The sequence below is a fragment of the Photinus pyralis genome, unplaced genomic scaffold (assembly GCF_008802855.1).
Source record: "Photinus pyralis isolate 1611_PpyrPB1 unplaced genomic scaffold, Ppyr1.3 Ppyr1.4_LG9, whole genome shotgun sequence".
In the NCBI taxonomy this organism is placed as follows: Eukaryota; Metazoa; Arthropoda; class Insecta; order Coleoptera; family Lampyridae; genus Photinus; species Photinus pyralis.
In genome coordinates this window covers 14051416-14123202 of record NW_022170878.1, presented here as the reverse complement: position 1 = coordinate 14123202, position 71787 = coordinate 14051416, and the positions used below count along the sequence as shown (strand labels likewise).

At 36.9% G+C, this 71787-nt stretch overlaps 4 protein-coding genes across 5 annotated transcripts; all 4 read right to left on the bottom strand.

The window, feature by feature from the left end:
* Positions 1–11640: 11640 nt before the first annotated feature.
* On the bottom strand, positions 11641–17935 carry LOC116179997 (probable RNA-binding protein 46). Its single transcript, XM_031499819.1, has 9 exons — positions 17237–17935; positions 12965–13145; positions 12840–12909; positions 12700–12789; positions 12550–12648; positions 12450–12496; positions 12224–12398; positions 12080–12175; positions 11641–11968 (listed from the first exon to the last, which is right to left on the bottom strand). The coding sequence occupies exons 1-9, from the start codon at positions 17933–17935 to the stop codon at positions 11857–11859; spliced, it is 1569 nt and encodes a 522-aa protein (XP_031355679.1). The 3' UTR covers positions 11641–11856.
* Positions 17936–38498: 20563 nt separating this feature from the next.
* LOC116181293 (probable RNA-binding protein 46) lies at positions 38499–46127 on the bottom strand. 2 transcript variants are annotated; one of them, XM_031501602.1, is made up of 5 exons: positions 45408–46127; positions 39045–39225; positions 38893–38992; positions 38696–38847; positions 38499–38637 (listed from the first exon to the last, which is right to left on the bottom strand). In XM_031501602.1, exons 1-4 carry the CDS (start codon positions 46092–46094, stop codon positions 38721–38723), a joined length of 1095 nt encoding a protein of 364 aa, XP_031357462.1. In that variant the 5' UTR covers positions 46095–46127; the 3' UTR covers positions 38499–38637; positions 38696–38720. The 2 variants fall into 2 exon arrangements, with proteins under 2 accessions (XP_031357462.1, XP_031357461.1); XM_031501601.1 differs by having other exon boundaries at positions 38696–38992.
* A 9364-nt stretch (positions 46128–55491) lies between these two features.
* Positions 55492–58218, bottom strand: LOC116179996 (probable RNA-binding protein 46). The gene is made up of 5 exons (XM_031499818.1): positions 57535–58218; positions 56192–56369; positions 55818–55917; positions 55627–55741; positions 55492–55572 (listed from the first exon to the last, which is right to left on the bottom strand). Exons 1-5 carry the CDS (start codon positions 58216–58218, stop codon positions 55492–55494), a joined length of 1158 nt encoding a protein of 385 aa, XP_031355678.1.
* Positions 58219–61768: 3550 nt separating this feature from the next.
* On the bottom strand, positions 61769–68390 carry LOC116181008 (probable RNA-binding protein 46). The gene is made up of 5 exons (XM_031501219.1): positions 67662–68390; positions 62668–62845; positions 62519–62618; positions 61973–62093; positions 61769–61916 (listed from the first exon to the last, which is right to left on the bottom strand). The coding sequence occupies exons 1-5, from the start codon at positions 68343–68345 to the stop codon at positions 61842–61844; spliced, it is 1158 nt and encodes a 385-aa protein (XP_031357079.1). The 5' UTR covers positions 68346–68390; the 3' UTR covers positions 61769–61841.
* Positions 68391–71787: the final 3397 nt, after the last annotated feature.

Genomic DNA, 71787 nt, shown 5'->3' with positions numbered 1-71787 from the left:
GCTAAGTATAAAATACCCCATGCACCTGTGGAAAATTCGACACCATCTAACTACGCATAGACGAATGTATGTAACTACGTACGAAAATAAATTGTATCAACACCCAGTATATTAATTTTAAACACCTGTGGAAAATTCCACCCTATCTACTACGCATCGACAACTATAATATACCCTAAATTGTATTAACACCTTGTACTAATCTTCCCTTAACAGATAATGAAATCCACCCTGTAGTGAAGATATGCTAACATTAGCTAAGTGGAAATTCTCATAAAAGATTGCAATGAAAGTTCTACGAAGAAGTGAAAACATTACATTATAACAAATAAACAAATCCGCCCCTGAAGTACCACCCCTGCTGCGCTGCTAACTCATTCACAATTATTGCGTAATTTTGACAAAGGCCCTCCCAATTCAAATTTATGATAACAAGCATCTATTAAATCAATAGCAAATAAACAGACGCAATTACCTACCGCCTCAACTTCCTTACCTTCCCTTTCTCGCTTGATTGCGTCTTTGTCCTTGTACAATTTGAATCGCTATGATTCGCGGTAAACCATTTCCATTGGCGTATCAGACGCGTCTTTCTGGTGGTCCAAGTTTATCCTTAAATTCTTTTATTTCTTCCAATATTATTTCGTGTACTAGTACCGACCTCCCTCTTCCTCCCATATATGTCTCATTAACCTTCCTTTTTTACCAAAAATCGACTGCACCAAAATTTCTCGGGAAAACACTTTTTCTTATTAATTTTGGTGCGTAGAATCCAAATCAATTCGTACTTTTTCGATCAGACTTCTCGATCAAAAGTTATAGACTAGAAACCAATTTCGAAAAACAATTCAAAGGGCTGTAACTTTTGAACTAGTAGCCCAATCTTGGAACTGTTTGAAATTATGGATTCTACAGGCCACATTCTATAAGTAAATTTTTTTCCGGGTCGATCTGAGACAATTTTTTTTTCGGGGCCTCAAAAAAAGGCAGTGTATAACCTTCCTTTTTTACCAAAAATCGACTGCACCAAAATTTCTCGGGAAAACACTTTTTCTTATTAATTTTGGTGCGTAGAATCCAAAACAATTCGTACTTTTTCGATCAAAACTAAGAGAGGGATAATAAATAATAAATAAATAAAATAAATAAATAAATCATACTTCTCAATCAAAAGTTATAGACTAGAAACCAATTTCGAAAAAAAATTCAAAGGGCTGTAACTTTTGAACTAGTAGCCCAATCCCTGAACTGTTTGAAATTATGGATTCTACAGGCCACATTCTATAAGAAAATTTTTTCCCGGGTCGATCTGAGACAATTTTTTTTTTCGGGGCTCAAAAAAAGGCAGTGTACACTCTCATATTTCCGTTTAATATTCTCCAACCTCTCTTTTCTGTGATTTCCAGTAGTAACTCTCCCTCTTTATTGCATTCTTTACCTCTTTACTGTCTACCTTGTATTCCTCTTCCCATCTCTACCCATTTTCCTTTATTCCCTGTTATGGCATTTAAATCTGCCCCTCTTTCCAAGAATAGCCCTCCTCGCTTCCATCTACCATATTTTCTATTTCATTCTTTCAACTCTTTCATTTCTTCTCTGTTGTATATAGGTATCACACTCATTCTCGTCTCCTGGACGTCCACTTGTCTTTCCTCTTTCGCTTTGTCTCCTCTTCTGTCCTATTTACACGAAAATAAAACCTTACAAATACTTTCCTTCACATTTACCAAATAAAAGCAATAATCTCGCATGTTTATCTAATAAACAAAATAGCAACCATCTATAGCGTAATCGCTCTTTCTGATAATCATCACACAACTACTCAGACTCAAATTATGCGTGCAATATACATAAGGAGACTCCCAATTGGTACAAAAAAAAGTACGCTTCGGCCACTCGCGCTGGGAGACCGCGTTCCGACGTTTTCAATTTCGCTCCACTTCTTGAATTCGGAGACTTTCGCGGTACGTGACATTTTTCGCGTGTTTCGCACAACTGCAAGGAAAATAGGAGCTCGGGGACGTGACACGACATGCAAATTCAATTGTAACATTTTCGTGAAATAGCAAAGGGAATACCGTTTCGCATATTTCAAATTGAAAGGCTGCTCGGGTCGCGGGCGTCGTATTTGCCGCAATAAATCCTTCCGCTCCGTCGTCTCTTATCGTCATATTTTTCGGCGATGGTAAATTATGCACGCTCGCGAGTAGGAGGCGGATAAATTATGTCGGAGATGTTTAAATTTAGTTTGGGAGATGTTTCTCCAAAGATGCCGTACTACATAAAACGTGTCGTAATCACCGCACGTATGAACTGACAGCGTTTTGTCACTTACTTTTGGATAAGTTCATTAATCATTATATTCCCTAATGGAGAGTCTCCATTCTTAAGTAAGCTCACGTTCCGACACAATGGGCGTACACATAATAAAATAGGTAACTTCATTTTCTACTTTAAATTCTTTACACAACACCACAATGATTTACAGTTTTTAACTGCTAACAGATATAAAAATAAAGGTACGTTGATATCCAGAGATTCCTGGGGGATAAATATATTACCCTAGGTAAAGTCAACGTTTTTTGGTAATTGCAGCTCCTTTATAAGAGATGGACAAACGCCGACATTGTCGACACTGGAAGAAAATATTAGTCGGCCCAGATTAAATCGGCTCCCATTCATACATATATTGATCATAGTCTTCGCCAGGTCAAAGGTCTGGGTTGATATATTCGTACGTGATTATCTTAATGCCTTAATTCCTTACTTACGATTCATTCTTGATGTTCTGCAAGGTGAAAAATAATCTACAACGTTTCTCTTCAAACCCAGAATCTTTCAAAAATTTTTTCAGAATCTCTTTAGAACCTCATCAAAATCCCTTTAAAGAAAATCTCTTCAGAATCTTTTCAAAATCTCTGAAAAAAATCGCTTTAGAAACTCTTCAAAATCCTCCTTTTTGGTTTTTCTTAGGGTCTTTTTAAAGTGTTCCTGAAAGATTATAGACCGACAAGCTATAATAAAAGAGAAAAAGGAATTTAAGGAACAAGGATAGAATCGGATCGCAAGCTGATGAAAATAAGTCTAAAAGAGGAGGTTAAAAGATCAAGAATTTGAAGGATCCAAAGACGAAGGTAGATACAGTTATTATGGACAAAATAGTAGAGACCTATAGAAGGAAACTACAGGAACAGGAAGAAGAAATAGGAGAAACCACAGAGAAGGAGTTGAACATTATGAAGGAGACGGAAATAACGTTGAAACAGGTAACGGAAGGGGAAGGGAGAGGTAAAAGAAAGGAGTGGCGGGACAGAGACGGAACCAGATTCATAGCAATTATGGAAAAAGGGAGAAATAGAACAGAAGACATTGAGAGAACAGAAAAAGTACAAAAGAAAATGTAAGGAAAAATGGTAGAGGATGAAAACAGGGAAACAAACATAGAGAAGGACTTTTGGAAGGTGATAAACAGAGGAAAAGCGAACAAGTTAATGAGTGGGAGAGAGAGCAGCACTTTATGAAGGTACCACAAGCGGACTGAAGAAAGGGAAAGCGGCGGAGAGGGATGAGCCACAGATAGTATCCAGGTCAAGGAGAAGCTGAGGAAACTAATAAACAAAATACGGAAAGGAGGGGCTACTGAAAGAAGGGTAATATTGCCGATTTACAAGAGAGGTGACAAAGCCAGTATGAAGAATAATAGGGGAATCACGATAATGCAATGGTGTTGAATGTGGGGTTAGAAAGAAAAGTATAAGAGAAGAGGATGTTACAAGAGGGAGAGAAACGCTCGATTAACAGACCCGTTGAAAAAGGACGGAACAGTAATGGCGTTTGTAATGGATTTAAAGAGAGGGTTTGAAAGAGTAGAAAGAGAAAAGCAATGAATTTCAAGAACATAATCAAGGAGTGATATATGGTGAGACAAGAAGTAGGGTAAGGAGTCTGTTGGTCCATAAAAGGACTGGGACAGGGAGATAATATTAAGACAGAGTCAAAGTGGAGGAATCGTAGTGGAAAAAGGAATATGTAGCCCTAGCATACGCTGACGAAAGAGTAATAAAGATAACAGAGGAAAAACAGATGAAGACAATGATGGGAAGAATGGAGGGATACTGGGTAAAAAGAAAATGGGATTGAATGTGGGAAAATCGAAGATGGTGCGATTTGAGGGGGGGGGGGTAGAGAAGTAGAAGGGAAGAGGGATGGAAAGAGGAAACGCGCGGGGGATGGGAGAGAGGAAATTCAAAAACGAGAAGGAAAGAGAAAGTGAATTGGCGAATTCGCCATCACTGTTTATCGGGGAGGATGAAAGGGAAAATGGTGGAATAAAAAAATTGAAACGGATGGGCAAAGGTCGAAAGGAGGAAGAAGAAAGGCAGACTATGTGGAGAGAAAGAGGAAGATACTGCTCCTCTGATATGGGAATGCAAAATAGTAGGAAGATAGTAGACTGGAGCAAATATCACGTGATGTCTCCTAAATCTGGAAGAATCGGAGTATGTACTTGATGCAGCTACCACAGTGGTTACCGATTTAGCTTTTGAGCCTAGGTCTTTCCATGAATCATCAACTGCTATGGTTATTAGTACTAGCTGGCGAGATATTTTTGGAGGTAAAAATTTCACCAGAAAACAATAACTAGGGTTAGAGAAACACTTTGGTTCTTTTAAAAGAAAGCTCACTATTTCACGTGGCATTTTCGATAAACCTACGAATTACTGTCACATAAAACACGATCTGCATAACGTCTCCTGACAGTTCCCTCAAGGGATTCTCTTTTAATTAATATATTCGGCTTGACTTTAAAACCGCGGTATGGAGGCTTTCGTGCTAAGTTTTCCGGCGGCGTCGTGATCTAAGAGAGTGCATTAAAGTAAAACTTGAGAAACGCGTATGACTTCAAAGGTTTATTGCGTCTCACGATCATTAAGTGGTTTTGAAGCTTTAAGGTGTTAACGTGGAAGAATTTAAGGGTGAACTTCTTGTTGCATTAGTTATACTGCCGCGAGGGTGGCAATTTTCTCCTACACTCTAATCATAATTATTTGCGCTTAAATACTTAATTTCGCACCCCCAGAGACCTGGATATTTTCCAAAGAGAATTAAATAAATTTACTTTCGCGTTCCCTTCATTATTTTAATTTAGTTGAAGCGATGCTTAATTAAATAGAAGACAAATGACAGCAAAGGCACATTTTAAGATCTCCCTTGCGACCAATTATCAGTCCTACTACTGTTACCACCAACGGCCGTCATTCGTACCTTTAATTTTACATAAATGCATTATAAAACGTGATTTTTCTACTGCCGCCATTTTGCAATTGCGAAGACGGAATTCAATCCCCCCTTTTGTTTCACGGGCAGTAAGCAACCACATTTTTAACAATAGCCCTTTATGGTAGCGAAAATATACTGACGCGCTGAATTAGTTCGTCCTTGACCGCTACTGCGGATCTTGCTTATATAATAGAAACACGATTACATATCGATCACGCTTTTCCTTGTTTCTAACTGTACCATAATCCCCTTTTTTGTGTTATGAATCCCAACCTAAATACGTTTCAATAATTCACTTACAGTTGTTGGCGTTTTTGTGGGAAAAGACCTCTTCGTCTATAAATTTAAAAGAATTTTTTGATTGTCCCCTCGTGTATTAGGAGCTGAAACACCTCCTCGCACATTATAACCTCCTGATACCAAATTGAAAAAGATTTAAAACGAAAGTTGGCTTCGAAATATTTTTGTGGGTGATGGGAAAAGACCTCCTCGACTATTATGTTCCCCTCATAACCAGACAGAATTTTAAAGGAATTTTCTGATTGTCCCCTCGTTTATTAGGAGCTGAAACACCTCCTCGCACATTATAACCACCTGATACCAAATTGGAAAAGATTTAAAACGAAATTTGGCTTCGAAATATTTTTGTGGGTGATGGGAAAACACCTCGGCTATTATGTTCTCCTGGTAGCCAGACAAAATTTTAATTGAATTTGCTGATTGTCTCCTCGTGTATTAGGAGCTTAAACAACTCCTCGCACATTCTAACCTCCTGATACCAAATTGGAAAAGATTTAAAGCGAAATTTGGCTTCGAAATATTTTTGTGGGTGATGGGAAAATACCTCCTCGACTATTATGTTCTCCTGGTAGCCAGACAAAATTTTACAATAAATTTCTAATTGCACTTCGTGTATTAGGAGCTGACCTCCTCGCACATTCTCCTGATACCTAATTGGAAAAGATTTAAAACGAAATTTGGCTTAGAAATATTTTTGTGGTTGATGGGAAAAGACCTCCTCGATTATTATGTTCTTCTGGTAGCCAAACAAAATTTTAATTGAATTTTCTGTTGGTCCCCACGTGTATTAGGAGCTGAAACACCTCCTCGCACATTATAACCTCCTGTTACCAAATTGGAAAAGATTTAAAACGAAAGTTGGCTTCGAAATATTGTTGTGGGAGATGGGAAAAGACCTCCTCGACTATTATGTTCTCCTGGTAGCCAGCAGAGCTGGGCAGTATTCGATTTTGTAAATACTTTTTACTATTCAAATACTTTGTAATTAAATACTTTTATGGAAGCAGTATTTGTATTTGTAACTCAAATACTTTCACAAATATTTAGTATTCGAATACTTCGCATAGTATTTGAAGACTTAACTTTCCATTTTTTTTACCAAAAATCGACTACTCCAAAATTTCTCGGAAAACACTTTTTCTATTAATTTTGGTGCGTAGAATCCAAAACAATTCGTACTTTTTCGATCAGCCTTCTCAATCAAAAGTTAGGGACTTAAAAACCAATTTTGAAAGAAAATTTAAAGGGCTGTAACTTTTGAACTAGTAGCCCAATCTTGGAACTGTTTGAAATTATGGATTCTACAGGCCACATTCTATAAGAAATTTTTTTTCCGGGTCGATCTGAGACAATTTTTTTTTGGGGGCTCAAAAAAAGGCAGTGTATAACCTTCCTTTTTTACCAAAAATCGACTGCACCAAAATTTCTCGGGAAAACACTTTTTCTTATTAATTTTGGTGCGTACAATCCAAAACAATTCGTACTTTTTCGATCAGACTTCTCAATCAAAAGTTATAGACTAGAAATCAATTTCGAAAGAAAATTCTCAAAGGGCTGTAACTTTTGAACTAGTAGCCCAATCTTGGAACTGTTTGAAATTGTGGATTCTACAGGCCACATTCTATAAGAAATTTTTTTTTTATTTTCTGATTGGCACTTCGTGTATTAGGAGCTGAAACACCTCCTCGCACATTATAACTTCCTGATACCAAATTGGAAAAGATTTAAAACGAAATTTGGCTTCGAAATATTTTTGTGGTTGATGGGAAAAGTCCTCGACTATTATGTTCTCCTGGTAGCCAGACAAAATTTTACAATAATTTTCTGATTGGCACTTCTTGTATTAGGAGCTGCAACACCTCCTCGCACATTATAACCTCCTGATACCAAATTGGGAAAGATTTAAAACGAAATTTGGCTTCGAAATATTTTTGTGGTTGATGGGAAAAGACCTCCTCGACTATTATGTTCCCCTGGCAGCCAGACAAAATTTTAAAAGAATTTTCTGATTGTCCCCTCGTTAATTAGGAGCTGAAACACCTCCTCGCACATTATAACCTCCTGTTACCAAATTGGAAAAGATTTAAAATGAAATTTGGCTTCGAAATATTTTTGTGAGTGATGGGAAAAGGCCTCCTCGACTATTATGTTCTCCTGGTAGCCAGACAAAAATTTAATAGAATTTTCTGATTGTCCCCTAGTGTATTAGGAGCTGAAACACCTCCTCGCACATTATAACCTCCTGATACCAAATTGGAAAAGATTTAAAACGAAAGTTGGCTTCAAAATATTTTTGTGGGGGATGGGAAAAGACCTCCTCGACTATTAGGGACCTACCGTGGCCCAATCGATCTGCATGTTATTTCAGAGATATCAATTTCGAAATTCCGTCCGTCCGTCTGAGGATTTAAGATCTCAGTGCTCAGACTTCAAGAGGTTACTCGCGCCAAGTATTAAATTAAAATTGTATTTTTTGTTCCAGGTAAGCCACATCACTAAGGAAAATGGGTAGGCGGATAATTTAATCGCTTCTGCTCCTTCGGGATGGATCGTTTATAATAGACGTGAGTAAAAGAACGAGAAATCCATTGTAATTTAGTACGCTTTTGGGGCGATTGCGAAACTATCGATTCCCTCGTTTTATCTACATGCTCGATTTGGGGCGTCGCGTCTCATTCGTTTTCTCATTTAGATTGATTGGCGAGACGCGTATAATCAGGTCGCTAACTGTAACAGTTTGTTCGTTGCTGGTAATCGATTGCAATGGGAAAAATAAAGAGCTCGTACATCTGCAGTGCATTATATCAATATCTTCACATGTTAGCAACTACCTAATTTAAATTCACGGCAAAACGACCAGTGTTAATGGCCCCAATCTCTAAAAAACGAACGTACGACATTTAAAACCAATTATGCCTGAACAATGTTTAAGCTTTCAAACTTGAAGCTTTAAAAAAGTAATAATAATAAAGGACTTAATTTACGTAAGTAAATGGAAGTTCAACTTAAAAGAATATTCAATGTTGTTCTACCACTTAACTTTGGGAAATGGTTGACGTATGCCCGCGAAGGTTTCTATATAATGTAACGCTCGGGGGGTGTGCGAGGTGAGGCGACGCAGCCGGCGAAACCAAGCGTATGCCCCATCCAAGAAAACTATATTTCCCAAAGGCGGTATGAAGTTCGCGGTGTCTGCCTGTATTTAAATATTGTCATATTGTAGACACCTTTGATTTGTTACCTTGTATTATGTCCCACATATATGCCAACGTTTTATTTGATTAAAGCCTAAAGTTCAAAGGTTAATTGATTTCAATGTAATCAAAGAAAAACAAATAATGGAAAAGCCCTTTCCTCGGGCCCTGATAGTCCTACCTACGGTTTCGAAAGTTTAATAAAAATCCATGGAAACGTCAAGCTTCAACAAAAATGGGCGGTTTAAATTCATTTGTGCTGTCGAGAATGCAATTCCAAGTGAATTTCCCTAAGTGAATTATAAATTAGGATTTAATGGGCCAATGAAACATTGAAATTTTAATAAAAATCCATGATAACGTCAAGCTGCAACACAAATGAGCTGTTTAAATTCATTTGTGTTGTCGAGATTACAATTCCAAGTCAATTTCCCTTACTGAAGTTCAAATTAGGATTCAATGAGCCAATGAAACATTCGAAAGTTTAATAAAAATCCATGATAACGTCAAGCTGCAACACAAATGAGCGGTTTAAAGTAATTTGTGCAGTCGAGAATACAATTCCAAGTCAATTTCCCTAAGTAAATTATAAATTAGGATTTAATTGGCGAATGAAACATTTAAATTTTAATAAAAATCCATGATAACGTCAAGCTGCAACAAAAATGGGCGGTTTAAATTCATTTGTGCTGTCGAGAATACAATTCCAAGTCAATTTCCCTAAGTGAATTATAAATTAGGAGTGATTGAGCCAATGAAACATTGAAATTTTAATAAAAATCCATGATAACGTCAAGCTGCAACAAAAATGAGCTGTTTAAATTCATTTGTGTTGTCGAGATTACAATTCCAAGTCAATTTCCCTCACTGAACTTCAAATTAGGATTCAATGAGCCAATGAAACATTCGAAAATTTAATAAAAATCCATGGTAACGTCAAGCTCCAACAAAAATGGGCGGTTTAAAGTAATTTGTGCAGTCGAGAATACAATTCCAAGTCAATTTCCCTAAGTAAATTATAAATTAGGATTTAATGGGCCAATGAAACATTGAAATTTTAATAAAAATCCATGATAACGTCAAGCTGCAACAAAAATGAGCTGTTTAAAATCATTTGTGTTGTCGAGATTACAATTCCAAGTCAATTTCCCTCACTGAACTTCAAATTATGATTCAATGAGCCAATGAAACATTCGAAAGTTTAATAAACATCCATGGTAACGTCAAGCTGCAACAAAAATGGGCCGTTTAAATTAATTTGTGCTGTCGAGAATACAATTCAAAGTCAATTTCCCTAAGTAAATTTTAAATTAGGATTGATTGAGCCAATGAAACATTGAAATTTTAATACAAATCCATTATAACGTCAAGCTGCAAAAAAAATGAGCGCTTTAAATTAATTTGTGTAGTCGACATTACAATATTAATGCAATTTCCCTCACTAAATTTCAAATTAGGATTCAATGGGCCAATGGAGCATTGCAAATTTAATAAAAATCTATGGTAACGTCAAGCTGCATCAAAAATGCGCGGTTTAAATTCATTTGTGCTGTGGAGATTACAATTCCAAGTCAATTTCCCTAAGTAAATTTCAAATTAGGATTTAATGGGCCAATGAAACATTGAAATTTTAACAAAAATCCATGGTAACGTAAAGTTGCAACAAAAATGAGCGCTTTAAATTCATTTGTGCAGTCGAGAATACAATTTCCAGGCAATTTCCCTCACTAAATTTCAAATTAGGATTCATTGAACCAATTAAACATTCGAAAGTTTAATAAAAATTTATAACCAGACGTTCAGAGGGAAATTTATCGGTATACAAGTGCACGCACCTATTAACAACTTATTCTGTCTACTTTTTACCACCCGCACGTTAGTAAGGGAGGTATTGCATTGGGGTAAAAAATGATACCCCACTTTCTTTAGGGAAATACACGCTTTGAAGCCCCAGGAATCGGAATCCAACACTATCTCCATGATGTCGGTCCGTCTATAGGTACTCTCATTTAAAGAGAACAGAATCGTGCGTGCTCAGGTGTGGGGTTGCTAGAGACAGCAAATTTTTTATTATTAATTAAATAGGTAGATATACATAAAAGTATGCAAAATATTCGTGCAGATTTCATAATCAAGTTTAGAGTTTGTGATAAAATTGACTCGGTCGTCGGCCAGTAAATAAATTCCAAAGAAATAAAACCGCCCCTGCTTAATATTACTGCACGCGTTCAGATTGAAAGAAACCCTTACGCATAGTTTTTATTATAAAGGTCCTTTGCAGAAAGTATAGAAGCAGCCGAAATTCTATATTTTATGGCAACATGTTTAGAGACAGCTCGTAGAAACTTAATTTAGGGCATTAAATCACGATCGCTCGAAAATCGCCCTCTATTCGAGCATACGCGTTCTATCAAAATGTAAAGCTATCGAGAAACTTCGAAATAAACAGCAAATTGGAAAATATGATATCCTTTCAGATTCGACATAAAAAGAAATGCAGACAGACAGGTTAAACGAGAAAAAATAACGCCATCATTTTCCTATTCCCAATCTCAAAAAATACCAAAACTCATTTCAAACCGTTAGTAAGTCCAAATCAATCCGCCCTAACAATTTTAAATGGTTTACAAAATTGTGATCCATAATGAACCCAAAGTAGACAATCGGCCCTGTAACGGTTATCTGTAGAAAACTGTTATTTTTCCCATACTAAAAAACTGAAACTAACGTTTTTTGGCAGATAATCTGCAAGGTAAGTGTGCACGTTCAGTTTAGCGTTTCTGTAACATCACAATGCTTGCAAGTATGTACATACAACATGAAATGCATAAATGCAATATATTAAAAAAAGTAAAAAAGACACGAGTACATACAATTAATTTTTTTGGAACACAAACACATAGCTCAGTATCATAACGATACTTACGATATCTATGACAAAAAGGAACAATGAAACATAAATGTTAAAAAGCTACACACAAGAGGGGTCTAACCAAGCACTAGTTAAGGTATACAATGGCAATATACAATTAAGACTACAAACTACAGGGAATTAATGCTTGGTTAAAAGGATTTAAAGGCGTCAACCATCACGCTCTGTTAGTAGATCCCACCAATTGATCATGCTTGGCAGGCCCTCATTGGATGATGCAGCCGATTCGCCCTCAGACCAACGCGCCATTGCGACAGATGGCCTGTAATTTAAGCTTCAATTAGTTTTCCTGCAACACAAACACTCAGAATAATAAAAAGTGACCTAAAATCCAGCCACTCCATCAGTTTTTGATCAAAACTCATGAACTTACTCAGTGGGTTGTTGTATTCCAGAAATGGGAGCACCGAAATTTCGTGTGTAGTCCATTCTTCGCCAAGTTGTTGTAGGAGGGGGCATCGCGAATTCGCTGAAAAGGTGGCGGTGAACAGAAGCCAATCAAAAACTAAAAACTAACCTGCCCTCTACAACTGCCATAATTTGTTCTTGTGCACTTTGTTCTTGTGCACTTTTGCTGGTCGACGGTTCGCATTGGGGCAGGATGTTCTTTTTGAGCGACTCCACGACTTGCTGCAAGGGAAACTTGCTTATGTTACAGCAGGACTCGGATGGGCTTGCTTCATTTGCTTGTGCTAGAAGGAAAGGGCAGTGTTCGCGGTAATACAAAATTATAGTAGCCTTACTGCAAACGTATGTGGATTCGATCCTGAACTGCTGGCTTTGTTGTTCACTAAAGAAATAACTACATATGTCAATCCGATTGGAATAATACCGCATAGTTACCTATCCAGTATAGCCTTGAACTGAGACACGGATGCAACGATATCCGATGGAAACCTAGGTGGGGATGAGCTTCCTTCAGAGGAACCACTCGAATCGCTACTGAAAGTGTAAACAATTTCAGGTGATGAATCTGAACACCCCTCTTCTTACCTCAGGCAATCTAGACTAAATAACGGGTAATTTTCTTCGAAAGACGACAGATAAAGGATGTTGAACATCTTCTGCTGCGTTCGAAATGTTCTGAAAACACAATGAAGAAAACTACTCGCCTAATTACCGGCCAAACTTACTTTTCCAACTTCGCCTCCTCCTCCTGCGGGATGCACCACGTTATTTCCACGTCGGTATTCTCAAAATAGCCTGAAACCATCACAAATGAACATCCCGCCTTGTACACAGTGTACTTAATACTTACGCTTCAACCTAAGCAAAGCGGTTTCGGCCATTTCTCTTGTACCAAAGTGGATGAAGGCGAACTGATTGGCCTTGTAGATTTTTTCCACGCAGCACATGTCGTCAATCAACTTGTACAAAATTTCTAAAATATCTTTCCTCGAAAGATATCTGGGCAAGTTGCGCATGAACAGCCTCTTCACCTGAAAGGAAAAAATGAATCAAAATGGCGTCGAGGGTACCTTCCCTTTAACGGCTCATAAATTTCCTAAACCACGACAAAAGTAATTTGAGAATCAAAATTGATGCATACCGCGCCACATTGAACTAATTGCGCCATTTAAAAAGATGAACACTTTCCAGAACAATCAAAGAATAAACGGTTAAAAAATCGAACGGGATGCCAACTACTACTAAAACAATGAATTCATGGCCTACTTAATTTAAGTTATAATTAATTGCATCATACACCGATAGGGGTGCCGACTACCAATGAGAATAAAGCTGAATTGCCGCCAATCCGTTTTTTTTAAAATAACTTCTGGTTTTAACAACTTGCTACTTGCGCCATTAGTAACTTGATAATGGCGGGTGGAATGTCAACTACAATCATAAGAGAAAAGCACGCCTTACTTCTTTAATCTTAATCACTTCCGCTGTGAACACTTAATCACGTTTTGCATTAATTGCACGATTAAAATGTCGAAAATTCAATAAAAGTCACAACCACCAAAGAAAATTGTCATCCACTAAATTTCAAGCTAAGTATTAATTGCGCCTTCTGAAAACTTAATAATTTAATAAAGCCACGGCGGTGCCAACCCCCACCAAAATGACACTATTATTCCAATATGTGCATTTGTGCAACCGAAATCACAATTCAAAGTCATTTTCTGAATTCTACCCCATTGAATTTCAAGTTTTGTATAAATTGCGCCAATGAAAACTTGAAAATTTAATAAAAATCCGTGGCGATATCAACCCCGAATGAAAATGAACGTCCTAAACCCATTTGTGCAGCAGAAATCACAATTCCAAGCTACTTTCTGAATTATTACCCCCTTAAATTTCATGCGCCAATAAAAACTTGAAAATTTAATAAAAATTCATGGCGGGACCAACCCCCAATGAAAATGAGCGTCGTAAACAGTTTGTGCAGTCGAAATCGCAATTCCAAGTCACTTTCTGAATTATTACCCCACTAAATTTCAATTTTATTATTAATTGCGCCAATGAAAACCTGAAAATTTAATAAAAATCCGTGGCGGTGCCAACCCCTAATGAAAATGAGCGTCCTAAACAGTTTGTACAGTCGAAATCGCAATTCCAGTCACTTTCTGAATTATTACCCAATTAAATTTCAAGTTTTGTACTAATTGCGCCAATGAAAACTTGAAAATTTAATAAAAATCCGTGGCAGTGCCAACCCCCAATAAAAGTTAACGTCCTAAACCCATTTGTACAGTCGAAATCGCAATTCCAGTCACTTTCTGAATTATTACCCAATTAAATTTCAAGTTTTGTACTAATTGCGCCAATGAAAACCTGAAAATTTAATAAAAATCCGTGGCGGTGCCAACCCCTAATGAAAATGAACGTCCTAAACCCATTTGTGCAGTCGAAATCGCAATTCCAAGTCACTTTCTGAATTATTACCCAATTAAATTTCAAGTTTTGTACTAATTGCGCCAATGAAAACTTGAAAATTTAATAAAAATCCGTGGCAGTGCCAACCCCCAATAAAAATGAACGTCCTAAACCCATTTGTACAGTCGAAATCGCAATTCCAGTCACTTTCTGAATTATTACCCAATTAAATTTCAAGTTTTGTACTAATTGCGCCAATGAAAACCTGAAAATTTAATAAAAATCCGTGGCGGTGCCAACCCCTAATGAAAATGAGCGTCCTAAACAGTTTGTACAGTCGAAATCGCAATTCCAGTCACTTTCTGAATAATTATTACCCAATTAAATTTCAAGTTTTGTACTAATTGCGCCAATGACAACTTGAAAATTTAATAAAAATCCGTGGCAGTGCCAACCCCTAATGAAAATGAGCGTCCTAAACCCATTTGTGCAGTCGAAATCGCAATTCCAAGTCACTTTCTGAATTATTACCCAATTAAATTTCGAGTTTTGTACTAATTGCGCCAATGAAAACTTGAAAATTTAATAAAAATCCGTGGCAGTGCCAACCCCCAATAAAAATTAACGTCCTAAACCCATTTGTACAGTCGAAATCGCAATTCCAGTCACTTTCTGAATTATTACCCAATTAAATTTCAAGTTTTGTACTAATTGCGCCAATGAAAACCTGATAATTTAATAAAAATCCGTGGTGGTGCCAACCCCTAATGAAAATGAGCGTCCTAAACCAATTTGTGCAGTCGTATCACAATTCAAAGTCACTTTCTGAATTATTACCCCGTTAAAGTTCAAGTTTATTATTAATTGCGCCAATGAAGAATTCATAATTTCAAACAGTTCCAAGATTGGGCTACTAGTTCAAAAGTTACAGCCCTTTGAATTTTTTTTCGAAATTGGTTTCTAGTCTATGACTTTTGATTGAGAAGTCTAATCGAAAATGTTTTTTTGGATTCTACGCCCCAAAATTAATAAGAAAAAGTGTATTCCCGAGAAATTTTGGTGCAGTCGATTTTTGGTAAAAAAAAGGAAGGTAATAACTGCCTTTTTTTGAGTACCGAAAAAAAAAAATTGTCTCAGATCGATCCGGAAAAAAATTTTTCTTATAGAATGTGGCCTGTAGAATCCATAATTTCCAACAGTTCCAAGATTGGGCTACTAGTTCAAAAGTTACAGCCCTTTGAATTTTTTTTTGGAAATTGGTTTCTAATCTACCTATCACTTTTGATTGAGAAGTCTGATCGAAAAAGTACGAATTGTTTTGGATTCTACGCACCAAAATTAATAAGAACAAGTGTTTTCCCGAGAAATTTTGGTGTAGTCGATTTTTGGTAAAAAAAGGAAGGTTATACACTGCCTTTTTTTGAGCCCCGAAAACAAAATTGTCTCAGATCGATCCGGAAAAAAAATTTTCTTATAGAATGTGGCCTGTAGAATCCATAATTTCAAACAGTTTCAAGATTGGGCTACTAGTTCAAAAGTTACAGCCCTTTGAATTTTTTTTCGAAATTGGTTTCTAGTCATAACTTTTGATTGAGAAGTCTAATCGAAAAATGTTTTTTTGGATTCTACGCACCAAAATTAATAAGAAAAAGTGTATTCCCGAGAAATTTTGGTGCAGTCGATTTTTGGTAAAAAAGGAAGGTTATTAACTGCCTTTTTTTGAGCCCCGAAAACAAAATTGTCTCAGATCGATCCGGAAAAAAATTTTCTTATAGAATGTGGCCTGTAGAATCCATAATTTCAAACAGGTCCAAGATTGGGCTACTAGTTCAAAAGTTACAGCCCTTTGAATTTTTTTTCGAAATTGGTTTTGACTGAGAAGTCTAATCGAAAAAGTACGAATTGTTTTGGATTCTACGCACCAAAATTAATAAGAAAAAGTGTTTTCCCGAGAAACTTTGGTGTAGTCAATTTTTGGTAAAAAGGGAAGGTAATAACTGCCTTTTTTTGAATCCCGAAAAAAAAACCCATTTGTGCAGTAGAAATCGCAATTCCAAGTCACTTTCTGAATTATTACCCCATTAAATTTCAAGTTTTGTACTAATTGCGCCAATGAAGTCTTGAAAATTTAATAGAAATCCGTCGCGGTAACAACCCCCAATGAAAATGAACGTCCTAAACCCATTTGTGCAGTACAAATCACAATTTCAAGTCACTTTCTGAATTATTACCCCATTAAATTTCAAGTTTTGTACTAAATGCGCCAATGAAGACTTGGAAATTTAATAAAAATCCATGGCGGGGCCAATCGCCCAAGAAAATGATCATCTTATACTAATTTGTGCAGTCAAGATTATAGTTTCAAGTTAATTTAGGAATATTTTCCTCACTTAATTTCAAATGATTATTCAACATGAAACATGAAAAAATTAATAAAAAAAACCTAAGGTAACGTCAACAAAAATGAGCGGCTCATATGAATTAGTGCAGACAAGATTATAATTGAAAGTCAACTTCCCTCACTAAATTTCAAATTAGAATTCATTGAGCCAGTGAAACGTTGAAAATTTTAAAAAATCCACAGTAATGCCAATTACCAAAAAAAATTGGCGGTTTTTTCCCCGCTAAGTTTCAGTATTAATCGCGCCTTTGAAATCCAAAAGAAACTTTTACAAAAACGAACTCAATAAATAAAATGCGAACTTACATCTGCCATCGCTTCCGAATCTACGGTCATGGTGGTGCTGGTCCAATCCACGAGGCACTTCCTTCCAAACAAATGCAAGGGGTTGTTACGATAATATTTGTTCCGGACGAAAGCCGCGTTTTCGTGGGTTTCGAACTCGACGAAGATGAAACCGCGATTTTTCTTGTGCGTCGCGGGAGGCTTATGGACAATCACGTCCGTGATGTTCTTAAGGCCCTTTCGTATCAGCTCGTCCCAAATTTGAGTTTTGCACTTGCTGAACGGCAGCCCAAAAATATACACCCTTTTGCTCGCTATTGCTTTAACCACCACTACCCGACGCTGTAAGCGAAAAGGGAAGTTGTGGAAATGGCGCACTGCATTTTTCGCACCTTCCGAGTCAACGTAGCGTATGAAGGCGCAACCGAGGTTGTGGACGCCCTCACTGTCGGGATCCACCATCAGGATAATTTCGTAGATTTGACCGGCTCGCGAGAAGTGAACGAAGATCTCATCTTCGAGCGCGTCTATCGGCAGGTCCTTCACGAACACTTGGTTATCCAGGGGCGGCGGTTTCATCAAGTCCAACCAACGGAGCGGAGGGCTCGTTCTTCGAAAATCCCTCGAATACACGATGGAGTACGAGGTGATGGAGGTAAACTTCTGCAGACGAGCAAGGACACCACCGTCGGTAACAAAAGAGTAACTTTGGAGGGCCATCGCGATTAATTGATTAGCAGCGACTTGGAGTTTGAGGTGAAAAGTAAGAAGTGTTAAATCATTGAATGTGGTGGGCGGGCGTTGGATAGTTTGTTGGGCGTCATCCCTACCATTTAAATGTCGTACCAATTCGAGGAATGAATCCCCACCACGTGAATAAGAAGCTCTGCTCTATGTTACCATTGAGTAATTAACTAACTCTCTCTTTCTCTCCCTGTCTTACATACTTTTCTCTTATTGTTTTTATTGTAAATTTGAGAATTTAGTAGGGAATATTGAAAAACGACAGGTAGTGCCTTCATAAACAAATAATTTAAGGCTAGGGTGTGTGCTTTTTAACCCCAAGAACGCAGTACCCCAGGTCACACTTTAGTCCACTGAAGGTTTTCCATTTTTCGTGAAAAAGTATCGTATTCACCATTCTCCAGCGGTTTCCTTAAACTTTCTTTAAAAATTCCTTTTAATATCATTTTTTTTACTCTGTTATTGCAAATTTCATCCCCTACGTCAGCACTAAATAAATCATATCTTTCTAGCGATGCTAGAAATTAATTACTCATTTAGGGCGGATTTTAACCCCGGCTAAATACACTGGAATTGTTTTGGAAGTCCTATCGAAACCTGGCAAGACTTAGAAATAAGGTACTAACTTAAATAATTTTTTTGCAAAAGTGCCAATTATTTTTTGTCTCTTGTGAAGCGGATTTCAACCCCTACCGTTGGGCTAAATATACTGGAATCGTTTTGCCAGTTCTAGACATTAACCGTAACGTAAAACTTGGGACAAGGATTATTCAGGGGAATCTGGGGTAGAATTCTCTGGATTTCAGCGGAATCTGGTCGGGGGTTACCGGTGTCAATTTTGCGAAGTGGGCGAGTTTTCGTTAAGTTCCAAGTTCAAGGAGAATTCACCTGGAACGAGAGTTACGGAGGGGCAAATATTCCTGGTAAATTTTCAGAGGCACATCTGGAGTGAATATTTCAAGAATGAGTATCCCTGGAAAATTTCATTGGGGGAGAACATAATTCAGGGGGGTGAGTGTCTTTTGTGAGCCAACGAAAATTACTTGAGCCAATTTGACGAGCAGGAATATTTCAAGGGAATAAATTTAGCACCTTGGAAGAATTTTCGTGGATGAATTTCCAGGAGCGAGTATCTTTTGCGAGCGAGTTAATTTTCCGTCATCGAATTTTTGAAGGAATTTTGCAGGGAAGAATATTTGAGGAAAGAATAAGTTTTCTTTGAGGCCATTGTTTCTTTGAGAGGAATATTCAGAGCCAGCTCTCGGTAGTGAGTTTCGAGAAGCGGGATTCTTCTGCGGGAGACTAATATTCCTTAAAAATCTTTGCAGATTTTTTGTGGAACAATTTTCGGAGGTCGAATTGGAACATACTTTCGTTGAATTTTTTTGAAGGAGATATTCAGATATCGAGATTTAGTGAATGAATTTTTAAGGGCGGATATTTCCGCTTTGGAATTTCCAAGGACTTTTACAGGGTGGAATATTTAAGAGGCGGAGGGGAATGTTTAGGGAGTGAGCTGTCTGAATGAATTTTTAGGAGTAGGTTTCCTTTGCGTGTGAGGGGATTTTTGGGGGGTAGATATTTTTGGGGTAAGAATTTCCAGGGTCGAACTTTTCAAGGACGAATATTTGAGCAGGAATAAATTTTGTTTGGGGCAAGTGTCAATGAATCTTCAGAAGCGAGTCGCTGTTGGAGAGCCAATATTCTTTGAACGATTTTTAGGAGGGCACATATTTCACCAATTCTCCCGAGAACAATATTAGAGAAGGAAGAAATTCTCTTTGGGGCTAAAGTTTCTTGGGGATAAGCCAGCTCTCGTACATACATTTTTTTCAGGAGCGCGTTTATTTTACAAGCAAGCGAATATTCCATGAGCAAATTCCCGGAGGGTAGATATTTCTGGGAATAATTTTAAAGGGAGAAATAAAGGTATGAGAGGGCTTCTTCTGGAACACTGGAATTGTTTTGGTAGTCCTAGATATTAATCGGAACCTCCTGGCAAGATTTAGAACTGTCTTGCTCACTAAGTTTTGTCTATTGTGGAGCGGATTTCAACCCCTACCCTGGAATTGTTTTGATAGTTCTCTGTGCTCCTATCGTGCCTATTTGTCTCTGTTTAGTTGGGGAGATGTTTGGAAAATTTAAATGGAAGCGAAGTGAAAGTCCCCCCCCCCCCTCTCAAAATTAGGTTTAAGCATAAAACCTTATGAAATTCCGTAGTTTCAGTATATCTGTATATAACACTTTAATTTTGGGGGGTTAAGCGTTCACTTATCCCCATTTGATTTTTATTACCCGCACGTTAAGTAAGGAAGCTATTGCATAGTGGTAAAAAAATGACCCCCCCCCAGTTTTTTACAGAAATACACGTTTTGAAGCACCAGGAATCCGAATAAAACAAAATCTAGAGGATGTCGACCTTTCTGTCGATTATGTCTTACTACTCTCATTTTCGGCTATAAACGGCTGAAAATTCGAACTTAAATTTTGTACCGTATCTAATGGACCGGAATTTTAAAATGGTTGAATTAGGGGTAAATACTCAATACAAAAAAATGTTTGAGTAGATTTTTCCAACATTACAAAATGTGAAACAAACATTAAAGTGTAATTTACAGATACGATAATCTTTGCAAACAAGTGCAGCGCAATTACCTTTGATACAGTAATTGCTTTTCAATTTCCTGTAATTAGATGCATCAATACTCGGTCATTAATATTAAATAAATTTTAGTTTGCATTAATTACAATGTAATTTATAGTTGTTTGGAAGGTACATTTCCTGTCTTTTGTTATTTAATTACTTTGAATTTCTGGATTTTTGTAATTAGCATACCGTTATTTAGTATGAAAAAGTATACTTTTTTGGGGGGCGAGGTGAATTTTTGAAAAATTCCTAAAACCAAAAAGGCAAAAAACCGTGAGTGAGACAATTGAATAAGTATCAACCACAATGTATGACCATTATTAATAATGATTCTATGTTTGTAAAAAATTTTAAAAAAACAAGCACTTTTCGTCAACAGAACACGGAATCTGAACTAAAAAGGCAACAAGTAAAAATAAGAAACTTGACGTTGTTGTTGCGCAGTTCGCGCATGCGCACGTTTCATTCATGCGATATGTTTGTTTTTGCTAGAAGCGTCTATGGTTAAAATTTAAAAAAAAGATTTTCATAATTTAAAAAAAGGTCATTTCGCAGTCTGCGCATGTGCGCAATTAATTTTTACTGTGCGATGTGTTTGCCTCATCAAAGAAATATCTTCATTAATAAGGAAGTTGGTACTGCGCAGAATGCGCGTAGAGCGGCGCATGCGCACATCTAATGTTTGGGATATGAGATATGTTTGCCTTTAACAGAAGCATCTGTAATTAAAATTTCAAAAAAATATCTCGATAAATAAGATTGATATACGCCTCCTGACCCTGACCACCAACATTTGAGTGCAGAAGATATGGAGTACCGTAAGACTATTTTCAAAATTTCAACTGCAAGTAAAGTAGTTAGTGGAATTTGTACCTTAAACAAACGGGGGGGAGGGGCACAATATATACTAGCACTATTTAAAAAACACATGTTGACCACTGCAGTTTAAAAAAAGATTTCGAAGAGGCTTAAAATGAAATGTGCTGAGATTTCAAGATCTGGGATCAGAATTGCATAGCACAGGATCTTAAGACGAGGATACAAGGAGGTACAAGTTTCTTATACTTACCTATCTATATCAATTTCCAATCTTTCAAGAAAAGGGGCACAATTTTTTTCATTTTTCTGTACAGAGTGGTTCAAATTCGTGACTCACCATTGGAATCTCCGCAACCGTAAGAGATACACTGTAGGTTAAATGGGGGCAAAGTTGCCCCTTTCTGTGTGTATAAAAACACGCATTTTACAATTTTTGAAAATCACTGAAATATCACTAAGGACTGAAATCACTAAGGACTCAAATTTCGTTTTCATTGTTCACAAAAAGGTAGACATGAAGAAAAATTGAAAGAGGTTTGAAAAGGTTTGAAGAGAATTGTTAGTAAAAACGGCCGGAAGAAGACATGACGAAGGCTCGAAGAAAGCGCAAATTAGGCTTGCAGGAGGCGTGAGAGATTCTCGAAGAAGTCGTAAAAAGGACGTACTCGAAGGAAGGGGGAGAAAGGCTCAAAAGAAGTGTCCAAAACCGAAAGGAGGAAGGAAGAACATTAAAAAGATGCGTGAAGAACACTAAAAGGACGCGGGAAGAAAGTTCTATGGAGGCCTGCAGAAGTGCAGAACGCTCGTAGGAAGTGTGAAAGACTCGAAAAAAAGTGCGAAGAAGGCTCTATTGAGGAGTGACGAAATGGCTCGAAAGAGGAGTGAAAGTGTCATGAAAGGGAAGTACGAGTTTTATGGATGTGTTCAGAAGGCTAGTAGGAAGCGTGAAGAAGACCCGAAAGAATCGTGAAGAAATCTCTATGGAAGAGTGAAGTATTGAAGAAAACGTGAAAGAACCCAAAGCCCAAAGGACGAAAATTCTAAAGAGGTGTCAAGAGGACTTGAAGGAGGAGTGAACAACGTTGGGAAGTGTCATAAATAAGACTCGAAAGAGCCGCGAAGAACGATCACAAAAGCCGTGATGAACGTTCGAAGAAGATTCCAGAAAATTTGTAAGAGGCAGGAAGAAAACCGAAAGTAGGCGTGAAATAGACCTGTGGGAATCGTAAAGAAGACGTGAAGTATCAACTAAGGCTTTAGGAAGGCGTGAAGAAGTGTCGCGGAAGTTTGAAGGAGGCGCGAAATAGGCTCGGAAGAAGCACTCAAACACATCTTAACAAGTTAAAAAGTAATCGTAAACGATTTACATAAAGCGCATTTCCACTTGCATTCATTTCCCATTTGTAAGATGCAACTTCTGTTAAAATCGTAAAAATCCGGCCACAAATATGAAAGATAGCGTTGCACATGGGCAATCCATTTTTGACGTGTTACTTCAATTTCAGTTTATGAGAAGAATTTCCTTTATTCCAAGTGCCTATGTATCACATTTCATTTAAATTCTTCCATAAATAAAAAAGTTGGCACTGCGCATGCGCAAAACCAAATTTTGAAATTGGCGTTTGATTTTCCTTATCCCAAGTGCCTATGTATCAAATTTCGTTTAAATTCTTCCATAAATAAAATAGTTGGCACTGCGCATGCGCAAAACCAAATTTTGAAATTGGCGTTTGATTTTCCTTTATCCCAAGTGCCTATGCATCAAATTTCGTTTAAATTCTTACATAAATAAAAAAGTTGACACTGCGCATGCGCAAAACTAAATTTTGAAATTGGCGTTTGATTTTCCTTTATCCCAAGTGCCTATGTATCAAATTTCGTGTAAATTCTTCTGCAAATAAAAAAGTTGGCACTGCGCATGCGCAAAACCAAATTTTGAAATTGGCGTTTGATTTTCCTTTATTACAAGTGCCTATGTATCAAATTTCATTCAAATACTTTTATAAGTAAAAAAGTTTGCAATACGGTTTATGGTCGAGATGCGAAAAGGGCACTGTGAATTTTGAATCGAGTCGATTCAACTTTTGGCATTGCGTATTATATGGCTAAAGCTATGCCCATATTGAATTTCATGCAATTCAGTTCATAACTAACGGAGATGTAAAAGCGATCGAACATTTCTAAACAAAGTTATCGTTCACACGGACAGATAGATGGACAGACAGACAAAGGAACAGACGGACAGACCAACAGGCAGACGACAGATAGCAATGCAAAATTATAAACGATCTCTAGGATCGTTAATAAACGGCAAAAGTGTAAAATTATGGAACATGTAAAAAACGGTTTTTTGTTTTTTTTACAATAACTTTTTTTGTAAGCGGTACAGAAAAAATTCCTTCCTTGGTACAAGACTCGACACCATAACGAACCAAATAGCGAAAAAAGTAGAACAATAGCTCTTAAGATAAAGAACTAGTAGCGTCGCAAAACGAGCGGACGGACGGACGGACGGACCGACAAAGTGGCCACAATAGCGCATTTTTTTTTTTTTTTTATTTTTGTGGAAATGCGCTAAAAATGCGAAAAGGAGGTTCGAAGGAAACGTGGTAATAAAGGTATTGGTGGAATTCTTTAACGCCGAAAAGACTGGGAGGAGGTCTTCAGAAAGCTCGAAAGAGTTGCCGAAAAGGGTCGAAGGAAGAACGTTCGAAAAGCGCGTGAAAAAATGTCAAAGAGGCTTGAAGAAAGTTCTGTGTATGGGGGCGTGCAGAAGGCTTGGAAGAGACGTAAAAAGGCTCGATAGAAGAAAGAGTCAAGAAAGTTGAAGGATTTATAAAGAAGATTTGAAAAAAGCATGAAATTGCCCCCCCCCTCCTAAATTTTCAAAATTAAATGGACTTAATTATCGGAATTTGTTCTAAGATTTATCAAGTACTTACTCGAGAACCTTCTGAGGGTCCTCTATAATTACAATTACAAAATTTTGTAAATGAAGCAACCATTTTTGATCACTCTGTAGATTGATAACCCACGGGAAAGCGCTTTTAAATTATGTTTGTTATTAATTCTTATCTTCCTGATCAGTGACAGTATTCAATGTTATTTATCTAAAACTGTGACATGAAAAACAAAATATGCTTATAAAAAGGACATGAACTCTACAAGTGGGTACAGTTGGAAAAATGACACCTCAATAACCTTCAAGGCGCCTGCATCTTTAATTTGTTTTGCTTACTGGCGACAATAAATAAACTGGACGACCGCTATTTCAGCGGATTAAATTCTAATTTTGTTTTCAAATTACGCAACAAAAAGGAGCTGAAAACAAGTCCATTGGAATGCAAAACAGGATGTAAGAGTCGGGTTACTCTTCGAGACCAGAGCGTATTGTTTTCTTTCGCGAAATGCCGATCTGCGAAATTGTGGCGATATAAAGATAAAACAAAATTTATGGCTATGGAAGTCATAAATTATACCTATGTACACAAAACATTTTCTAAAGAATGGAGGGTGGCTTCGAAAATATGCAAGCAACGTGTGGAGGTACCCTTTCAAACTTCAAAGGCAGATTTAAATATTGATCATCGTATAAATCGGTAAACTTGAAGGTTACTTATCGACCCTCAGAGAAAAGAGGATTTTCAATGACAATTGGTTCTCACAGATTTTTCTTGCGCCCCATAAAGAAGAAATTAACAGTAATTCCTACAAGTGAAAAATTGTGGAAAATAGCACTTCACAAAGTACCTAACAAAACTTGAATGAAAGGAGAATGCATTTATATTTTAGAAATTTGCCGAATCACGATGTACAGGGTGGTTCAAATTCGTAGCTCGCCATTGAGATCTCTGTAACCGTGAGGGAGACATTGTAGGTTAAGTTGCCCCTTGTTGTAACTAAAAAAAACGCATTCAAACTTTTTGAAAAATCTTTGGAAATAACGAGATGTCGCCGAAAAACTAAAAATGTCAACTTTCGTTTTCATTACCACCTTCTAGGGGCACTTTTTTTCGAAGAATCTGAATCTGTCTAGATGTAGATGCTGTAGGCCACTACTTTCTTATGGGCGCCATATTGGATTTTTGCGGAATGAGATAGATGACAAAAAAGAATAAGACATAATAAAGTTACCATAGCCTACTGTAGCTTCTGCATCTAATGTGTTAGGGAAATTCTGGTAGCAGATTCAGATTTTCCGAAAAAAGTGCCCATGGAAGGTACTAACGAGAACCGTCCATTTCCAACCGCTTAAGCTCTGAACACTTTCTTGCATCTTTAGATACTATACTGGGCACCTCTTTTGAACACTCTTCACGCCTCTTTCAAGCCTTCTTCACACTTCCCAGGAGTTTTTCTACGCCATTCCTACGTTGAGTCTTTCGCATGTCTTTTTTCTTGCCTTTTTCGCACACCCTTCATTCCTCCTCTACGCTTTCTTCAAATCTTCTTTATGCATCCTTCGCCTCTTTCAAACTTTATTCACTCTTCTAGTTCTATCTAGCCTTTTCTCACTTCTTCCAAGTCTTCTGGACGCCCCCATAGAACTTTCTTCAAGCCTCTTTGACATTTTTGCACGCACTTTTCAAAAGTTCTTACTCTTCCTTGGAGCTTTCTGCAGCCCTCCTACTAGCCTTTTTCGCGTTAAAGAATTCCACGTTCCCTTGGAACCTCTTCCCGCGTTGTTGTGGTGACGCTTCTTTCCAACCTTCTTCACGCCTCCTTTCAAACTTCTTCACACCTTCTGTGGCACTTCTTCGCGCCTCCCTAGATCCTTAGTTCACGTCTCTTCCGAAATTTTTTCACGGGTTCCTACGGATCTATTTCACGCTTTCTTCCCGCCTCCTACAAACTTTCTTCGCGCCTCTTCCAGAAATGATTTCATTTGTAATGTTCTTCGAACGTTCATCAAGATTTTTGATCGTCCTTCACGTTTCCTTCGCGCCTTATTCCCTCCTCCTTCAAGTATTATTTAACATATCCTTCGAAATTCGAAAGTTTCAGACCGTAAATCCTCCTTGATACGTCGTCTAACCCTTTTTCATGACTACTTCGAGCCATTTTCACACCTCCTTCTCCACGCTTCTTTCGCGTCTCCTTCCTTTCGAGCCATTTCGAACTTCTTCGCTCCTCAATAGAGCCTTCTTCGCGCTTTTCTCGAATTTTTTCACGCTTCCTACGAGCCTTCTCTTCCCACGTTCTTTAGGTTTTCTTCACGCATCTTTTTAACGTTCTTCCTTCCTCCTTCGAACTTTTGGACAATTCTTTTGAGCCTACTGTACGCTTTCTTCGAGCCTTTGTCGCGACTTTTTTACTAATAATTCTTGCTTCCTTCAAACCTTTTTCAACCCTTTGTCACATCTCTTTCGATCTACTTCTAGTCTTCTTCATGCTTTACTCAGACCTTTGTGAACTCCTTCCCGCATCTTTAGAAACTTTTGGAGCCTTCTACGAGCCCGCTTGCTTCTCACACTTTTTCACGGCACCTTTCGAACCCTCTTTACGCTGCCTAGGCTTTTTTCGAATTTTCTTCACTCTTCCTTCAAGCCTTCTTGACACATCTTTCGAGCTTTCTTCGCCCTTCCGTCGAGTTTTTTTCGCGCCTTCTTCGAACCTTCTTCACTCGTCCTTCGAGCCTACTCCACGCCTGCTTCCAGTCTTGTTTATGGTTCCTTCGAACACGCCGAACCTTTTCTGTCCTGCATCGTCTTCTACACGCCGCCATAGAGCTTTCACTCCTAGAAAACGTTTTTCACCTTTCTTGACATTCTTTCGAGGTTTCCTCACCCCGCCTCCTTCATGCTTCTGTCAAATTTTCGTCACGCCCCCTTCGAACCTTCTTCACGCAACCTTCGAATTTTCTCCGCATCTTCTTTACACAAGTTTTTCGCGCCTCCATTGGGCCTTCTTCACTTTTGAATCGGTGCGGTTTTAACTCATCTTCAGAGCTTTCGCACTCAAAACGCCAAACACATTTTCCTTGTGGAGGGTTGGTATTTCATCGAGAGTTATGGACAGCCCCTCAATAGTTCTAAAACTGCCCGTGCCCCATAATGGTGTTCTACCGTAAACCTTATACTTAATAAAAATAAATATCGAAGTTCTCCTGTAAGATCGAAGGGACTTCAGCGAATTTTTGGGTGGTAGATCAATATTCTATTAGCCAGTTTTGACTCCACTATAATAAGATCTTGTTGGGGGTTACCATAGTCCCACTTACGCCCTCACAGTCGTATAAATGCGCCATTTTGGTGAATTTTGCTACAAACGCTCCACAAAATAGTCCTCAATTTTTGGGGCACTTCTCATAACTCGAGCTTCAATTGGCGCCACGAGAAGGAGAGACCGCGATTTGAGCTTTTAATTTTAATTTAATTTTATTTATTTATTTATTTCCTTTAAGAAATATTAAACTGTGTGACAAAATTAACTTTTGGGAGTCCGTAACTGAAAAATCACCACGTTAGTAAACCACGCTCGGGGATGGGACCCAGATGTCGCCGACCCCACATCATGTAGTTTCGTCCCTAAAGTTGTTAATTACACGGCCCTGTAGGTCCACGTCCACTCCTCATCTTCCTACAAACGTTCTTCTCCTCATTTACTGCCAGCCAGTCAGCCTGTCAGCCGGCCAAAGTGAAAGTAAAAGGCACCTTTTTCTTTAAAGGACTTTGACAGTAAGCCCTTCTAAAAGCTCCAAGAGTCTAGAAACATATTCTAAAGGATTTTTGAGTCTTTAAAAAGCTTTAAGAATCTTTTAGTTAGAGCTTCAGATGCGTGCCCAAAAGTTTTCAGGAGAATCCCAAGGTCTCATAGAGGTTTGAAGCGCCCCAATTTTCTATTAGAGTATTTGAAAGTCATTATACGAGCCTTTAAAGTCGTTTCAGAAAAACCTTTAAATTAAAAATATTTTATGGGCTTCTAAAAGAGCCATAAGGGTCGCAAATATTTTCCAAAAGCTGCCACGATCGCAAAGAACTTACAAAAGTCTTCCAGAAGAATCTTTCAAATTCTCGCATTTCGTAAATTTACAGTTTTCTATAACGCGTTTATCAGGTTTTCTAGAGCCTTCTAATTCCTTTCCTTTTTAGGTTCTTTCCAGAGTGTAGAGATTGTACGAATGCCTAAAAATAAGTTTAATTAAAATTCTGTCAAGTGCCTATGGCGTTATTTATACGATGTTGTGAATGTCTAGGACACTTTTGAAGCCTGCGATTGCTTTTTAGTCCAGGCTAAATAGCTCTAAAACAATTTATTTTCAAAAAAAATTAGTTACCGGGCGAAACCGGGTTTTTCAGGCAGGTGAAATGAATAGAAATTGGGGAAAAAAATTAAAACAGCTGAATTTTTCCGCGGGTGAAATCTCGGGGGTCGAAAGGGGTGTTTTGCAAATTGTGGCAAAACTATTCATTTTAGACGAAAATGTTAAATGTAAAAGTTATAGAGCTTAAAAAATGAACAACTTTTGTATCTGCACTATTTTTACATAACCTCCAATTTTCCTAGAAAAACCTGAAAAACTGTTTTTTTCGTTTTTTATTCTTATTTTTGCGAAAAAATGTCGTAGGGGTTTGAAATTTGGAGGAAACATAGCTTGTTTTATGATGAAAAAGAAGATAATTTTTTGGGCCTGTGAGGTTGAACCGTTTCCAAGATCTCAAGATTTCTGAAAAAAACCACCTCTCTTACAAGGGGATGAAAAATCTATTTTTTTCATCGTACAGAGGTGCGCAGGGTAGCAAAATTTTCGGAATATATAAATGTTGCTTTAAAATTTCGTGTTAGAAGTCGAAATCTTATTTTGTTCGTGTTTCTTATTGCGAAATAAAAAAAACCTTCCCGAAGCAGTCAGGCTGTCAACTATGTCGTAGAGTTGAGCAGTGGTCTTGGGGGAGGGTTGAAGTTGATCTTGGTAATGTCTACCTCTCCCATAGCAAAAAAGAATTGATAGGTAGAAGAATAAACTATTACCATTGTTTAAATTTATTACGCTTCTTCTTGTTTGCAATTTGATGCGCTCTGACAAAAAAGCAGAGCCTCGCAAAGGTATATTTTTTTAAATCGACAGAACTGATGCAGGTTGCAAAATATTATGTTTACTAAACATCGTATTGCGCCGGATGTTGTAAAAGTTTTTTCTACCTACGTACGATCTGATTTATAGGACGTTATTGAGATAAAACCAGTCTCATATTCAACAAAACAACGAAATTCGATACGGATGTTTAAGAACGCACTTAAACAAATGTCCACGTTTCTTTTTTCCGAGAAGTAATTACAGAAGTGCTGACAATTCATTATGACAATAATTACGCATGCAAGATTTATGAATTACGCAGGGCCGTATTTAGCTTCGTAACATCTCCTAGGCCTCCCTCCGCGCTACTTCTTTGGGAAATGAGGATCTTCAGTCGGGTCCGTTCACTTGCTCGATTTTCCGTCGTCGGCATAGTACCTACGCCAATTGTGATTATTTGTGTTTTTATGCTCACAGTCTGTGCCTTTTTGGTTTCGGAGATATTTGGAAAAATCAAATGGGGGCTACGTGAACGCTTAAACGAGGATCTTAAATAGTATTTCGAATTTCCATCGTCCTTCCAGCGCCTTTGCCATTCTTCAGTCTCTTATTGCTGCTCAAGCGCTTCTCTTGATATGCCGTTTCCTTCCACATTCCCTTACCCCATACTTTTTCTCCCGCTTTTCTTGTGGTACCTTCATAAAGTGCTGATTCCATTCTTCTATTTCTTTTTCTCTCCCACCACACTTATGTTTTCCCTTTTCCTCTATTTATCATCTTCCCAAAGTCTTTCTCTATTTATATTTCCACGATTTTTTCTTCATACACTTCCTATTTCTTTATCTTTTTTTCCTTACATTTTCTTTTGTACTTTTTTCTGTTCTCTCCACTCCTTCTCTCCCTTTCGTTCTTTTTTCAGTATTGTTCTGTACCTGTTTCTGTTTTCTGTACACTCTTTTTTCTACCGTTACAAAATTCTCTCCTTGATAATTTCTCACTCGTTCTCCCGGCATTCTCCTATTTCTTCTTCTAGAATGTCAGCAAAAAGCGATTGGAACTTCTGGACGAAATATATCAATCAACTGGCGATGTCAAAACAGCGAATATTTCGAAAACAAAGTGACAAAAGAGGGTACTCATGAAACGCAAGTGGAACGTCTGGACGAGACACATTTACTGATAATTTTAAAACGAAGTGTAGGAGGAGGGTACTTTCAAAAGGCGGTCGGAACGTCTAAAATCAGACAAGCGCCATGAAAACTTTAGTGTGAATATTTTTAAGGCTTTCAAATATTCAAAAATCCATCTTCAAAAACACAACAAAAAAACGCGCCCTGAAATTCTCAAAGGATAATTTGAAAAAACAATGGGAAGCTATCCCTGAGGCTTCTAAAATACTTACGAGTTTCTGGAAATCGTTTGCATTCCTAGCATCGGGCTTTTTTCACAGCTTCTACTCAGGTCCATATCACAACATTTTAGATTAGGTACTTTACACCGCTTTCTACGATCCTATTAGAACTAAGTGAATTTGGGGTCCGTTCACTCAGCCCCCCCCCCTCCCATTTAATTGCCCCAAAAATGAAACAATTTTTTTTACATCTACTGTGCCTCAATTGTGTTCGCTTGTGCTTTTATGTGCACAGCCTATGCTTTTTTGGTTTCGGAAATATTTCACAAAATTTAATTTAGGCCTCATTTAACTTTTCGAAATAATTAGGAAACCAAAAAGGCACCCCAAACCTTAAGCATAAATTCACATGTGAGCTTAGTGGATACAAAAAATAGTTCATTTTTGGGCTAACGAAAGGGTCCTTCAAAATTCAACAAATAAACTTAAAAAATGCGGAAAAAATCATTCTATTTAATTCGTTCGTTCAAATTTTCGTTTAAATTGTTTGTAAATTTTGAACCGTAATGAAATGGAAATCTGAAATAGTTTGAACACTGTATGGCTTCTGTGAGGAAAATTACCATAGCAAAAATTATAGGTAAATACACAATGCAAAGAATTTTGATATTTTTGAGCAGAATCTTCTAAATCGTAGCAAAAATACAAAACATAAAACAAAAATTAAGGTGTAATTTACACAGATACCTAGAATAATCTTTGCAAACAAGTGTGGTGCAATTACCTTTGATACAGTAATTTCTTTTCAATTTCCTGTAATTAGCTGCATCAATACTGGGCCATTAAGATTAAATAAATTTTAGTTTGTTTTAATAAAGTGTAATTTATAATTGTTTCGAAGGTACATTTCCTGTCTTTTGAAAATGTTTAATTACGTTTCTTTGTGTTTGTAACTAGTATAATTCTCGCAATAAAACAGTATATAAATATAATCGAACAATAGTGGCCCACTATACCATTAGTGTGAATCTTAACGACCCTGAGGAATTTGGAGAATCCAACGTAGGAACAACAACATGTTTTATACAGTTTTATTTGTTATTTATATTTATTTTATTTTAAGTTTTGCATTCAATAAAATATAAAAACGGTTTATATGCTCTCACGCTTTTTCTCAAACACTTCCATAAGAAATATAGTTTGGACAATTCTGACCCAACGAGGTTTTTTGCAATGATTTTTCGTGGAACTACCTTAATGAATTATTAGAAACTCTAAAAGAAGTATGTCCATGAACCTAGCAGATCAAGGTCGGCAGAACACAATCAAACATATTGCATAATTAGGTGCTAATTAAGTGCCCTATTCCTGAATTAAATGCTCCTTTTTTTTAAATTATTACATGTTCTGTCAGGTTCATAGTTTAAAAAAAGGAGCATTTAATTCGGGAATAGGACACTTAATTAGAGTATCTAATTAGCACCTAATTATAGTTAGTTCACTTTTCATTTTCTTGGATTTTTAAGGTAGTTCCTCTGCTGAGTTCACATGAACCTGGAAGAACATGTAATAATTTAAAAAAAAGGAGCATTTAATTCGGGAATAGGGCACTTAATTAGAGTATCTAATTAGCACCTAATTATAGTTAGTTCACTTTTCATTTTCTTGGTTTTTTCAGGTAGTGCTCTGCTGAGTTCATATGAACCTGGCAGAACATCTAATAATTTTTTAAAAAAAAAGAGCATTTAATTCGGGAATAGGGCACTTAATTAGCACCTAATTATGCAATATGTTTGATTGTCTTCTGCTGACCTTGCTCTGCTAGGTTAATGGACATAATTAATGGTTAATGCACAAAAGAAGTTCACTTTTCACCCCATGGGGGTGTGAAGTTGAAGTTGGTTTATTTTAATTAATTGTCGGAACTGTTTCTAAGATATATCGAAAACTCTAGAACTTTATGGGAATCTTCAGAATGCAAAATTAAACGAGTAGATCAGTTCCTAATTCATTTCACACAGCAGTATCGTTACAAAAGACAAAAATTTAGTGGAAAATACTGTCACTTGCAAGGGCAATCGAAGAGGAAACATCTGCGTCGCATTTCTTTGTTTTCTTCGGGGTAAACAATTTAAGAAGGTGCCATAAACACTATGATTCTGATATTTTTACAACTTGGGGCACCTCGCAAAAAACCTGCAATAATCGCCGCGGCAGTGCTCTAGGTATCTGTACTCATTGTACATTTATCCTAATCCTGTCGGGTATAACAGGCAGGCGACATGAAGATAATAATTTAAGGGGACTACTTCGAATGCCGAATATTCCGACAAGAGATAAAATACGAAATTGCTTAATCCTTTTACGATCCTTCCATCACTGTCAGGATAATACCAACATTCCCCAAATGTTGTAACCGTTTTATTGCAATATGGGGCGCGCTTTTTCGGCAATTCAACGCATTTTGTTATTTTTGCTAATAAAATGGGTCTTCTACGAAATTCTAATCCTGTTTGAGTAAGTAAAAGCAGGTAACCGCAGGCGCAATCCTTAAAAGGTGTCAAAAGTACATACACTTGCTCTACACACCCATCCCTTCGATTTCACTGAAAGAAAAATTTTATTAAAAAGGATCCTCCTCAAGATTTCCATCTTGAAGCGAAATGAAAATTTAACCAGACCAGACAGATAGAAGAAATGTCCGTAAATGCTTTTAAAAACTCCAAAGAGAACTGACAGATCCGAATGACACTGAAGGGCGGAAGGGCCTCAATAAGATCCTTAAAGGTTTCGAAAGGTTGTTGGTAACCCTGTGTCTTAGATATTACCGAAGTTGGTAAAGAACTCACAAGGACTCTTGAAAGCTGGATAGACATCCTTGGAGACACTTGAAACATAAACAGTTTTAAAGGATCCGTGAAGTCTCTCCGCTTTAAGGTTTTTGAAAATCAAGACAAAGATTTTAAAGACTAAAACGATCTAGAACTTTCTCGGGTACTGTAAAAACTCTGGAAATCTTTTAAGATTATTGGTGACCGTTACAAATTTTTAAGTTTCGACGTTTAAACACTGAGATTTTTGGAAACCTGAACATTTTTGGGACTCTTAGACCTTGAAGATTCTTTAAAACTCTCAAAAGATTTGCTCTTAAATAAAGAGAAAATCTTCTGGAAGACCCTTCGAGACTGCTTCGGGTCTGTTGGGGGTCGTTAAAAACTGTTTGCGTTCTTTATTGGGTTTTAAACGCTCATTTAAGGACATAAAGCGTCTCAAAAGGTCCATTAATGGCTCTTAAATGCCCATACAGTCATTGGAGGAACTCATCAATGGTCTTAAAAATTGGCGCTTAAATCGAGAAGAGTACCCTAAAAAGTTTCTGGTCGTTGAGACTATTTGAGGTTGCTAGAAGTCCTTGAACCTTAATGGCTCTTAAATTCGCTTATACTCATAAAAAGATTTAAGAATCGTAGCTTAAAGCGAGGAGGTAGATAATCATAAGGACCCTAAAAGCTTCTGGAAGACGCCGCAAGATCTATTTGAGGTTGTTAGAAGCCCTTGAAGATTGTTCGAGTTTCTTAATGACCCTGAAATGCCCATAAAAGCATTTAGCGACTAATAAAAAACTTGACCGTTTTCTCTTAAAGACAGGAGAGAATCAAAAGCTTCTGGAAGGATAGGTTCGAGACTATTTGAGGCTGCTAGAAGTCCTTGATTACTGTTTGTGTCTCTTAAAAGACTCATAAAAACTTTTAAGAACTCATAAAAACTTGGCGCTTAAGGGAAGTAGAGGATCATAAGGACTATTTGAGTTTGTTACAACTCCTTGAAGACCGTTTATGTCTATTAAGGGGTGTTAAATGCCCATAAATGCATTTAGTGACTCTTAAAAAGTCTTAAGAAGAGAGAAGAGAATCATAAGGACTTTACAAGCTTCTAGAAGACTCTGCAAGACTATTTGAGGTTCTTAGAAGTCTTTGGAAACTGTTTGGGTCCATTAATCACTCTTAAATGCCCCTAAAAGCATGCTCATCAGTCATCAAAGACTTAGGAATTTGCACTGAAAGGGAGAAGAGAATCATAAAGACTCGAAAAGCTTCTGGATAAGGTTAAAAGTCCTTGAAAACTGGCTCAATGGCTCTTAAATGCCCATAAAAGCATTTCAGGTCTCATGGTGCTTTAAGAGAGGAGAGCCATATGGAGCTGTTGGAAGATTCTTCGATGCTGGGTCGGGGTCTTGGAAGTCCTGTTCAAATGCTCATACTCGACTCTCCGTGTGTTCTGTCCCTGTTGAACTAGGAACCTGAGAAACAAAAGGAATGTGAAGGGTGAAATTAAGGGAGATGGTTAAAGAGTATGTAGGAAGAGTCATGAAGGTACAGAAGACAACTGGAAAAGCACGAAGAATGCGATAATCGAAGTGGCTGAAAAGGAGGTGGGGTATCCGAGAGGAATAAGAGTAAGGAAGCCACGGATAACATTTGAAATGATTGAAAAGTAGGAAGAAAGGAGGAAGTATAAGCGGCAAAATACCGCAGACAGAAAAAAGAAATACCAACGACCGAATAATGAAGTAAGAAGAGAAACTAAATGGGCGTGAGGATCCTAGAAATTTTCTTAGGAGCCGTTCTTTTAAAGAAAGATAATTTTGAAATTTTGCTTCCATTGCTGTAGGAATTTTTTAAAGTTTAGACGTTGAAACACTAAGGTTTTTGGAAACTTAAAAATGTTTGGGAATCTGAAAGTTTCTACGGATGACTCTTCGAGACTGCTGGGAGTTTTTGAAGAGTGTTTGCCTCCCTTAATGGCTTTTAAACTCTCATTTAAAGACATAAGTAACTTGTGTCAGAAACTGAGAACTCAGAGAATCATAAAGACCCTAAAAGCTTCTGGAAGACTGATCTAGACGATTTGAGGTTATTTTAGGAAGTACTTAAAGACTATTGGTCACTTAAATACCCACTGGCCTTAATGACTCTTAAATACCAATAAAAGTATGCAAGGGCTCATAGAAAAGGGCCTAAGGATTTGCGAGGAAGGAAGCATAAATTCATAAAGACCCTAAAAGTCGCTTGAAGGTTCGTTCGAGTTTTTTTAGGTTGTTAGAAAGTCCTTGAAGGCTGTTTGAGCTCCTTAATGGCTCTTGAATGACCATAAAAGCATTTAAACGCTCATAAAAGGTCTTAAGAATTGGCGCTTGAAGAGGAGGAGGGAATCATAAAGTGACAAAAGCTTCTGGAAGACTCTGCGAGGCTATTTGGGGTTGGTGGAAGTCTTGGGCCAGTAGCGACTCTTAAATGCCCATTAAAATGACGCATAAAAGGTCTTAAGAATTGATACTTAAAAGAGAAAGAATGATAAAGACCCCAAAAGTTTCTGGAACAGTCGTCGAGATATTTGAGGTTGCCATTGAATACTGTGGGAGTGTGGGTCCATTGATGGCTCTTAAATACGCTTAAAGGCATTTAGAATTCATAGAACGTCTTAAGAACTGACACTTAAAGAGAGAAGAAAATCATAAAGACTCGTCGAGACTATTTGAAGCTGTTGGAAATCCTTGAGGGCTGTTTAGGTCCATTAATGGGACTTAAATACCCTTAAATGAATTTGAGGACTCGTACAAAAATTTAAGAATTGGCACTTTTAAAGAGTAATAAGAACCCTAATACGCTTCTGGAAGACTCGTCGAGACTATTTGAGGCAGTTAGAAGTCCTTGAAGACAGTTTGACTTCCTTCAGGTCTCTTAAAATAAATGCCCATATACCTACCTAAGCATGTAATGAATTATTAAAAGGTTTTAAGAATTGGCGCTTAAAAAAAGGAGAACATCACAAGAACCCTAAAAGGTTCTGAAAGACTCATCGAAATTTATGTGAGGTTGTTAGAAGCCATGAAGTATAATGAGATTTACGAGTGTGGCCCTAAGACTTTCTTAGTTAGAACCATTATATCGATTCAAAAAATGAAAGGAACAAAGAAAAGAAAGGAACACAGAACAATCGGTGCTATAGCTCATGCTGCTAAGATTTTTTGCGGGTGTTGGATAGGAGATTGAGGATCTTAGAAATTTTCTTAGGAACCGTTTTTTTAAGAAAGACAATTTGGAAATTTTGTTTCTAATTACTGCTTCCATTCTGTGTACTCCCTAGAAAATGAAGTGGAAAATCTACTTGAGAAACGTTTTCAAAACCTTTCTACAACTCTGGAAAAGCTGGCGAGAAATCTTAGTCAACCTACCTAAAAACATCTTGGGTATCGTGTGTAGTATTCAAAAACGTTTATGGAAATACGATTTCCTTGTAAAATCTTTTTGGAAACGCTTTCAGGAAGGTTTATTTTTTTAAATGAAAAAAGCAAACATCAAAAAATTATTTTTCTGAGTACCTGTGAGCATTCTACCCCATATTATTAAGATGAGTTGGTGTTTTTTTTGATAGAAATTGCATGTTCGCAATGAACGAAATGGACATTTCGGGGTTAGTGACATTTATGGTCGTTTGGAATTTACGTATATCTACCTTGACGTTAAAGAAACCCGTTCCGCTGATAACAAGTACAATGATTTAATTCAATTTATGCTAAATAGTAGTTTAGTGACCGCGGTTACGTGCGCGTATAGTACAGTTTTGAACTAATTGTGAATTTAGTGGCCATGGTCCAGAAAGGGATACGGGATATGGTACCATGGAACTTTTAACAGAATGCAAGGTACGAATTTAGAACTTTTTAGGAAATTTTAAAATGAAATCCAAGTGATGATTGTTCTGAACAAAAGGAAACGTAATTCTCATATTTGTTTAACCATCTCTTTACTGTGTTAGTAGATGGTTTTGGGTTTTATTTGTTGCAAATGAATGTACATTTGGGACGTTTTTATTAGTCACAGACTATATAAGTGCGTGACGTGTGCCACGTCTTTCACTTCACGAAAAAATAAAGCAGTGGTCCCCAAGAGAAGATGAACGTGTATTATTTTTTCTTCTTCTTTAATGCTGCCGAATGGCGTTCACGACTTCATTTTGATATTGTTCTCTGTCTAGCACTGTGTAAAATTTGTTCTTTTGTTATGTGAAGCCAGGTGTTGATGTTATCTAGCCAGGCCCTCCACGATGAGTGGCAGTAGTTAGTATTTTTGGTGGTTCCTAGCGATATTTGCATTTCCTGGTGATGATGATTTTGAGCAAGCCCCAGTCCGTGTGCAATCCTGCAAGATCTGTGCGTTTGTTATCTTGGCCGTCCACGGGATTTCCACCATTCTTCGGTAGAACCACATTTCGAAGCGTTTTCCATTTGGCTTGTTCGATTCTGCTCTTGACTTCGGCTTCTTGATTCAGCTGGTCCATTAATGATTACTCCGAGATACTTGAACGGCGTGTACTTGCTCCAATTTTTCGCTTGTTTCATTTTTATTTATTGTCCCTCTTGTATTGGGCTCTACTACGCCGATATTTACTTTACGAATTAGGAAAACCTAACTCAGAGTAGCCGGAAGAATGCTCGAAACCGATCTAAAGGAAATTCCCATCTCTGCCACAGATGAAAAAATTTTACCTCAGCCCAGGTTCGAACACCCGACCTCCGGCTATGTAGCCCAACGCTCTGGACTCTTGACTCCGACTCTGACTGGAGCTGGATAAGTAAAACGGACTTGCTGTATGAATATTTTTATTCGGAAATAGAACAAACAAAATCGGCCCAGATGCACAGTACATTAATAATAATGATCTTCCTCCATGTCAATATCATTAAACTAAAAATACATTTCTGAGACATAAAAAAATGAACGGGAATTAAATAAGACTTATTAATCATGCGATAACAAAAAAATAAACTGAAATGTACCGTCCTAAATAAAAAAAAATTTTTTTAAGTATCAAGTATCGTCTGGAAATTTTGAAACTTACTCTGGCTCTGGGATACTAGATAGGATTATAGGCCTGCCGGTCTGTACGCAACTTCTCTGCTCACGGCCAGTCTGCCTTGCTGCACGATTCTTCGCATTAGGTGCACGGGCAACCCAAAGGCGTTCGTGGGGTTCATAGCGTGCCGAGGGGCGCTGAAAAAATCGATTGTCCATTGTCGAAACTCGAGGGCTACGTACGTGGAGATGGTTAGTTCCGGTGCGTCCATGCGCTGATATATTAAATACTTGGGCGGACTTCCCAAGCTGATTTCGACCCCTTCGCCCAAAATGGCAGTGCCTGGAAAGTAAGAGTTCATTGTCCAGTTCCGGCATATGCAGTAGGTACGTACTATTCAACCAATTCATGGCGAGTTCGGCAGATTGGTTGCTAGTGAAGTGAATACATGCAAAATTGTTGCTAATCCAATGTATCTTCGTGATAAGGGATCCGTTGATTATATTGCAAACAGATGCGCGTATGTTTGCCTCGTTGTAGTAGAGAGGTAAATTGCGGATGTAGAGTTTCTTCACCTGAAAATAGACTCCATTATCTCTCGCTCACAAAAATAGACTTTCAATTTGCCCCAATTTTCAACGTCCACCAAGTGGGAATACTGCCTATAGGACAGATATGGCCTTAGTACTTTTATTATACCATGGTACCTATGGATTTGAGGTTGTTTATTGGATCGACTTTGAGATCTTGGATCATACAAAGATGGGACCTAATACGGTCAAGTGGCATATTGTGGACCCACTATTAATCCTTTATTTCTTTTATTCATATTGGAATAGCTCACTTCCTTATATGGTGGGTTTATCCAATCATTATCATTGCAATGCGCAATAAACCTTTTTTCTATTGTCAATTTCTTAATGATTTTTGATAGTGAAGTAATGATAATGAATAGTACATACTAAAAACAATGGAACCAGCTATTTCAGATGGACAGATTAATTATATACAAGTATGGAAAAAAAATATTACGGGTCTGACTTTTAATAAGCCAGAAAGAAACACAAAAACCATTATATGAGTGTGAGAGAGACATAACTTACTTGTGTATTTTTTCCCACTTTCCCACACTCGTATAATGCGTACTCAGTACTGGGAATGAGTATGAGATCATAATAACGTATAATTTTGAGGCATGATGTAGTACCCATCACCTACACCCGTGCGTAATGAAAAAAATTAGAATAGGTAGATCATGTATGTTTGGAAGCACCTAATAATTATCTACCAATGTCAAAACTGTCAACAGAGATCGTTTTGGGTTTTTGTTTTCCTTATTTTCATTTCGAAATTCACGGAGGTCGTAGAAAAAGTATGGTACGTAATTCGGTTGTAATGCATATTGTTTTATAGAATTGTCGAACTGCATCGTGTGTAATTTTTCTACTCGCCTGTAATACGCACTATTACAACCTTATGACGTAATATACTATTTTTCATACCTACCTATACCATGGTACTATACTGCTAACCCTTACACTTCCAAATGGTTAAATTTTGCTTAACCTTCGATTGTAACATAAATTGAAAATTGATTCTCACAATTAAAAACGTGAATAAAAAATCAACCCCTCACGATAGCTATAATCTAAAGCAAATTCAATTACAAAATTAAACAAAAAGTAACGACAGTGTTTCGATTTTTATATTACGTTTCTATGAATCCACCCCTTAGACTCCAGCAGGTAAACATTTCTACCCTGTAATTTGGGCTTAATTTTGACGCAAAAATGATAAATTCGTTCTTATCGTTAGTACACTTTGTACATGCACCCCTCGTTAAAATTCTGTGGAATTTCATGTGAAAAAAGGCAGAACACTGTGATTTCATGGGAAGGAACTAAACTTTATGCCATTTCTGTTTGATTTAATAAGTGGTAGAGCAAAATCCTTATTTATTCACTAATTTCATCGGAAAAACGGCAGGACACTTTGATTTTATGAGAAGGAACCAAATTTTACGCCGTTTTTATTTTATTAAATTAAGTGGTGGAGCAAAATCTTCATTTGTTTACAAATTTGTGAAAAACGGCAGGACACTGTGATTTTAGGGGAAGGAACTCATTTTTGTGACATTTCAGTTTGATTAAATTAAGTGGGAGAAGAAAAAATCATTTATTCACTAATTTCGTCGGAAAAACGGAAGCACACTTTGATTTTATGAGAAGGAACCAAATTTTACGCCGTTTTTATTTTATTAAATTAAGTGGTGGAGCAAAATCTTCATTTGTTTACAAATTTTGTGCGCAAAACGGCAGGACACTGCGATTTTAGGGGAAGGAACTCAATTTTGTGACATTTCTGTTTGATTAAAGCAAGTGAGAGAACAAAATCTTCATTTATTCACTAATTTCATGTGAAAAACGGCAGAACACTGTGATTTCATGGGAAGGAACTAAACTTTATGCAATTTCTGTTTGATTCAATAAGTGGTAGAATAAAATCTTGATTTAAGCACTAATTTCGTCGGAAAAACAGAAGGACACTTTGATTTTATGAGATGGAGCCAAATTTTACGCCGTTTTTATTTTAAGTATTAAATTAAGTGGTGGAGCAAAATCTTCATTTGTTTACAAATTTTGTGCGCAAAACGGCAGAACACTGCGATTTTAGGGGAAGGAACTCAATTTTGTGACATTTCAGTTTGATTAAATTAAGTAGGAGAACAAAATCTTCATTTATTCACAAATTTCATACGAAAAACGGCGGAACAATGTGATTTCATGGGAAAAGGAACTAAACTTTATGCCATTTCTGTTTGATTTAATAAGTGGTAGAGCAAAATCTTCATTTATTCACTAATTTCGTCGGAAAAGCGGAAGGTCACTTTGATTTCATGATAAAGAACTAAATTTAATGCCATTTCGTTAAGATTACAGTAAGTGGTAGAGCAAAATCTTCATTTATTCACAAATTTCATGTGAAAAACGGCAGAACACTGTGATTTCATGGGAAGGAACTAAACTTTATGCCATTTCTGTTTGATTTAATAAGTGGTAGAGCAAAATCTTTATTTATTCACTAATTTCATCGGAAAAACGGCAGAACACTTTGATTTTATGAGAAGGAACCAAATTACGCCGTTCTTATTTTATTAAATTAAGTGGTGGAGCAAAATCTTCATTTGTTTACAAATTTTGTGCGCAAAACGGCAGGACACTGCGATTTTAGGGGAAGGAACTCTGACAATTTTGTGACATTTCAGTTTGATTAAATTAAGTGGGAGAACAAAATCTTCATTTATTCACAAATTTCATGCTAAAAACGACAGAACACTGTGATTTCATGGGAAAAGGAATTAAAATTTATGCCATTTCTGTTTGATTCAATAAGTGGTAGAGTAAAATCATTTATTCACTAATTTCGTCGGAAAAACGGAAGCACACTTTGATTTTATGAGGAGGAACCAAATTTTACGCCGTTTTTATTTTATTAAATTAAGTGGTGGAGCAAAATCTTCATTTGTTTACAAATTTTGTGCGCAAAACGGCAGGACACTGCGATTTTAGGGGAAGGAACTCAATTTTGTGACATTTCTGTTTGATTAAAGCAAGTGAGAGAACAAAATCTTCATTTATTCACTAATTTCATGTGAAAAACGGCAGAACACTGTGATTTCATGGGAAGGAACTAAACTTTATGCAATTTCTGTTTGATTCAATAAGTGGTAGAATAAAATCTTATTTATTCACTAATTTCATCGGAAAAACGGCAGGACACTTTGATTTTATGAGATGGAGCCAAATTTTACGCCGTTTTTATTTTAAGTATTAAATTAAGTGGTGGAGCAAAATCTTCATTTGTTTACAAATTTTGTGCGCAAAACGGCAGAACACTGCGATTTTAGGGGAAGGAACTCAATTTTGTGACATTTCAGTTTGATTAAATTAAGTAGGAGAACAAAATCTTCATTTATTCACAAATTTCATGTGAAAAACGGCAGAACACTGTGATTTCATGGGAAGGAACTAAACTTTATGCCATTTCTGTTTGATTTAATAAGTGGTAGAGCAAAATCCTTATTTATTCACTAATTTCATCGGAAAAACGGCAGGACACTTTGATTTTATGAGAAGGAACCAAATTTTACGCCGTTTTTATTTTATTAAATTAAGTGGTGGAGCAAAATCTTCATTTGTTTACAAATTTCATGTGAAAAACGGCAGAACACTGTGATTTCATGGGAAGGAACTAAACTTTATGCCATTTCTGTTTGATTTAATAAGTGGTAGAGCAAAATCTTTATTTATTCACTAATTTCATCGGAAAAACGGCAGAACACTTTGATTTTATGAGAAGGAACCAAATTACGCCGTTCTTATTTTATTAAATTAAGTGGCGGAGCAAAATCTTCATTTGTTTACAAATTTTGTGCGCAAAACGGCAGGACACTGCGATTTTAGGGGAAGGAACTCAATTTTGTGACATTTCAGTTTGATTAAAGCAAGTGGGAGAACAAAATCTTCATTTATTCACAAATTTCATGCTAAAAATGACAGAACACTGTGATTTCATGGGAAAAGGAATTAAAATTTATGCCATTTCTGTTTGATTCAATAAGTGGTAGAGTAAAATCATTTATTCACTAATTTCGTCGGAAAAACGGAAGCACACTTTGATTTTATGAGAAGGAACCAAATTTTACGCAGTTTTTATTTTATTAAATTAAGTGGTGGAGCAAAATCTTCATTTGTTTACAAATTTTGTGCGCAAAACGGCAGGACAATGCGATTTTAGGGGAAAGGAACTCAATTTTGTGACATTTCTGTTTGATTAAAGCAAGTGAGAGAACAAAATCTTCATTTATTCACAAATTTCATGTGGAAAACGGCAGAACACTGTGATTTCATGGGAAGGAACTAAACTTTATGCCATTTCAGTTTGATTCAATAAGTGGTAGAGCAAAATCTTCATTTATGCCCTAATTTCGTCGGAAAAACAGAAGGACACTTTGATTTTATGAGAAGGAACCAAATTTTACGCCGTTTTTATTTTATTAAATTAAGTGGTGGAGCAAAATCTTCATTTGTTTACAAATTTCGTGCACAAAACGGCAGGACACTGCGATTTTAGGGGAAGGAACTCAATTTTGTGACATTTCAGTTTGATTAAATTAAGTGGGAGAACAAAATCTTCATTTATTCACTAATTTCATCGGAAAAACGGCAGAACACTTTGATTTTATGAGAAGGAACCAAATTACGCCGTTCTTATTTTATTAAATTAAGTGGTGGAGCAAAATCTTCATTTGTTTACAAATTTTGTGCGCAAAACGGCAGGACACTGCGATTTTAGGGGAAGGAACTCAATTTTGTGACATTTCTGTCTGATTAAATCAAGTGGGAGAACAAAATCTTCATTTATTCACAAATTTCATGCGAAAAACAGCAGAACACTGTGATTTCATGGGAAAAGGAATTAAAATTTATGCCATTTCTGTTTGATTCAATAAGTGGTAGAGTAAAATCATTTATTCACTAATTTCGTCGGAAAAACGGAAGCACACTTTGATTTTATGAGGAGGAACCAAATTTTACGCCGTTTTTATTTTATTAAATTAAGTGGTGGAGCAAAATCTTCATTTGTTTACAAATTTTGTGCGCAAAACGGCAGGACACTGCGATTTTAGGGGAAGGAACTCAATTTTGTGACATTTCTGTCTGATTAAATCAAGTGGGAGAACAAAATCTTCATTTATTCACAAATTTCATGCGAAAAACAGCAGAACACTGTGAATTCATGGGAAGGAACGAAACTTTATGCAATTTCTGTTTGATTTAATAAGCGGTAGAGCAAAATCCTTATTTATTCACTAATTTCATCGGAAAAACGGCAGGACACTTTGATTTTATGAGAAAGAACCAAATTTTACGCCATTTTTATTGTATTAAATTAAGTGGTAGAGCAAAATCTTCATTTGTAAACAAATTTCGTGCGCAAAACGGCAGGACACTGCTATTTCAGGGGAAGGAACTTAAGTTTTATGCTTTTTCTATTTGATTAAAATTAAGTCCTAGAGCAAAATCTTCTTTTATTCACAAATTTCATGAGAAGAAACGGTAGGATTTTCAGTTAAAACGTTTCCAATGTTGGCATTTGTTTAATGCAACACCGTGTATATCTTAATGTCAATTGTTTTTTCATTTTTTCCTAATCACATTGATTGATGTATCACAATCTATATTTTTTTTAATTTCAGCCATGAAGACATTATTTTTCAACTTTTTTTTGAATAGTAGGTCATGGATTCATGGAGATTTTGTTTATTGTATCCATGGTAATTAAGGCAATCAATAAAAATTGCTAATGGTAGAAATTGTTGAAATATATAATTATAGAAAAAATGAAAAGATGCAAAACATTGACGTTAAAATATACAGGTTATACCGCATTGAAAAAATACTAAAACTCGATCCAGGGTTTCGGCTGGGTTTTTTTATGTTCTTCCAAGGTTCTCTAAAAAATCTACCTAAAAACAGTTAAAATGGCCCTCCTGGAGCCACCTGCACTGCAATAGAAAACAACCTCATAATGGCGACCCGTATCTGTCCAGTGCTTTTGAGCAATGGAAATCAGCACTCAGCAGTGACGAGGTTATACCCCCCCCCCCTTGCACTCTTACCAGAAATTAGAAATAACAATACGTATGCAAATCAAGACTCAAGAGACTGTGAACATAAGGCAACGGTTTTCCTACCTGGCTCATAATCTGCCAAGGGACTTCCGGAATGGGATGGAGCCAATCAACGTAGACAACTTTATCCCACAAAGTGAAGCGGGAACCAAGCCGCCGTAGGGCCAAGGCGGCCGCCGCGTGATTGACAAATTCGATCAAAATGGAGCTACGATTAGTAATTCCGCAAATTCGGGCCGGATACGAGATGATCCTGGCAATTCCATCCACGCGCTCCTTGAGCAGGCCATAAACCTCCAGGTTGGTCTTATCGGCGGGCACGGCGTCCATAACTAATCGACAATTATCGATCGACTTGTACACCACGATATGTCGATTGCAGCGTATCTCGTAATCGTGGATCATGGCGACCGCCCCATCTGCTGATCTAGCGTCCGCGTAGGTAACGAAACCGTATCCGAGATTAAATCCGGAAACATCCAGCATCAAGCGAAATTTCGTAATCGCGCCGACACGTGCAAACAAAGGAATCAGCTCGTCCTCGAAGATGTTGCGGGGTATTTCGCGGAAGAATACTTCACAATCGCGGTCCGTGACGAACGTTGGGCGATTGCGAGGGGTGGTGACGCGTTCGCCGTTATATTCCACGGTTTCCAAATTATTATTAGCCATAAAATTGAATAAAGCACTGTGGTACCTTCTCAAATTCGGGGTGGCCTTGGAACGGCGTAAGTACGGAAACGGTAACATTTTGTTTAAAGAAACTAAAACACTTGCTAATCGATCAACACTTAACTGCACAATGGGAGCTAGAGGAGGAACTGAAGCGCGAAGAGGAACTGATCCATTTCTACCAATGCGATTGTGGCGAACAACTGTTGGTATTGGCTACGTGTGATTGTGACGTCAGAGGTGGCAAATTCAAAATTCAAAAATTTCGCTTGGCTACTCGTTTCGTTTGCTTAATATTCAGCAATTTTTTGGAACATCCTCTCAAAATTAAGAGCCGATTGTTTGAAGGTACAAAATCATCATGTGTTATAAAGGCCCAGCAACAAGAAAGTTCCTAAATTAAAATGTTAGCGTCGCAGGGAGATTAATGATAGGTACCTATAGCGTATAGCAAATGAAGAGTTTGCTATTTGTAGTAAGTCGCAAATATCAATCGTCCTCGTCTTCCATACCCCCCTCCTGGTTCATTAGCTAAATACACAATGACACTTTTTGTCAGACAACACGCCGTGCTGGTTTTTGAAAGAATTTCGATAGATACCCAGTTCTTCTATGATTTACTTCGACTTTCGGGTGTTTCAAGAGTCCAACAAATTACATATTGTTGATTTATAGGTTCACAAAGCTTCAGTTTCTACATTACTATTGATTTAGAAAGTATTCTAGATGAAATAACAAAAAACTTACTCGGGATTTCTCTGAAGGTAAATTCTTCTTCATGTGGTCTCTTAACAAAAACTTTAACAACCCCCACCCTACCTTGTGAAGGTATCTTAGAATTTTGTGGCATTGAGATAATAGGATTAAACTTAGTGGTTATTGCGATTTATAGGCCACCGAGTGGAGACGTTAACGTATTTTTAAATCTGCTTGAACAACTCTTAAGTGAAGTCTCGACCCTAAATAAGTCTTTAATTATAGGAGGCGATTTTAATATTAATCTCTTAGACACGAACAATATATATTCAAGCTCGTTTTTAGACATTACTGCTGCCTTTGCTCTGTTACCAACTCTAAAAGAACCTACTCGTGTTTTTAAGACATCTGCAACATGTATTGACAATTTTTTTATTACTAAAAATCTATCTTCGTCCACTGTCCTTAATATTAACCTAGACTTATCAGATCATAATGCTCAGCTACTTAAAGTTTCTAGTACTCGAAATGTTGCCAAATTAGATAATACATTTAGACGAAGGAAGTTTTCCAACGTTAATTATAATCGTTTTTGTAATTCATTGCTATCTGAAGAGTGGAATGAAGTTTATGCGCAATCTACTTCGGATGATGCATTTCATATATTTTTTAAGAAATTTAAGTATACCTTCAACGAATGCTTTCCTTTAACAAAATGTTTGCCGAATAAAAAGAGTACGTGTCCTTGGATGAATAGTGATCTACTGAAACTTAAAAAGAAGGTTATAACGTTGAGTGAAGGTTATAATGTTTAGTGATTTATCAAAACTACACATAGGATTTAAAGAAGCTCACCGTTACGTTCATAAGTTGTATCAGACGCAACTTCTTGTTGCAAAAAAGCGATATTATAATAACAAAATTTTGAATTCTAATAACAAAACGAAAACCACTTGGGATATTGTTAATAGCTTAACCAATAGAAATAATACTAAAGGAACCCAAATACAAATTTATGACAGAGGCAGTCTAGTGAATAATCAGGAAGCTGCAAATTTGTTTAGTGTTCATTTTACTAAATTATACACAGACAGCAAATCAAATTTAATTCATTCTGTGCCGCAGTTGTCTGTAGCATTATCTTCGTCTTTATTTTTTAAACCACTTATTCCTTTGGATATAATCTCTATTATTGATGCGCTTAAATCGTCTTTTTCATATGGTTGTGACGAAGTGTCTTCAAATCTTTTAAAAAAATGCAAACATGCAGTTGCCAGTCCACTGTGTTTTATATTAAATCTTATTTTTGTGACCGGAGTGTTCCCAACGCAACTTAAGTGTGCTCTGGTAAAACCGCTGTTCAAGAAGAATGATCCCCACTACATTAATAATTATAGGCCTATAAGCTTATTATCGAGCTTCTCAAAGGTTTTTGAACATGCCATTAATTCACAATTAAGGGACTACCTTTTACGTTTTGATATTATTAATCGTTTTCAACATGGATTTGTAAAAAATAAATCGACCGACACCGCCTTGTGTGAATTTGTTTCGGAAATTGTTACAGCGGTAGACAAAGGAATTAGCACTGTGGGCTTATTTATAGACCTTTCATCAGCTTTTGACACGGTGAATCACAATTTACTACTAGAAAAACTGTACAAATATGGCGCCCGTGGGAATGTTCTAAGTTTATTTGAATCATATCTATCAAATAGAACTCAAATTGTAGAAATGCCATCGGGGGAAAGAAGAACTTGTGTATCTGTCACATCTGGAGTTCCACAGGGTTCTATCCTGGGTCCAACCTTGTTTGTCGTATTTGTGAACGATTTTCCATCATTTATTTCTGGTAAATGTAAAAGTGACGAAATATTTGTAACATGTTACGCGGATGATACTAACATCCTAATTAAATCTAGAAATAAAGAATCCTTGGCAAATAAAACTCAATTCATTTTTGATAGATGTTGTACGTGGTGTAAAGATAATCAGCTAATTATTAATCATAGCAAGACTAGTGTTATTCACTTTACGCATACTCGAAATCCTGCCGGTATTATTTCAATGTTAGGCCAACCATGCGCTTCGTCTACCAAAATATTAGGACTAACTCTTGACTCTCACCTTCGTTGGTCCCCGCATGTAGATACTGTCTGCCTGAAACTTCAAAAATGTTATTACACTCTTAGTGTTTTAAAAAATATATGTAGTCGTGAAGTATTATTGATGGTATACCACTCCTACTTTCACTCTCACGTGAGATATAATATTATCAATTGGGGCTATTGTCATAGTGTGGAAAGAATCCTGAGGCTTCAGAAGCGTGCAATACGCATAATATGCAACTTAGGCTACAAACAATCTTGTAGAGAATACTTTAAGGAGCTGAAAATCATGACTGTGGTGAATACTTACATATTGGAAATTTGCTCATACGTTTACGCACACAAATCAATTTTCAAAACCGCTGATCATACCTATAACACTAGAAATAAAAAATTAATACAAGCAACATCCCACAAGACATCACTTTTTGAGAAGAACTTTTGTTACAACGCAACTAAAATTTTTAACTCGCTATCACGTTTTATTAATACATCCTCGAAAAAAATAAACTATAAACAAAATTTAAAAGAATGATTGGTGTCAAATTGTTTTTATAATATGGAGGAATTCTATCAATTTGTAAAACCTTAGTTTAAAACGTATTTGGCTTATTGTAAATCTTTTGACGTTTATTTTAGTGCTTTCGCAAGAACCGCACTAAAATACTAATAAATATTATTATTATTATTATTACCTATTCTCTCGGTTAATTTTTACTGGGCTGCAGATCGCAGAGAGATCTTTAAAGCTAGCAGTGTATCTGAAGAATTTTTCTGGAAGTCGTTGAAGGCTGTTTGAGCTCCTTAATGGCTCTTGAATGACCATAAAAGCATTTAAATTCTCATAAAAGGTCTTAAGAATTGGCGCTTGAAGAGGAGGAGGGAATCATAAAGTGACAAAAGCTTCTGGAAGACTCTGCGCGGCTATTTGGGGTTGGTGGAAGTCTTGGGCCATTAGCGACTCTTAAATGCCCATTAAAATGACGCATAAAAGGTCTTAAGAATTGATACTTAAAAGAGAAAGAATGATAAAGACCCCAAAAGTTTCTGGAACAGTCGTCGAGATATTTGAGGTTGCCATTGAATACTGTGGGAGTGTGGGTCCATTGATGGCTCTTAAATACGCTTAAAGGCATTTAGAATTCATAGAACGTCTTAAGAACTGACACTTAAAGAGAGAAGAAAATCATAAAGACTCGTCGAGACTATTTGAAGCTGTTAGAAATTCTTGAGGGCTGTTTAGGTCCATTAATGGGACTTAAATACCCTTAAATGAATTTGAGGACTCGTAAAAAAATTTAAGAATTGGCACTTTTAAAGAGTAATAAGAACCCTATACGCTTCTGGAAGACTCGTCGAGACTATTTGAGGTAGTTAGAAGTCCTTGAAGACAGTTTGGCTTCCTTCAGGTCTCTTAAAATAAATGCCCATATACCTACCTAAGCATGTAATGAATTATTAAAAGGTTTTAAGAATTGGCGCTTAAAAAAAGGAGAACATCACAAGAACCCTAAAAGGTTCTGAAAGACTCATCGAAATTTATGTGAGGTTGTTAGAGGCCATGAAGTATAATGAGATTTACGAGTGTGGCCCTAAGACTTTCTTAGTTAGAACGATTATATCGATTCAAAAAATGAAAGGAACAAAGAAAAGAAAGGAACACAGAACAATCGGTGCTATAGCTCATGCTGCTAAGATTTTTTGCGGGTGTTGGATAGGAGATTGACGATCTTAGAAATTTTCTTAGGAACCGTTTTTTTAAGAAAGACAATTTGGAAATTTTGTTTCTAATTACTGCTTCCATTCTGTGTATTCCCTAGAAAATGAAGTGGAAAATCTACTTGAGAAACGTTTTCAAAACCTTTCTACAACTCTGGAAAAGCTGGCGAGAAATCTTAGTCAACTTACCTAAAAACCTCTTGGGTATCGTGTGTAGTATTCAAAAACGTTTATGGAAATACGATTTCCTTGTAAAATCTTTTTGGAAACGCTTTCAGGAAGGTTTATTTTTTTAATGAAAAAAGCAAACATCAAAAAATTATTTTTCCGAGTACCTGTGAGCATTCTACCCCATATTATTAAGATGAGTTGGTGTTTTTTTTGATAGAAATTGCATGTTCGCAATGAACGAAATGGACATTTCGGGGTTAGTGACATTTATGGTCGTTTGGAATTTACGTATATCTACCTTGACGTTAAAGAAACCCGTTCCGCTGATAACAAGTACAATGATTTAATTCAATTTATGCTAAATAGTAGTTTAGTGACCGCGGTTACGTGCGCGTATAGTACAGTTTTGAACTAATTGTGAATTTAGTGGCCATGGTCCAGAAAGGGATACGGGATATGGTACCATGGAACTTTTAACAGAATGCAAGGTACGAATTTAGAACTTTTTAGGGAATTGCGAAATTTTAAAATGAAATCCAAGTGATGATTGTTCTGAACAAAAGGAAACGTAATTCTCATTTTTTTTTAACCATCCCTTTACTGTGTTAGTAGATGGTTTTGGGTTTTATTTGTTGCAAATGAATGTACATTTGGGACGTTTTTATTAGTCACAGACTATATAAGTGCGTGACGTGTGCCACGTCTTTCACTTCACGAAAAAATAAAGCAGTGGTCCCCAAGAGAAGATGAACGTGTATTATTTTTTCTTCTTCTTTAATGCTGCCGAATGGCGTTCACGACTTCATTTTGATATTGTTCTCTGTCTAGCACTGTGTAAAATTTGTTCTTTTGTTATGTGAAGCCAGGTGTTGATGTTATCTAGCCAGGCCCTCCACGATGAGTGGCAGTAGTTAGTATTTTTGGTGGTTCCTAGCGATATTTGCATTTCCTGGTGATGATGATTTTGAGCAAGCCCCAGTCCGTGTGCAATCCTGCAAGATCTGTGCGTTTGTTATCTTGGCCGTCCACGGGATTTCCACCATTCTTCGGTAGAACCACATTTCGAAGCGTTTTCCATTTGGCTTGTTCGATTCTGCTCTTGACTTCGGCTTCTTGATTCAGCTGGTCCATTAATGATTACTCCGAGATACTTGAACGGCGTGTACTTGCTCCAATTTTTCGTTTGTTTCATTTTTATTTATTGTCCCTCTTGTATTGGGCTCTACTACGCCGGTATTTACTTTACGAATTAGGAAAACCTAACTCAGAGTAGCCGGAAGAATGCTCGAAACCGATCTAAAGAAGGTCGAATTCAATCGATAGCGCTGGTCGAGACCTTTCCAACGAGGGGTCGGAAGGCATATCTACGACGCACCGTTCTCGAGATATTACGGTTTGTCAGAATTTTTGGTCGAAACTTCAAACCGGAATATCTCGAGGACGGTGCGTCGTAGATATGCCTTCCGACCCCTCGTTGGAAAGGTCTCGACCAGCGCTGCCGATTGGCGCTGTCAGAATTTTTGGTCGAATTCTGACAGCGCCAGGGGGTAAACACCAGGGGAAGTAATTGTACAGAATGGAGGAAGTTATGAGGAAGTACAGGGAAGTTCGGGGAAGTACGGGGAAGTAACGAGGAAGTACTCATCTGTTCATATGATGCGTAATGTGACAGAAGGTGACCGGAGAGGTAAAATCTGGTAAACACTTAAAAAGTAATAAAGTAGTTATTTCTGAGTGCATAAATCCCGCCTCGTTCCAAAAAAGTCAACACCTATGATTGTGATTATCTATATAGATACCTCAAATCAAAACCTGTTGTTTCACTACTAGCGTCTGATAATATAATTATTAACCTTTTTTCCACTTGTAAAGCAGGCTTTCTCGCCAGTTGTTCAAAGTAGTTAATAATGTGGTCATTATTAGCCAGTAGTCAATAATGAGAACTGTCACGCTGTCAATTTTAGAAATCACAACCTGAAATTTCGCTCAATAAACGTTCAGATAAGTTCTCTAAAATGAATAATTGCCACCATCCGCCATTTCAAGAGAAATTACATACAATTATCACATTTCGAAAAAATTCGAACGAAACTACTCTTTAAAAATATCTCAATAGCAGAAGAAAATACGGCCTCCTTGACTGTTACTTCCATCCACGTAATTGACATATTAAATTAATAAACCAAAAATTCTGTTCAAGTTCACTTTTTAACAATATAGATCTGTTAATTTAGAGGACTTCAAGTACTATGCGATCAAAAATGAGTTGCTGTCGAGTCGCCTTTGGAATTTTTGTTTACATGGTAAATCGTACCTACTTAACTTGAATTTCCAAAGGCGATTCGATAGTAACTCATTTTTGATCGCCCGTTACTAGTAGTGGAAGAAGTAGTATACAGGATGTCTTAAATTGAGTAGATACCTTACATGGCCATCTTTGTTATTATTATACTTACAGATTTGGTTAAATTGGAACAGTTGTATAGTTTTTGATGCTAATGGATATTCCGATTCCGATGCGAGATTTTGAAAAAATAAATGGTTTCGTAGGTAATTGATAAAAAATGAAAAATCGCCATTTTTAAAAAATTCAAATATTTTAGTAACAAACAGAGCTATCGAAAAAAGTTTCAAATAAAAGTTGCAAGATTCGATGGGATAAATTCAATGAGTGTAGAAAAAAAATTTCAAAATGGCGGATTTCCAGATATTGACATCAAATTCCTTATTTTAAATGGACGCCATATTTGACATTTACGTCACTCGATAGAGACAAAAATACAAAACCAGCTAGCGAGACAACTAACGAACGAATTTGGTTTCAATCACAATCGGCCATGGAATTATTGCCATAAGAAATACATTGTAAACTTCGAGGCAAAAATGTAATGTAAGGTTGATTCCCAAATGAAATACTAAGTGTTTAGTATCACTGGTTTTGTAATTTTTTCTCTATGGAGTGACTTAAAAATCCAATATGGCGTGCATTCAAAACAAGGTAGTTGATGTCAATATCTCGAAAACCGCCATTTTGAAAAAAAAATTCTATTGAATATCCGTTGAATTTATTCGATCGAATTTTGCAACTTTTATTTGAAACGATTTTCACATTTTTCCAATTATCTACTACGAAACGAATTATTTTTTTCAAAATATCGCATCGGAATATGCATCAACATCAAAGACTACACGTAAACTTTTCCAATTTAACCGAATTTGTAAGTATAATAATAACAAAGATAGCCATGTTATCCTACTCAATTTAAGACACCACGATAGATAAGTCTATTACGCACCTTACATTACATCCCTCGGCGCAAGCGCCTCAGGGTGTAATCTTCGTGCTTAGGCAATAATACTAGACTTCTCTACCTTGGTATATAATGTACTGTTACATAATCACATAAAATATCAATAATATCAACCCCTAACCTAATAATGATTTAAACAGAAATTTTGAAAAATCTTGAATAGCTTGAAAACCTTTGATGCTGGATATAGGGAAATGTGGTATCAAACGACGTAGATCTTCATGTAGATGACGGAAATAAAATATAGGGTGTTCTCTTTAAAAACTATCCACATCCGTTAAAACTGGAAGTGACACAATGATGATAATATTTTCTTTCGATAGATCATGGAAAACTATGTTAGTATGCACATTTTCAGATTTCAATTATTAATGGGAATCTGAATACTTTTAGGTAGCGGTTTGCGTGATTACCGATAAATTAGTATTGTTAAGTATCCATCTATAAATTATTGTTCCGTACATATGTTTTTATTATAAAATTTTGCAATAAATGCTGGCAGGACAATTATTTATGTCTTGATTTCTTTCATATTAAAAATTCTTTCTAATTTTTCATTTCATGTACCTATAGTATGCATTTCACATCCATTCGCATGTAATGCATTTTCGTGGACACGTTATAAGCGTTACTACGTATAACACTCAAGAAGCAAATCTATAAAGTCTATATCAATGTCTACTTACAGTAGAATTTCGGGAAAGTACAAGGGAAGTTTGGGGGAAGTACAAGGAAGTACTGGGAAGTACTAGGAAGTACGGGGAAGTATAGGGAAGTTAAGAGGAAGTACTAGAGGACTTCTCCCGAAGGGGAAGTATTGTACAAATTTTGGGTCTGGTGATTACCCCCTGGACAGCGCCAATCGATAGCCCTGGTCGAGACCTTTCCAACGAGGGGTCGGAAGGCATATCTACGACGCACCGTTCTCGAGTGTCAGAATTTTTGGTCGAAACTTCAAACTGGAATATCTCGAGAACGGTGCGTCGTAGATATGCCTTCCGACCCCTCGTTGGAAAGGTCTCGACCAGCGCTACCGATTGGCGCTGTCATAATTTTTGGTAAAAAAAAGGTAGGTTATTTATACACTGCCTTTTTTTTGGCAAAAAAAAAATTGTCAGATCGACCCGAAAAAAAACACCCGACCAGCGGCTATGTAGCTATACAGTGCTACGAAGTACGTTTTCTATCATACTTTACGTTTTCCTAGTTTTATTTAGCAAGATGTAGTATATTATGCATCTTTTATTAAGAATAGGTATACAATATAGAACATAATGAATTAATATGAACCAATTACATCCACTCAACAATTAATAAAAGTTCCGCATCAACATAATTAAATTAGAAATAAACTTCAAAAGGCATAAAAGTATATAAGTGCCCCCAAATAGGGAAATCAAAAATTAGTGATAAAATTAAGACACTAATCAAGAATTAAATAAGATCATGCGAAAACGAAAAATTATAACTTTAATTGGTAACGTGCGCTGACAATAGGGCGGTGTCGATGTCAATTAGACGTTCGGCATTCGACAATTCAAATGTGCCATCCTAAAAAAAACACGACCTGTAAGAGCGGTACTGTCTGGAAATTGAGCAACTTACGTAGGCTCTGGAACCCTCAACAGTGGTATCGGATCCTGTAGATCGGACCGTTGACTCTCTACTCATGGACTTTCTACATTCTTGCACAATCCTTCTCATGCGAGGCGGGACCGACCTAAAATCATACGTAGAGTTTGAAGAAAAACTTTTTCAATGATGGATCGATTATACGACCAGGAAGGCATACGTACGTGCAGAAATTCGGTGCAGGTGCGTTCATGCGCTGGAACTTGCTGAATCTGGCCGGACGGGCCCAGTCGACTTCGACTTCCTCGCCCAAAATGGAGCTGACTGGAATATAAAAGTATTTTTTTGATCAGTCCTGGTATATACAATCAATATAGTAGATAATAAATTAAGACAATGCATAGATAAACAAGAATAATACACAATTAAAAACAGTTTAAAATTACAAATAAATAAAAGCTAGACAAACCGTGTAGCTAACTAAAATAGAATAAAATAGATTATAAACAATTTAAAATATTATTTAAAAAAAGACAAAACGTAGATAAAATATAAACAAGTAAAGGTAAAATGACTAAAAACAGTATAGAATACGTACGTTTCAACATATTCATAGCAAATTCGGCAGTTTGGCGGTCGTCGAAGTGAATAAATGCGTAGTCCTTGATCTTGTGTATCTTAACGATAGAGGATGCGTCGATTATCTTAGAAAGAGAGATGCGTATGATTGCTTCGTTGTAGTATAGAGGTAAATTCCGGACGTAGAGTTTCTTCACCTGAAAATGGTCTCTTTTATTTGTGGTTCGCAGAAAAACAATCTTTGAGAAGGTTGTGTGTTAATATTGTGGCGTAATTACAATGATAGCAGTGATAAGACTGGAAATAATGCGTTAGACGACGATTTCTTAAATTATCCTTATTGTTGGTTGCATACTTGCACTGATCACATTTAAAATTCTTGAAAGTAACGTAGTAAAATGTGACGTTTTAATTTATCCCTGGTATTTAAGGTATAATGACATTGATTACAGTCATAAAAAGTACAATTGTGATTACTTTTGGCCATTGTAAATAATCAAAATGGGGGAAGTATACCACCAATAGTAATTACAATGTGCTGCCACCAGAGGTCTCACTGTTAATTAGAGTCGCGAATAATGTAGGAGAATTAATGGATATTCTAAGTTTTTGGAAGCTGTTTTTGCAAAATTTTTCGAAATTTCTTCACACGCGCATTTTGTAAGATGTTATATAAAAATGTAAACGTTAGAAAAGTGCAGGAAATTTGAAAATGTTGAATCCATCTTTTTATTTGAGATGAATAATTAATAACAATAGTGTAGCTCTCGCCAAAAAAGAATCCCGGTCAAAGAACACTTGACACCGGTCATTCGATTGTTACCAGCTTCAGGTGTGCTGTGACCGGCATCCTTCCCTGGCGAAACTTTTACTTCCTGGTGTTTCATCTTTCCCAAAATAAATACCACCCTTTCATTTAACTACGAAAATGGCCATGAAAATTATATGACCGAACAATGGTATCCGAAAGAAAAAAATAAACACCAAATAAAACAACTATCGTTTTTATCATGGTACAAGCATGTGATCTCATTTCAGCAGTTTCAGCAGAAACTTCAATGCAGGATGTAAATCACACCTAAAAAACTGCTTATTCATATTCAGCGATTAAGATAAAACAAGTTAAAGTTATAAAAAAAAAAACCATCAAAATGGCCGACTCCGCGGCTCCTCCTTCAAGTTACCGCATCAGAAAAAAATGTTACCTTTTCACGTCGACCAGTATACCTGTCGCACCTGTGCTCTTGACCAATGGACAACGCCAGGGCGAGGTTCAAACCCCTTCCCCCCACAGGTCACTTACCTGAAATAACAAGTTCAATCAGTTGGCTGTGTACAGAAAAAACGGAAAGGGTGCCCTACCTGGCTCATAATCTCCTCAGAGACTTCCGGAATGGGATCGGCCCAATCAACCGCGATCTCGCTGTCCCACAGCGCCAAGCCGGAACGAAGCTGTCGTCGGGCCATGGCGGCCGCCTTGTGATCGGCAAATTCGATGAAAACGTAACCGCGATTAACGTCCCCCAAAATTTGGGCCGGATACATGATGATATTCGTAATTCCGTCGACGTACTCGTTGAGAACCCTGTAGATCTCCTGCTTGGTCTTGTCGACGGGAACGTGGCCCATGAACAATCTACGATTATCGATCGACTTGTACACCCCTATATGTCGATTGTGGCGTATCTCGTAACGATCCATCATGGCGACGGCACGATCCGCGTCTCCCGCGCTAGCGTAGGTAACGAAACCGTAGCCGCGATTGAGTCCGCAAAAATCCAGCATCAGGCGAAACTTAATGATCACGCCGGCATGTCCAAACAAAGGAATCAGCTCGTCCTCGAAGATACTGCGCGGTATTTTCCCGATGAATATTTCGGAACCGCGTTCCGGAGCCGCCATGTTGATGTTGCGAGGGGTGGTGACGCGTTGACCGTTAAATTGCACGATTTGCAAATTGTTATTTTCCATAAACTCTAGCAAAGCTTGGTACCTTTTAGATTCCGCGGTGGCCTTGGAATGTTTTAAGGGTGGAAGCGTTGCCATTTTGTTTGAAATTGAAAAAAAAACTAAACACTTGCGAATCGATTGACACCTGACTCTACAACGGTCAAAGATAAACTGATGCATTGGCATTTCATTTCTACCAATAACATTAGATTTGGTAACCTCCAGGGGTGGCAAATTCAAAATTGGGAAATTCCGTTTGGGGAATTGTTTCGTCTCCGTTGCTCATTACATTTTTAGAGACCTTGCGTTTTCAAAATGATGAAAATTGTGTCAATTGTTTGAAATAGGGGCAATATTAAATTAAGTTATACGCCGGTAATTTTTTTTTGGAGATTGCTACGGCGGATATCAAGAAAGTTCCTAGTTTAAGATGTTGGTACCTATGTCTGTATGTTATACAGGGCGATTAATGATACAGCAATAATGAAAAATGGTACCTACCAGAGCTGGGCAGAATACTTTCAAAAAGTATTTGAATACTAAATACTTTTACGTCCAGCACAAGCGAATACTAGATACAGATACTTTAAAAAATCAGTATTCAAATACTCACTCAAATACATTAAAAATTTAAAATAGTATTCTAGATAAAAGGCTTAATACTACTTAAAAAATCACGTTATACTTTGTATGGGGTTAGTTTTTTTATATTTCTATTGTTATATACAAATTTAAGGGGAGTGAAAGCGTATTATTATTATTATATAATTATATAGGAGGTACCTACCAGGACCTTTCTTATACCATTTACATCCTTAAGAATATGTGTACCAGTTTTCAAAGCGTCGTGCACATGATACGTACGCCTCTCTGAAATTAATCCTAGCGATTTTGGAACAGATCCATTTTTGACAATCCGTTTGTCCGTGTGCATGATAACAATTGTTTAGAAACATGTGATCGCTTTGAAAATTGGTACATATGGTCTTAAGGATATAAGAAACGTCCCTATTGTTTTTAAGTTACGGAGACTATCGAGTTCGGTATTCAGATGTATCGGATTTTTATATTTGATTTTGTGACAATGGAAACTTTCCCTAAACATTTCTAAATTGTTCTCAAATATTTGAATAACTTAAAAGTACTGCCTTTTTTTGAGGCCGGAAAAAAAATTGTCTGAGATCGAGATCGATCGAGTGTCTATAATTTCAAACAGTTTGAAGATTGGGGTACTAGATCAAAAGTTACAGCCCTTTGAATTTTTTTTCGAAATTTGTTTTTTGTACATAACTTTTTATTGAGAGGTCTAACCGAAAACGTACGAATTGTTTTGGATTCTACGCACCAAAATTAATAAGAAAAAGTGTTTTCCCGAGAAATTTTGGTGCAGTCGATTTTTGGTAAAAAAGGAAGGTTATACACTGCCTTTTTTTGAGCCCCGAAAAAAAATTGTCTCAGATCGACCCGGAAAAAAAATTTTCTTATAGAATGTGGCCTGTAGAATCCATAATTTCAAACAGTTCCAAGATTGGGCTACTAGTTCAAAAGTTACAGCCCTTTGAATTTTCTTTCGAAATTGGTTTCTAGTCTATAACTTTTGATTGAAAAGTCTGATCGAAAAAGTACGAATTGTTTTGGATTCTACGCACCAAAATTAATAAGAAAAAGTGTTTTCCCAAGAAATTTTGGTGTAGTCGATTTTTGGTAAAAAAGGAAGGTTATACACTGCCTTTTTTTGAGGCCCGCAAAAAAAATTGTCTCAGATCGACCCGGAAAAAATTTTCTTATAGAATGGGGCCTGTAGAATCCATAATTTCAAACAGTTCCAAGATTGGGCTACTAGTTCAAAAGTTACAGCCCTTTGAATTTTTTTTCGAAATTTGTTTTTTGTCCATAACTTTTTATTGAGAGTCTATCGAAAACGTACGAATTGTTTTGGATTCTACGCACCAAAATTAATAAGAAAAAGTGTTTTCCCGAGAAATTTTGGTGCAGTCGATTTTTGGTAAAAAAGGAAGGTTTATACACTGCCTTTTTTTGAGGCCCGCAAAAAAAATTGTCTCAGATCGACCCGGAAAAAAATTTTTCCATAGAATGTGGCCTGTAGAATCCATAACTTCAAACAGTTCCAAGATTGGGCTACTAGTTCAAAAGTTACAGCCCTTTGAATTTTCTTTCGAAATTGGTTTCTAGTCCACAACTTTTGATTGAGAAGTCTGATCGAAAAAGTACTAATTGTTTTGGATTCTACGCACCAAAATTAATAAGAAAAGTGTTTTCCCGAGAAATTTTGGTGCAGTCGATTTTTGGTAAAAAAGGAAGGTTATACACTGCCTTTTTTTGAGGCCCGCAAAAAAAAATTGTCTCGGATCGACCCGGAAAAAAAATTTTCTTATAGAATGGGGCCTGTAGAATCCATAATTTCAAACAGTTCCAAGATTGGGCTACTAGTTCAAAAGTTACAGCCCTTTGAATTTTTTTCGAAATTGGTTTCTAGTCTATAACTTTTGATTGAGAAGTCTGATCGAAAAAGTACGAATTGTTTTGGATTCTACGCACCAAAATTAATAAGAAAAAGTGTTTTCCCGAGAAATTTTGGTGCAGTCGATTTTTGGTAAAAAAGGAAGGTTATACACTGCCTTTTTTTGAGCCCCGCAAAAAAAATTGTCTCAGATCGACCCGGAAAAAAAATTTTCTTATAGAATGTGGCCTGTAGAATCCATAATTTCAAACAGTTCCAAGATTGGGCTACTAGTTCAAAAGTTACAGCCCTTTGAATTTTCTTTCGAAATTGGTTTCTAGTCTATAACTTTTGATTGAGAAGTCTAATTGAAAAAGTACGAATTGTTTTGGATTCTACGCACCAAAATTAATAAGAAAAAGTGTTTTCCCAAGAAATTTTGGTGTAGTTGATTTTTGAGGCCCGCAAAAAAAATTGTCTCAGATCGACCCGGAAAAAAATGTTCTTATAGAATGTGGCCTGTAGAATCCATAATTTCAAACAGTTTGAAGATTGGGCTACTGAATTTTCTTTCGAAATTTGTACTTTTTTGTCCATAACTTTTTATTGAGAGGTCTATCCGAAAACGTACGAATTGTTTTGGATTCTACGCACCAAAATTAATAAGAAAAAGTGTTTTCCCGAGAAATTTTGGTGCAGTCGATTTTTGGTAAAAAAGGAAGGTCGTACACTGCCTTTTTTTGAGGCTCGCAAAAAAAATTGTCTCAGATCGACCCGGAAAAAATTTTCCTTATAGAATGGGGCCTGTAGAATCCATAATTTCAAACAGTTTGAAGATTGGGCTACTAGATCAAAAGTTACAGCCCTTTGAATTTTTTTTCGAAATTTGTTTTTTGTCCATAACTTTTTATTGAAGTCTGATCGAAAAAGTACGAAGGGAGAGGGATAAATAAATGTCCTAGGACCTAGGGTTTCAAAGTTTGCGAATCTAGTTTTTAATTGAGAGATACTATAGGCACATTTTATTTAGAATAGATACAATAGAACACAAAGAATTAAAATGAACCATTGACATAAAAAAAAAATTAATAAGCAATTATATCGGATACAGTTAATGAATGTTCCACAACCTCATTAAATTAAAATAAAATTTCTGAGAGTGTAAAAATTATAATTGAGCCCAAATAGCGAATTCAACAATGTTGGTAGAATGAATCAAGAATATCAATATTTAATCATGCGAAATCGAAAAATTCAGTCAGTCAGAAATGTGCATTGACAATAAGGCGGTGTCGATTAGGGGCTCGGTGTTCCACAACTGAAAAGTGCCATCCTAAAAAAAACGAACTTTAATAAGAGCGAGTACCGTCTGGACATTTTGCGACTTACGCAGAGACTGGAATTTTCACCAGGGCTATCGGTCCCTGATGGCGATCTGAGCGCCGCCGTCTCCCTGCTCAGGGACAGCTTGCGTTCCTGCACAATTTTTCGCATGCGTGGCGGGACCGACCTGAAATCATGAGAAGAATTCGTACATCCAGAAGCTACGGCAAAAATTAATGAATCGATTACTGATCGACTCTCAATCCGCAATTTTTTAGTAATCGATTATCCAAATCGCCTACAGTCGTTTGTACTAAATAATAATAATAATAATTTATTGTCCAAACAGACTATCTAGTCTAAATACAGGACAAACTTAAATATTGTTCAATAAAAGCCGCACAGAAATATAGAAAAACTAACAAAAATGTAACAAAAATAATAACTAAAGCGAAAGCTAAAGATGAGCTTTATGTCATTAGTTTGTGAACCAATTTCAAACGAGTTCTTTATTCTCTATCACATGTCAACACATGAGCCAGAAAGAGATGGTCAGAATTTGAAGCTTATCTTTAGTGTAAACGACTGTAGTCACTAGTCAGGCATACGTACGTGCAGAAGTTTTGTGCCGGTGCGTTCATGCGTTGAAACTTGCTGTATTTGGCCGGACGTGCCCAGTCCACTTCGACCTCCTCCCCCAAAATGGCGGTGTCTGGAAAGTAAAAGCATTCGAGCCCAGCCCTGGTAAATGCAATACGTACTTTTCAACATGGTCATGGCGAATTCGGCAGATTCGCGATTGAAAAAGTGTATAAATGCGTAATCCTTGATCTGGTGTATCTTAGTGATAGCGGCGTCGTCGATTATCTTACGAAGCAACGCGCGTATGATCGACTCGTTGTACTGTAGAGGTAAATTGCGGATGTAGAGTTTCGTCACCTGAAAATAGTCTATGTTACTCCTTGTTCACAGATTGCCAGGTGATATCTTTTCCCAATAGCTGGTATTTCTGGGGTTTGGAATCGAAATAGTCAACGTTCATTTACCTACTACTGAAATCAGACCTGGGGAGTTTTTCATACCCCCAACACTCCCTGGTGAGGGTCCGTTAACTTGGCCCCCCCCCCACTGAGAGATTTCATAGTCGTATTATTTTGAAATGAATGCGCTCTTTATGCGCTCATATGCGCCACCGATAATAACTCTTGCGCCATTATCGTTTTTTAGAAATCCGAAAAAACATTTGGGGGGGCCAAGTGAACGTAGCCCCCCCCAGTGCGTATTTTGTCCCTTGTAACTAGGTCACCTGATACACTTGGTTATGTGCTCAATTGCGCCACTTGAATTAAAGCTAGCGCCATTACGGTTAAGCCGTGACAAATTTTCAAAAAGTGGGGGGGCCAACTTAACGTTTTTAAAAGTTACTTTTTTTAACATCTTTTCATACGAAATTGTACTCTCAGGTATGCGCTGAAATGCGCCGTAAAAAGATATCTTTGCGCCATTATTGTTTTTTGGTTATCCTTAAATATATTTGGGGGGGGGGCCAAGTGAACGGAATCCCCCATAACGCATTTTGCTACCGGTATTTGTGCCACTTGATACATCTGGTTATGAGCTCAATTGCGCCACTTGAATTAAAACTAGCGCCATTACGGTTAAGCCATAAAAAATTTTTAAAAAGTGGGGGGGGCTAACTTAACGTTTTCAAAAGTTACGTTTTTTAACATGTTTTTTTCTACTACATCGTACCTTTCATCATGCGCTAAAATTCGCCGTAAACAAAAATCTTGGCGCCATTATAGTGTTTCAGAAACACTATACAGGGTGTTTTTTTGGGAGCTTTAGTTAAACAATTCTGGGAAAGTAAAATAGGTAGGTTTTTAAAAATTTGTATTTAGGAGTTACTCCGAAGGCCGAATCGATGTAAAATATTTTCAAAATGGGCGCACTTCCGTAAATAACTTTTGAAGACGCTAAGCTAGACCCTCCGCATACCTGAGAGTACAATTTCGTATGAAACGATGTTAAAAAAAAGTAACTTTTAAAAACGTTAAGTTGGCCCCCCCACTTTTTGAAAATTTGTCACGGCTTAACCGTAATGGCGCTAGCTTTAATTCAAGTGGCGCAATTGAGCGCATAACCAAATGTATCAGGTGACCTAGTTACAAGGGACAAAATACGTACTGGGGGGGGGGGCTACGTTCACTTGCCCCCCCCCCCCAAATGTTTTTTCGGATTTCTAAAAAACGATAATGGCGCAAGAGTTATTATCGGTGGCGCATATGAGCGCATAACGAGCGCATTCATTTCAAAATAATACGACTATGAAATCTCTCAGTGGGGGGGCTAAGTTAACGGACCCCCCCCCCCCCCCCGTGATACGTTCACCTCTACGACAACAAATTGCGGTGTAATTGCTAAGGAAATACTCCCCAGAAAAGAAATATTCCATCTTCATTTATTGACAACTGAAATCAGACCTTCGTACATTGGGGGGGGGGAGGGGCAAAGATACGTTCACCCTCAAAGACTCTTCTGAATAGGGTATTAAACGTTTCTGGGGACGAAGGTAGAAGCGGGGAGCCTGGGACTCTTTCGAAAAATTCCAGATGAGATGGAGCGATACAATACTGATTTATTACGAGGGTGCAAATTTTACATGGAACACCCTGTATAAATGTTAATTTTTTGGTAAAACAATTTATAATTCCACTGCGATTTTCACCGATCCTCGTCTTTGGGTCACCACTTAGATTGTGATGTTGCTCTCGCTAACTGTAGGAATATTATACAACGGTTTTTCACATTCTCTCCCCTATTTCCAAGAAACATCGATTTGCGGTTGGCCGTTTAATATTTTTTGTAGGAAATGTTGTATGATATTGCAGATGCTTCAGGAAAAAGTGCAGGAAAATTCGAAAATCTTTCCAGACTGTTTAAAGAATTTTGAAAATGGTTCAAAAAATGATTCGAAAATATTGAAATTTGTGAGAAATTATAGTCCATATAATATTTTTGTATGAAAAAAATTAGTTACCGGGCGAAACCGAGTTTTTCAGGCAGGTGGAATGAATAGAATTTGGGAAAAAATAATTAAAACAGCTGAATTTTTCCGCGGGTGAAATCACGGGGGTTGAAAGGGGTGGAAAGTGGTATTTTGCAAATTGTGGTAAAACTATTGATTTTAGACGAAAATGTTAAATGTAAAAGTTATAGAGATTAAAAAAATGAGCAACTTTTGTATCTACACTATTTTCACATAACCTCCAATTTTCCTAGAAAAACCGGAAAAACTGTTTTTTTCGTTTTTTATTCTTATTTTTGCGAAAAAATGTCGTAGGGGTTTGAAATTTGGAGATAACAGCCTGTTTTATGATAAAACAGAAGATAATTGTTTGGGCCCATAAAGTTGAACCGTTTCCAAGATCTCACGATTTCTGAAAAAATCACCTCTTTTTCAAGGGGATGAAAAATCTATTTTTTTCATCGTACAGAGGTGCGCAGGGTAGCAAAATTTTCGGGAGGACTTATATTTTAATAAACAAAAATAAAAAAATACTATTCCTATAGCAAAAATTCGAGAAATTCCCCAAAAACCGGAAAAACAGTTTTAAGATATACACGGTTTTTGACATGATAAATCAAGATGTTGGATGTTAATAAAGATTTTTTCGAAATCTGTCTTCTTCCTTCTCTTTAATGTTTGCCTAAATATTCTCTTTTGTTATCTTATGCTCAACTGTTTTAGTTAAAACATCTTTGTTATTTCTTTTTTCTGCATTTTTACCGCAATAAAAGCAATTCGAAATAAAATCGAATTATGTATCTTGCTTCCTGATTCTTGAAGAATTTATTTTTGTTCACCGACTCTTCTTCCTGCTTGTTTTATAGCTGATGCAATTGCGTTGGGCCTGTTGATAAACTTGCAAAATCTGCAATAAGAACGTTGGTTTTACCGGCCAAAAGCAAATGATTTGAGATGTCAAACCTGCAGGAATAAACTTTATGAGGATTTTATTCATAATTCCTATAAATTAACGATCAACAGGCCCAGTTTAATCCCATCAGCTGTAAAACAGGCAGGAAGAAGAGTTAGGGAACAAAAACATATTGTTCAGGAAGCAAAAGAATTCGATTTTACTTCAAATTACTTTTATTGCGGTAAAAATGCAGAAAAAAGAAACAATAAAGATGTTTTAATTAAGGCAGTTGGGCACTGGGAAACAAAAGAAAATATTTTAGCAACATTAAAGAGGAGAGAGAAGACAGATTTCCAAAACTGTTTATTAGCGCGGATCCAACACGTTAATTTATTTGCAAAAAAGCCCCGCGCACCTCTGTACGATGAAAAAAAATATATTTTTCATCCCCTTGAAAAAGAGGTGATTTTTTACAGAAATCGTGAGATCTTGGAAACGGTTCAACTTTATAGGCCCAAACAATTTTCTTCTGTTTTATCATAAAACAGGTTATGTTACCTCCAAATTTCAAACCCCTACGACATTTTTTTGCAAAAATAAGAATAAAAAACGAAAAAGACAGTTTTTCCGGTTTTTCTAGGAAAATTTGAGGTTATGTGAAAATAGTGCAGATACAAAAGTTGCTCATTTTTTTAATCTCTATAACTTTTACATTTAACATTTTCGTCTAAAATCAATAGTTTTGCCACAATTTGCAAAATACCACTTTCCACCCATTTCAACCCCCGTAATTTCACCCGCGGAAAAATTCAGCTGTTTTAATTATTTTTTCCCAATTTCTATTCATTTCACCTGCTTGAAAAACCCGGTTTCGCCCGGTAACTAATTTTTTTTTAAAATAAATGATTTTAGTGCTATTTAGCCTGGACTATTATAGAAATGTGTACGGAAAACCAAACCGTTTTCCTATGGAGATTCGATTTCCCAAAAATTTTTTAATATTTTGGAAATATTTTTGTAGGCAAGTAGAAAAGTGCAGGAAAATTTGAAAATGTTTCTAGACTGCGTAAAGAACTTTGGAAATGGTTCAAAAATGGGTGGAAAATATTGGAAACGTTTCATAAAGATTGGAATTAGGCCGAAATTATAGACAATTCGGAAACGTTCGCGTAGTAGTAGTGTTCACAATTTTTGGGGTGGACATGTGATAGGGGCGGAAATCAAATTAAGCCAATTAAGGTTGAATCGGATATTAGATAATGGAACGCACACACGACTCATTATGCCATATCATTCTTTAAGGGGCTGGCTCCTTCCCCATGAGATACACATTTTGAGAACTCATGTAACCAAAATATAATAAATCTATTATATTTATTTATTAATAAAATAAAACAAAATAAAATCGAATTTAACTCGACTGTGTCATGCATAGTTTAACGAGAGAGGTATAAAAAATAAAAAATAAATGACTAATTAATCAATTTTTAATAAAAACGTTTTGTTTATATAAAAAATTCGACAATAAAAATAATGAAGGGGGCTCTCCGCAAATAAAACGTTATCATCCCCTAAAAGTAGTTCAAAAGTGGGTCCAGACAGACGGACAAAACGCAAATGTATGTAAAAAAGAAAATATTGTTTCGTTACCTCATGACGTAGACCAGTCTCTGTCTCACCTGTACCATTGACCAATGGACATCAGCCGGGGCGAGGGTCATACCCCCTCCCCTATGTACATACCGCATTTACGCATATAATCTTACCTGAAATAACAATGCAAAATGCAAATCAGGGGACCGTGTAAACAGAAGATGGCGAGGGTGTCCTACCTGGCTCATAATCTCCGAAGAGACTTCCGGAATGGGATCGGCCCAATCAATGGCGATATCTTTGTTCCACAAAGCGAAGCCGTAACCGAGCTGTCGTCGAGCCATGGCGGCCGCTTTGTGATCGACGAATTCGATAAAAATGTAACCGCGATTAACATCCCCCAACACCTGCGCGGGATACATGATGACCTTCGTAATTCCATCGACGTACTCCTTGAGAACGTTATAAATTTCCTCCTTGGTCTTGTCGACGGGGACGCCGCCCATAAACAATCGACAATTATCGATTGACTTGTACACCCCGATAAATCGATTGCAACGTATCTCGTAACGATCCAACATGGCGACCGCGCGATCAGCGTAAGCCGCATTAGCGTATGTAACAAAAGCGTAACCGCGATTAAGCCCGCAAAAATCGAGCATCAGGCGAAATTTTGTAATCACGCCGACACGTCCGAACAAGGGTACAAGTTCATCCTCGAAGATGTTCCGGGGTATTTTCCCGACGAATATTTCGGAACCGCGCTCCGGGGCCGACATTTTCATCTTGCGGGGGGTCGTTACTCGTTGGCCGTTAAATTGCACGGTTTCCAAATCATTCATCTCGATAAAGTTTAACAAATTACGGTACCTGATCGTTTCCGGGGTGGCCTTGGAACGTTGCAATTGCGGAAGCGTTAACATTTTGTTTAAAAAAATTTGGAAGAAAAATTGAACACCTACGAATCGATCGACACTTGACTGCAAACTGTGCAAGGATGAACTGATTCGATTCGGTTCTACAATATTGCAGGTAACCTGTAATTGACACGTCAAGGGTGGCAAATTTAAAATTCGGAAATTCCGCTTGGCGATTCGTTCATCTTTTATTGCCAATTGTAACTTCGATAACGTTTTATGATTGTATGGGATTAAAATACAGGGCGATTACTTGGATATTGGCAATGTAATGTTGTCTCTAATACCTGAAGAAACAGAATCTTGCGCATTCGGTAGAAGAATTCCTATTTTGAAGCAATATTGTCCCCTAGCTCAATAACTACCTACGATAACGATCTTGGCTTTTTATACAGGAAATATGTTGAAAGCTCCAATTTTGACCTTAAGCCCTTCAACTTTGTGAGCTGCTCGAGTTCAAAAAATTCTTCACATTAAAAACGTTTCCTTGTGTCATGATTTTAAAAATAGTCACCAAACAATGTAAAGGCACGTGGAAGTTTCAATTAGCCTAGTGGAGAAATGCTGAGAGTTTTATAATTATAAATAACGGCCCATTCATTATTGAAAGGATGAATGGTGTTTGTTTTAGGTATCTACTCAGTTTTCTGTAACCCAATCTTTGAGTTCCTTCTTATTTCTTTTTTGTCACACTTTCACAAGTTGATTAAACGTATGTGCCTGTGTTACTGTCTAAAAGTACTAGCATTCAAGGGGTAAAGATCAGGCTCGTAAACAGGATGAAGTAGCAGAGGTGGCTTAAGAAAATAGAAAAACCACCAAATTAGGGTGCATTAAGTTGCCCTCCACTAAAAAGATAAGCAAATCTATTAATACCGTTATGTTGTACTAATATTGTACTTATTTGTACCGCGGATACCAAATTTTGTACCACTACCTTTTAATCGTTAGGACCGAATCTACATTGGGGTTGCAACTTAACACCACAACCCCGAGTATTCAGATCCTTAAAAATTTGTGTGCTATAATTTTGTACTCATTTTGTACTAATTAGTACCGTAAGAAAAAAAATCTGTACCATTACCCTTTAACCGCTACTAATCAAATTAACTTTGGAGGTGCAACTTAACGGTACAACCCCAAGTAAACAGATTTCTATAATAATATAATAATAATAATAATAATATATATTAATTCCCAAGACAAATTTTGAATTGTATAGGATACGTTAGACACAAAAAAAATACAATTAAATACAATTTAAAAAATGTTGGTCATACACAATACAATGGACAAAAAAGAAAGAATGCAATATAAATTACACTAGAGATCCGCAAATTTTTATCAATACAATTTAGAAATTCATCAATTGTATATGGTGCATTGACTAGAAGAAATTTTTTTAAAGAAGATTTAAAGCACTTTATTGTTCCCTAACTTCTAAGTGTACTTGGAAGAACATTAAATAATTTAATGCCCATTGACGTGGGAGAATTATGGGCAAGTTTAAGCCTTGTTAAAGGGATGATAAATTGTTGTTTATTGCGCGTGTTGTAATTATGAAAACTGCTATGGCGTAGGAAATGTTGCTGATTATGGAAAATAAAAGTTAACAATTCAAGTATACAGGGTGATTCCTATAGTACCTACCACCGTTTGGGAGCGTATAGGGGGTGCCTAGGGGAGTATTTTGATATAGGACACTTGGGGTCGGAAATCTAAAATAAGGGCACCAGAACCAAATTTATCTTCTGGAATTTCACGCCTGTATGTAGGCAACCCAACCGACCGACGTTTCGCGCGGAGCGATGCAGAGCGAGTTAGCGCGAGGAAGCGACATGGGAGGGAAGGAGGGAAAACGACAGTCAAAAGCAATAACGTTTACAAGTGTTCAACGTGGCCACCGTTGGTTCTCAATGCACTTCCTACATCTAGCCAACTATTATTATACTATTGCCATAGTGTTTATTCACTTGATACGCGTCGTTGCAGACGGGATTTCGTGGGTTTAAACAAAATTCTGATCAAGTGTCAGCCACACATCGCCGCCTGAGATCGCTCCGTGTGCACCGCCGGCCGGTTGGGTTGCCTACCTACAGGCGCGAAATTCCAGAAGGTAAATTTGGCTCTGGCACCCTTATTTTAGATTTCCGACCCCAAGTGTCCTATATCAAAATACTCCCCTACGCACCACCTACACGCTCCCAAACGGTGGCAGGTACTATAGGAATCACCCTGTATAGAGTGATGAAAGTGTAAGAATATTCAATTTTTTAAACATCGGGCGACACGAATAAAATTTCTTACTACCCGCAATACACCGGACTATTCGTTTTTGTACAAGAAAAACATTTTTTTGCCGCGCTTGACGAGCCCCAAACAATTATTCCATACGACAATCTGGATTGAATTTGAGCATAGTAATAATTTAAAGTATGGTTCACATCCATTAATTCTTTAAGATTCCGTATCTGGTAGCAATAAGTGTTTAGTCTTTTAATAAGATTTTGCAGTGACATTTCCAATTTAAGTTTTGATCTAAATAGATCCCCAGAAACTTCCCAGTGCCTAGAATATTAATGTTTTTGGTGCTTGTGTCAGACAAATGGTTATTTCCAAAAGTTGTAAACGGTAGGAAAAATGTTTTATCGTGATTTAAGAATAATTTGTTAAAATTAAACCAATTACTTAGCTTATTTAGAATCTCAACAGCTTTTGGATATATATTTTCTTGCTTCTTTCCGGATATTAATGCCGTCGTATCATCCACATATAAAACCAAGCAATTTAAGAACATGACAATATCATTAATAAATAATAAAAATAAAATAGGTCCTAAAACAGATCCTTGTGGAACCCCCCATATTAACAGGCAAAGCTGTTGATAAAAATTTTGCAATAGTGGAACCGGTTTTGAATTTAATTTCTACTTGTTGACACCTTCCAGAGAGATATGATGAAAACCAATTCGCAACAACGCCTCTGATACCGTAAGTATTTAATTTGTCCAACAGTAACAAGTGATCAACAGTATCAAAAGCCCTGCTGAGGTCACAGAATATAGCAAGGACATTCTGTTTTTTATCAAGAAGTGAAATGATGTCGTTAACAAAGGAGTTAATGGCAGTAATTGTCGATTTCCCATTGCAGAACCCGTGTTGTTTATTACTTACAATGTTATATTTAACAAGGTGATTATTTAGCCTCTCTAACATGGCGTATTCAAAAACTTTTGACAGCGCCGAGCTAACAGAAATTGGTCTCTAATTCGAGCAATCTCGAGAGCAACCTTTTTTGTGAACGGGATGTACAGTTGACAGCTTAAGTTCTTTCGGGAAGACACCCTTTGAAAAAGACATATTGACTAGATGTGTGACAGGTTTTATTATAATATGCAAACTTGACCTAAGCAAAGAATTAGGTATATCATCGGGGCCCGAGGAATGTT

Bases quoted from the DNA above. Each gene is read 5' to 3' on its own strand.
- LOC116179997 (XM_031499819.1), bottom strand. From the start codon at position 17,935: ATGGCCCTCCAAAGTTACTCTTTTGTTACCGACGGTGGTGTCCTTGCT. The intron at 13,146-17,236 runs GTAAGTTCGCAT...TTTTCCTTTCAG, and splicing joins ATTCGGAAGCGATGGCAGAT to GTGAAGAGGCTGTTCATGCG. The intron at 12,790-12,839 runs GTAAGTTTGGCC...TTGTGTTTTCAG, and splicing joins GAGGAGGCGAAGTTGGAAAA to AACATTTCGAACGCAGCAGA.
- LOC116181293 (XM_031501601.1), bottom strand. From the start codon at position 46,094: ATGTTACCGTTTCCGTACTTACGCCGTTCCAAGGCCACCCCGAATTTG. The intron at 39,226-45,407 runs GTAGGAAAACCG...GTCTATTTTCAG, and splicing joins CTTGGCAGATTATGAGCCAG to GTGAAGAAACTCTACATCCG. The intron at 38,993-39,044 runs GTACGTACCTAC...CTTACTTTCCAG, and splicing joins CGCCATGAATTGGTTGAATA to GCACTGCCATTTTGGGCGAA.
- LOC116179996 (XM_031499818.1), bottom strand. From the start codon at position 58,218: ATGGCAACGCTTCCACCCTTAAAACATTCCAAGGCCACCGCGGAATCT. The intron at 56,370-57,534 runs GTAGGGCACCCT...GACCATTTTCAG, and splicing joins CTGAGGAGATTATGAGCCAG to GTGAAGAAACTCTACGTCCG. The intron at 55,918-56,191 runs GTACGTATTCTA...TTTATATTCCAG, and splicing joins TGCTATGAATATGTTGAAAC to TCAGCTCCATTTTGGGCGAG.
- LOC116181008 (XM_031501219.1), bottom strand. From the start codon at position 68,345: ATGTTAACGCTTCCGCAATTGCAACGTTCCAAGGCCACCCCGGAAACG. The intron at 62,619-62,667 runs GTACGTATTGCA...TTTACTTTCCAG, and splicing joins CGCCATGACCATGTTGAAAA to ACACCGCCATTTTGGGGGAG. The intron at 61,917-61,972 runs GTAAGTCGCAAA...CGTTTTTTTTAG, and splicing joins GTGAAAATTCCAGTCTCTGC to GATGGCACTTTTCAGTTGTG.